This window comes from Triticum dicoccoides, chromosome 6B (assembly GCF_002162155.2).
Source record: "Triticum dicoccoides isolate Atlit2015 ecotype Zavitan chromosome 6B, WEW_v2.0, whole genome shotgun sequence".
NCBI classification, from domain to species: domain Eukaryota; kingdom Viridiplantae; phylum Streptophyta; class Magnoliopsida; order Poales; family Poaceae; genus Triticum; species Triticum dicoccoides.
Window position 1 is genome coordinate 501,262,726 of NC_041391.1, and position 72,089 is coordinate 501,334,814.

At 44.4% G+C, this 72,089-nt stretch overlaps 1 pseudogene; it reads left to right on the forward strand.

The window, feature by feature from the left end:
- The first annotated feature begins 32,727 nt into the window (after window positions 1-32,727).
- On the forward strand, window positions 32,728-33,603 carry LOC119321222 (annotated as a pseudogene).
- Window positions 33,604-72,089: the final 38,486 nt, after the last annotated feature.

Genomic DNA, 72,089 nt, shown 5'->3' on the forward strand with positions numbered 1-72,089 from the left:
TTTGCGATGACCAAAAAAATATAGTTACAATATGTTCATATAGCCCGACACGCAATATCATGCTAAGAACATTTTGAAAAAAACATGTAAGTCCAATTTTCAAGATCTAATCTTGATTTCTTTAACAAAGCATTTTTTCATGAGAGAGGCGGTGAGGCAAGCGAAACCCTAGCTACCACCCGCCGCCCACCCATCTCACCACCACCACGAGCAAAGCACGCGTGATGCCAACAACGGCGGGGAGGTCCTAGTCGAGGCGGTGTAACACCCCATGTAGTGAGCTACAATGATCATCATCATTAAGCTAAGCTACTTTGATTAACTAGTCTTAATCATCTTTGATCCATATCTCATTTCAAATTCCACTTTGAAATCAAAATCAAATTATAAGTGAAATTAAGAAATTCACAAACACGAAAACAAAAATGTTCATAGTGTTGCATATAATCCCTGGATAATTGTCATGGAGAAACCAACATTTTATAAAGTGTTTAAATGCCCTAAAACAATTAAGACATGGGCCAAAACAATATCTTAGTTGCTTTTTAAATTATAAAATTCCAAACTATTTTAAATAAATGTCAAACTTTTTATGTCAGTGGCCTAATTTATAATACTAATTAAGGTGCAAGTTTTATACTTTATAAAACTATTTTGCTTTCGAAAATAAAAACAAAACAGAAGTAAAAAAGAAAAGCAGGAAAAGAATAAAAAAAGGGAAAACCCCTGCCCCTAGGCCTCAGGCCACAGGGATAGGCCCAGCCCAGCACCCCCGGTCGTCCCCTACCTCGCTACAGTGGGGCGACCGAGGGTGCTGATACGTCTCCAACGTATCTATAATTTATAAAGTATTCATGCCATGTTTACAACAATTTTATATGGTTCTGGTATGATTTGAATGCAACTAACCCGGACTGATGTTGTTTTTAGAAGAACTACCATGGTGTTGTTTTGTGTAAAAATAAAAGTTCTCGAAATTGGACGAAACTTTTTGACGACTTTTGGAAGAAAAGAAAAATACCGGAGCAAAGAACCATTGGAGGGGGGCCCCTGCTGCTCATAAGGCACCAGGGTGCGCCACCCCCTAGCGTGCCCTGGTGGGTAGTGGGCCCCTTGAGGCCCATCTTCGTGTGAAACCGATGCCAAAATCCTATATATCCAGAAACCTCTGAAACTTAACCTAGATCAGAAGTTCCACCGCGGTAAGCCTCTGTAGCCATGAAAAACCAATTTGGACCCTCCTGCGGGACCCTGCCGAAGGGGGAAATCATCACTGGAGGCCATCTTCATCATACCGGCGGCCACCATGATGAGGAGGGAGTAGTCCACCCTCGGGGCTGACGGTTTGTACTAGTAGTTATGTGTTTAATCTCTCTCTCTCGCACGCGCGTTCTTGATTTGGCACAATCTTGATGTACTGCGAACTTTATTAATATAGTGGGATCATATGGTGTTTCTCCCTCTCTATCTTGTTGTGATGAATTGAGTTTTCCCTTTGAGATTCCATTATTATCGGATTGAATACTTTTATGGGTTTGAGAGCACTTGATGTATGTCTTGCTATGAATACCCATGGTGACAATGGGGTATCATATTGATTCACTTGATATATGTTTTGGCACTCAACTCGCGGATTCCCGAGGTGGCATTGGGGAAATCTATGCATAGGGGTTGATGCATGTTTTCGTCCTTGTTTCTCCGGTAGAAATCTGGGGCACTCTTTGAGGTTCTTTGTGTTGGATTGAGTATTATGTATCTGAAATTGTTTGATGCATATTGTATAATCAACTCACGGATACTCGTGGTGACATTGGAGTATATAGGTGACATTAGAGTTGGTTGATGTGTATCATATGGTGTTATTTTAGTACGAACTCTTGGGCTGTTTGTGACACTTATAAGGATAGCTTGATAGATCAATCGGAAAGGATAAATTTGAGGTGGTTTCGTACCCTACAAACAATTTCTTCTTATGTTCTCCGCTAGATAAGAACTTTGGAGTGATTCTTCATCGCACGTTGAGGGATGGTTATACAATCCAATTATATTAGCATTGTTGAGATATTGCACTAGCGGAAGTATGAACCCTAGGCCTCATTTTCAAGCATTGCAATACCATTTGTGCTCACTTTTGTTACTTGCTACCTTGCTGTTTTTATTGTTCCTATTACAAAAACCAATATCTACTATCATTAATACACTTGTATCACCATCTCTTTGCCAAATTAGTGCACCTATATAATTTACCATTGTATTTGGTGTGATGGGGACACAAGAGACTCTTTGTTATTTGGTTGCAGGGTTGTTTGAGAGAGACCATCTTCATCCTAGGACTCCCACGGATTGATAAACCTTAGGTCATCCACTTGAGGGAAATTTCTACTGTCCTAGAAAACTTTGCGCTTGGAGGCCCAACACAAGTCTACAAGGACAAGTTGTGTAGTAGACATCAAGCTCTTTTTTGGCGTCGTTGCCCGGGAGGTGAGTGCTTGAAGGTATATCTTTAGATCTTATAATGAAATTTTTAATTTCTTATTTTATCACTAGTTTCGTTTATAAAAGAAAACTAAAAAAATGGAATTAAGGTTGCCTCATATTATTCGTGTTTATCATGTCTTTCTTGAAAATGATGGAAAGGAAAATTGTGCTCAATTGATAGAAGAAGAATTCAATAAAATGTTTGGCATAAAATCTTTGAATGATGAGCATGATTGCAATATTGCTAGTATGAATTCTTTGAATATCCATGATGTTAATGATATGCAAAGCCATAAGCTTGGGGATGCTATATTTGATGAAGATGATATTTTTAGTCTGCCAAGTTTTGATGAGCAAATTTATTATGATGTTTGCATGCCTCCTATTTATGATGATTATATTGATGAAAGTGGGTTTGGAAGAGTGTGAACTCTAGGTAATGATACCACTATTTTGGAGGGTGTTGAATCTTATTGCAATAATTATGAAAGTGGATTTGGAGAGGTCATGACTTTATTTAATGATGAATTCACTATTTTGGAAGAGGTTTCAATTGATTATGATGAGAACAAAGTTGGTATTTATGATTATGGTGATGACATGTATTCTATAAAGAATAAGAATAACCATGAAACTTGTCATCATGATTTTTATTTTAAATTGGATTATCACAATAAAGTATCACATGATAGTTAATTTCTTGAGTTTGCTCCCACGACTATTCATGAGAATAATTTTGTTTATGTGGAGAGTAATAAAATTTCTATGCTTATGAAGCATGAAAAGAATAATTTATGTGATAGTTATATTGTTGAATTCATTCATGATGCTACTAAAAGTTATTATGAGAAGGAACTTATGCTTTTACATATCAAAATAATATCAAGTTTCCTCTCTTTATGTTGGAAGTTTTGAAGTTATACTTGTTTTGCCTTCCTATGCTAGTTGATTCTTGCTCCCATAAATTATTTTCTCACGAAATCCCTATGCATAGCAAGTGGGTTATACTTAAATGTGCTAGTCATATGCTTCATGATGCTCTCTTTGTGTTTCAATCCTTATCTTTTATGTGAACATCATTGAAATCATCATGCCTAGCTAAAAAGGCATTAAAGAAAAGCGCTTATTGGGAGACAACCCAACATTTACCCCTACTGTTTTTGTGTGTTCACATGATTAGGCTACTATAGTAATCATGTTTTATAGATTTTGTTTCAATAAAGTGCCAAGTAAGGCCTTTCGGATAGTGTGGATGATAGTTGACTTAATTCTCTGCAAAAATAGAAACTTTTACACTCAGTCTAGGAATTTTTAAAATTCACTAAACGTGATTTTGATCAGAATTTTTTCCAGATGATTGATATATAAATTACCTGAGTTTTCCTAATTTTCATAATATTTAGAGTAGTAGAAGTATGGTCATTGTTCATATTACTACAAACTTTTCTGTTTTTGACAGATTCTGTTTTCAATGCATATTTGCTTGTTTTCTAGTTTCTATCTTATATTGGTCAACATAAATTGTATAAATGATAGGGTATCATAGGCATTGTGTGAGAACAATTATGAATCTTGTCTTGACAGTACAAAATTGAATGATTTGCTCTTTATCATACTAACACCTCCCACGAAGTTCCGTTAAGTTTTGTGTGATTGAAGTTTTCAAGTTTTGGGTGAGATATCGATATGAGGAGAATATGGAGTGACAATAACCTAAGCTTGGGGATGCCCAAGGCACCCCAAGGTAATATTAAAGGAATATCCAAGCAACTAAGCTTGGGGATGTCCCGGAAGGCATCCCCTCTTTCGTCCCCAACATTATTGATAACCTTACTTGGGGCTATATTTTTATTCGTCACATGATATGTGTTTTTCTTGGAGCGTCATTTTATTTTGATTGTATTTGCTTGATGTTATTTATAATAATGTTTTGTATCTTTTACTTCAATAAAAATGTCAAGTATAGCCTTTGCCATGCTTATTTTGCAAGTTTGTATGTTGCTGTTTGAAAACAAAAAGTTGCACGCTAGTGCGTGCATTCTTGAGAAAAGTCAGAATATGATAAAATGTTGAATTTTCTTGCAAAATAAGCTATGTTAATGTTTCTACAGTGTGGTAAATTTTCAAAAAAATTGAGTTAAATAAGTATCGATACTTCTTCATCCTTTACAAACTGTCTTGTTTAGACAGATTGATGTTATGATTGCATTGTTTGCATATGTTTGATTGTTTAATGATTCTATTTGAGGACAGGAGTATTAAATATGCAGAGGCATTTAGTATGCAATGTTAAATAATAGTTTTAGTGATTTGCTACAGTAGAGAATGATAAGGTTATTGCACTGATTTGTACTAACTTACCTCACAAGTTCTTTTTGAGTTTTGTGTGAATGAATTTTTTAAGATTTAGGGAAACCGTGATATAAAAGGAATTAACGAGACAAAAAAATATCAAGCTTGGGGATGCCCAAGGCATCCCAAGATAATATTCCAAGAAGTCTCAAGCATCTAAGCATGGGGATGCCCCGGTAGGCATCCCACCTTTCTTCTTCAACAAATATCGGTTAATATCGGTTGAGCCTAAGTTTTTGTTTCTCCACATGAGTTGTGATGTTCTTGGAATGTCATTTTAGTTATTTTGCTTGATGTTTTAATAAAACACTTAGATCTGAAGGTTTTTAAATAAGAGAGAGTCCTCAAATAGCTACCCATTTACTTAACTACTCGTTTGATCTTCACTTATATTTTTTTGGAGTATTTTGTCATTTAATCTGGCGCTTCACTTATATCCTAAGAGTAAATTGTTGAATGAATTGAATATCATGAAGTTAAAATTATATGTGCTTCATATGCTTGTATCATACCTACCAGTTGCTTCACGTCGGGTTAGAAAGTGAAATCTTTTGAAGCTTGACAATCACAATATTGGTCACACAAGCAATTCATGAATGATTAGTATAAGGAAGAGAACTTTCACATACAAATATATTATCTTGGACATCTTCTACGATTGTGAATACCCATTAATTATTTTTAAACTAGAGCAAATTAGTTGAAGTTGGACAAGGGAGACAACGTAATGAGTTATGGTTGTGTATATTTGCATAGAAGTTATATTGTTATGGATTTCCTCCAACATGTGGTGTTTGCTTAGGATCTTTTGATAGCCAAAAATTCCTACTAAGTAGAGATACTACTTGTGCATCCAAAAACCCTTAAACTCAGTTTCTTGCCATGAGGTCCACCATACCTACCTACGGATTGAATAAGATCCTTCAAGTAAGTTATCATCGGTGCATAAAGCAATAAAAATTGCTCCTAAATATGTTTGATCTTTTATTGTAAGGTAAAATAAGTGTTGTAGAAACTTGTGATGGCAAAGTAATAAAAATGACGGACTGCATAATAAAGGTTGCTATTATAAGGGGCAATATAACGTGACGTTCCTTTGCATTAAGAGGTTGTGCATCCAAAAATAAAAGCGCATGACAACCTCTGCTCCCCTCTGCGAAGGGCTTACCTTTTACATTTCAGTATTTACTTTTATGGAAGAGTCAATAGTATGCGTTCTCATTCCAACCTCAATTATTCTCTAGTTGGCAAGCATCATGTCGTGGCGAAAGATCTAGGCACATATGGCCAGTCAAATATATTTTATCATGGTTTATTATTGTTGACAATTATCTCTATGATAAATGTGTTGGGAGGCAAAACATTAAGCCCCTATCTTTGTCTGTGTTCTATGGATGCCATTTGTTCTAAAAATATGCTTTGAGTACTAGCAATCATAGAATACTATATAATGATTGAGTATGTGGAGCTCTTACTTAGACTTTGTTGAATAAGTTGAATTGCAATTGATTGGTGACTAACAATATAGGATGTCAAGTTTCAAGAGAAGGCATTATTTGAACCGTAACACGTGAATTGATTGCTACTTTATCATGATGAGTTTTATAAGAAAGAGTTGTTGTTATAATACTAGGAAAAGTGATTGAAATTATCATTGATCAAACTTATGCACTATGCTAGCATTCACACTTCATAAATTATTTCTTTTATCATTTACCTACTCGAGGACGAGTAGGAATTAAGCTTGGGAATGCTGATACATCTCCAACGTATCTATAATTTATGAAGTATTCATGCCATCTTTACAACAATTTTCTATGATTTTGGTATGATTTGAATGGAACTAACCCAGACTGGCGATGCTTTCAGCAGAACTACCATGGTGTTGTTTTTGTGCAGAAATAAAAGTTCTTGGAATTGGATAAAACTTTTTGACGGTTTTTTTGGAAGAAAAGAAAAATACCGGAGCAAAGAACCACTGGAGGGGGGGGGGGGGTTGCTGCCCACAAGGCACCAGGGCACGCCACCCCCCTGGTGTGCCCTGGTGGGTAGTGGCTCCCCTGAGGCCCATCTTCGCGTGAAAGCGACGCCAAAAAATCCTATATATTGAGAAACCTCCAAAAGTTAACCAAGATTAGAAGTTCCGCTGTCGTAAGCCTCTGTTACGACGAAAAACCAATCTGGACCCTATTCTGGCACCCTGTCGGAGGGGGAAATCATCACCGGAGGCCATATTCATCATCTCGGTGGCCACCATGATGAGGAGGGAGTAGTCCACCCTCGGGGCTGAGGGTTTGTACTAGTAGCTATGTGTTTAATCTCTCTCTCTCTCTCGTGTTCTTGATTTGGCACGATCTTGATGTATCGTGAGCTTTGTTAATATAGTTGGATCATATGGTGTTACTCCCTCTCTATCTTTTTGTGATGAATTGAGTTTTCCCTTTGAGATTCCATTATTACTGGATTAAATACTTTTATGGATTTGAGAGCACTTGATGTATGTCTTGCTATGAGTACCCGTGGTGACAATGGGGTATCATATTGATTCCCTTGATATATATTTTGGCACTCAACTCGTGGATTCCCGAGGTGACATTGGGGTAATCTATGCATTGGGATTGATGCACGTTTTCGTCCTTGTTTCTCCGGTAGAAATCTTAGGGCATACTTTGAGGTTCTTTGTGTTGGATTGGGTATTATGAATCTAATTTTTTTGATGCATATTGTATAATCAAATAATGGATACATGTGGTGAAATTGGAGTATCTAGGTGACATAAGAGTTGGTTGATGTGTATCATATGGTGTTATTTTAGTATGAACTCTTGGGCTGTTTGTGAAACTTATAGGGATAGCTCGATAGATAAATCGAAAAGGATAACTTTGAGTTGGTTTCGTACCCTACAAACAATTTCTTCTCATGTTCTCCGCTAGATAAGAATTTGGAGTGATTCTTCATCGTACGTCGAGGGATGGTTATATGATCCAATTATATTAGCATTGTTAAGATATTGCACTAGCAAAAGTATGAACCCTAGGCCTCATTTTCAAGCATTGCAATACCATTTGTGCTCACTTTTGTTACTTGCTACCTTGCTGTTTTTATTGTTCCTATTACAAAAATCAATATCTACTATCATTACTACACTTGTATCACCATCTCTTCACTGAACTAGTGCACCTATACAATTTACCATTGTATTTGGTGTGTTGGAGACACAAGACACTCTTTTTTATTTGGTTTCAAGGTTGTTTGAGAGAGACCATCTTCATCCTATGCCCCCAACAGATTGATAAACCTTAGGTCATATACTTGAGGGAAATTTGCTAATGTCCTACAAAACTCTGCGCTTGGAGGCCAACACGAGTCTAGAATAACTACTTGTGTAGTAAACATCAGGCGCGCGCCCGTGTGTTGCCTCCAAACCACCTCGCAATCCCTATCGCCGAGGGGGGATAAGGGCGCCATGCAACAACCCCTTGGGCTCCTCCCCGTCCACTCCCCCTTGTCGGTGTCAAAACCGGCAGATCTCGGGTAGGGGCCCAAGCTATATGTCTGAGGATCGATGGTAACAATGATCAAAAGGATACAGTGTTTACCCAGGTTCGGGCCCTCTTAGTGGAGGTAAAACCCTACTTCTGCTTGATTATATTCAATGAGTATAGGGTTTACAAGAGTTGATCTACCCCGAGATCGTAATGGCTAAACCCTAGCTTGGCTAGCCTATCAGTGTTGTGATCCTGCCTTCGATCTAACCGTCCAGTTTATATAGATACCTGAGGGGCTTAGGGTTGTACAAAGTTGGTTTAACAGAAAGGAAATATCATATCCGGACACCTAAACTTGCCATCCACGTATACGGGAGTGCCTACCGGACAAGAGAGGTGGTATTCTATCTTGTATCTTGGCAGCCCATCAGTCCGGCCCATATCCAATAGACCGGACGCCCGAGGACCCCTTAGTCCAGGACTCCCTCAGTAGCCCCTGAACCAATCTTCAATGACGACATGTTTGCCACGCAGATTATCTTCGGCATTGCGAGGCGGGTTCCCTAAACAATATATGTCACCTGTCCTCCATAAAAGAGTTGTGTTCGGCCTTGCATAATTAACACAACCCTTAGCCGCGAAGGTAGGATATATAAAAAATAGGAACAATGTCTTTACTGACCACTTTTTTGGCGAAGCGTAAGACTTGACCCCTCAGCGTTTTGAACCGATTTCACACCCCGCATTACGTGTTTTGAGGCCAAGCCCCATTGGCCCGTCCTGTCAAAACAGAGATCGTGCCCACTTATTACGAGATTTCTCATGAATAAAATTTGGGTAATCCAACCGTTTGTGGTGCACGCTTTCATTGGGAATAGGCGAGTTTCAAGGGATAAGTGTGGGGACGGTTGGCATTTTTACCGCCTATAAGAGGGCAATGGATTTCTCCTTTCTTTCCCATGCCTTCCAATCTCCGCAGCCTCCCAATCTCCCAAGCTCTCAGCGCCCGAAAAGTTTTCGTCTTCCTCACCACCTCCACCTCTTTCGACCATGGTCGGATCCGGTTCTAAGGGCAAGTGGGAGGCATCCTCCGTCACGGAGAAGGAGATAAAGGATCTCCGGAGTGCGGGATACCTAGCCACAACCATCACGCATAGGCTCCCCACCAAGGGTCAGATCATCCCCACCCTGGAGTCCGGCGAAAGGGTCGTCTTCCTCCCCCATTTCCTTCGAGGGTTAGGTTTTCCACTCCACCCCTTCATGTGGGGACTAATGTTCTATTATGTTCTATATTTCCATGATCTAGCCCCGAACTCTTTCCTCCACATCTCGGCGTTTATCGTCGTGTGTGAGGCTTTACTCCGCATCCCCCCACACTTTGGCCTATGGCCGAAGATCTTCAATGTGAAGCTGAAGGTGGCTCATACTCTGGAGGAAGCACTGCAACGTGCTTCCATCATGGAGGAGCACCGCACCCTGATGGGTGCGGTTATAGAAAAGGTTCGGTCCACGAAGAGCGGATTGACCGAGGCCTTCAACAGCCCACTGACGGGCTTTGAGGTATTCGGTGTAATTCTATTACAAGTTTTTTTTATATGCAGGGTTGAACCCATGTATAGACAGTAGCCCCTGAGACTCTACTCGGATTAGAACAATCCAGACAGAGGATCGAAACAATTTGATAATATATCATACTATCTCATTGGACATGCATCTATGCTGGCGGCTACTGCCCAAGCCGCAGAGGTTTCCGAGCTCAGTCGGAAGCTTCAGCTAGCCGATGAGGAGCTCGACCGCGTCAACAAGCAGTTTGATGAAACGCAAGGTATGCGGCACTTGTAGACACCCAAAGTAATATGTGAGATAATTCTTGTATTTTACTGAGTTTTATGACTATACTCATAGTTGGCGCAGCCGAGGTCGAGTCCCTCAAGAGTGCCCTCGCCCAAGCCAAAAAAGAGGCGGAGGTGAGTAGGGCGGCCGCTGACAAAGCGGCCAAAGAGTTGGAGGCGGAGCAAACCACCCGCCGAAGACATGAGGCGCGGGTGGGTGAGGTTGAATAAGAGCTCAAGGACGCCATAGCTAAGTGCCAGTCCTTGGAGAAGAAGACTTTGGATCAAGCCTCCGAACTCGCCAAGGCTCTCGAGAGCGTGAAGGAGGCCCGGGTTGAAGCCCAGGGCGCTTGCTAGTAGATCCAGTAGGCGAGGTAGATAGCGGCTGGTAAGGCCTTTCTTCTGGAGAGTAAATTTACAAGTAAGAGATACATCTTGCTGACCCGAGTTTGGAGTTCTCCAAGCGCTTTTGCGGATCTACCGACGAGTGTTGTTGACGCTGCAGAGTTCTTCTGAGACGAAGAGGGGAGCTCGACAGAGAAGCTGTTTTGGTCGTAGTACCTTGTGCCAGAGCATCCGGCGCCCCTCAGCGATCAGCTAAAGTAGCTGACAGAGCTGCACAGGGTGGCCGGACTGGCCATGAAGGATGTAATAATCCATCTTTGGCCAGCCGAGCCCATACCCAGCAGCTACTTCGGACTCGTGAAGCGGATGGTCGACGCGTGTCCTTGGATCGACGCCATCAAGCGGTCGGCCTTCATAGAAGGTGCCCGGATGTTCCTTCGCCCGAGTCAAGGTGCAATGGGCGAAGATGAAGGCCACCAACATTGCCACCATAGTGCCGCCTGAAGGCAAGGATCACCGGCGGCCGGAGAAGTACTTCAGCGAGGTCCTCGTGGGAGCCCGCATTGTAGAGGGTCAGTGCGCAAAGGATATCATATTTGTGTAGTGGAGTCCGGTTTGTAAGAACCATGTAATTAACTCATAATGTGAAATATTTATGCTTGGACTTTATGATTTTGTCAGTTTATCCTCCTGTTTGGCCGTTTATTTTATAAGTCTGAAAGTTTACCAGTCGTCAGCTTCTGCTCCCATGTAAATATTACAGGGGTGTTCGGGAATGCATGTCCGCACTTTATCCAACATCTTGGTCCTATATAGGAGGAGTCTTGCGAGATGAACAAGGCAATCAGACTATGCAACTTTATAACTTTCACTTAGCTATAAGAGTCCATTGGTGGGGCTAAGTATTAGCCCCTTGTTGCGTGAACGGTGATCCGGAGTACGACGCCTTTGCAACGTGGCTGGTTGAAGCCTAGCCCCTCGTATAACACGACATAAATCGCAAATGATTTGTAGTGTAACACTAAGTCACTGGATTGCTGACCCGCTCTCGCATACCATGACAGTCATTTTTCGGCTTTCTCTACTGAGGTACATAACCGGACGAACCAGAAATACAATCATAGTAGTTCTCCCTTTACTACCTTAGCCGAACATGCGGGACATAAGGTGGAAAACACAGGAGCCGGGCAACCCAACTATAGACTGAAGACATGATTCGGAGCCGATGCATATAGTCCAATATCCAGGATGCCGAAGAATTCCCTAGAGGTGTTCAGACTTAAGAGTCCGCGGGGCCGAATACAGCCCCTGGTATGAAGGACGTGCCGAAGCGCGTATGTCAATCAAAAGCAAGGAGGGAATACGAATGACGAGATAATATAAGAACCCAACACAAAGGTGGTGATCGTCTGTTTCCTTTATATCCTTATCAATAGGTTGAGGCGTGTTTCGATAGACAATGCCATTAATATTAAGGTCATGTTACATGCCTAAAAAAATTTACATAAGGAAAGTCTAACACAGGGCTAAAGGTAATGGTTCAAAGACTCCAGTGATGCCGTGTCGCACGTTTGCGCCATTTCTCCTTAGTAATAAGTCCTTTGATAGGAGTATTTGATGGTTGGCCGTGAAGATGGGAAACGCTAGCCTTGAAAGGATTCTTGATGCAACCATATAGCAAAATACATCTCTTAATGAACCCGTAGTGATAAAAGATGTATGCAGTCCAAATAGGGTCAAGCCATGCTATGGACTTTTTCCACAGTGTGCCTCCGGTGCTGCCCAAGGTATTTTGAGTGTGTAGTTATGTACGCGCGATACGTAAGCCACAACCTTATGGGGTAGTCAGCGGAGGCCGAACTGCTAATCAAGGTCCGGATCCATCGAGTTATCATAGTGGTGCGCGGACCGGACTCGTTTAGAGATGTTGTTGGCTTTAATGTCTGATGAATTGTCTGGCTTGATAAGGCCGCCATACACCTCGGCTGCAAGGGCCACGGTGTGTTCTTCAGTATGGAGGGAGCGCTCCATATTTCCATTGACTATAATAACACCGCGATCCAGGCATCTTAAGCTTCAAATAAGCATAGTGCAGAACTGCATTAAAGCGGGCAAAAGCAGTTCGTCCAAGCAGTGCGTGATAACCACTTTGGAAAGGGACAATGTCGAAGATTAATTCTCCATTGTGGAAGATGTCTAGGGAGCCGAATACTACCTCCAGTGTTAGTGAGCCCATGCAATGGGCCTCCACGCCGGGTATCACACCTTTAAGGTAGTGTTACTAGGCTTGATTCTTGATAGGTCAATACCCATCTTGCGGATAGTGTCTTGATAAATCAAGTTGAGACTGCTGCCCCCATCCATAAGGACTCTAGTGAGATGGTATCCGTCAATAATTGGATCGAGTACCAGGGCAGCCGAACCCCCGTGACGGATACTGGTTGGGTGGTCCCTGCGATCAAAAGTGATCGGACAGGCTGACCATGTGTTGAATTTTGGGGCGACGGGCTCTGCGTAGACGTCCCTTAGTGCGTGCTTGCCCTTCCTTTTGGGAATGTGAGTGACATAGATCATGTTCACTATTTTCACCTCGGGGGGAAACAGTTTTTGGCCCGCGGTGTTCAGCTGACGAGGCTCATCATCGTCCTCACTTGGAGGTTCCTTTCCCTTGTGTTTGGTATTGATCTTACCAGTCTGTTTGAAAACCCAACAGTTCCTATTGGTGTGGTTAGCAGGCTTATCGGGTGTGCCATGAATCTGACAGGGCCTCTCAAGGATTTTGTCCAAACTGGATGGACCGTCCCTGTTGCCTTTGAAAGGTTTCTTCGGGTAACTGGTTTTAGAACCAATTAATCCGGCAATGACTGCCGTATCATGTGCGTCGTCATTCTTGCTCTGACGTTTGTTTTTACTGCGACGTGGTTTACCATTGCCGTCCCTGGCCTCAGAAGTGCCAGTGTCGCCCGAGTTGTTGCTTCTTTGAGCCAACCAGCTATCTTCACCTACATAGAAATGGGTCATGAGCGCAGTTAAGGCTGCCATGGTCTTTGGCTTCTCCCGCCCGAGGTGTCGAGCAAGCCATTCATCCCAGACGCTGTGTTTGAAGGCCACTAAGGCTTCAGCGTCCGGACAGTCCATGATTTGGTTCTTTTTAATTAGGAACCGATTCCAAAGCTTGCGAGCTGATTTGCCTGGTTGCTGGATTATGTAACTCAAATCATCCGCATCCGGTGGCCGGATATAAGTGCCCTGAAAGTTGGCCCAAAAAGCATCTTCCATATCTTCCCAGGTTCCAACGGAGTTCTCTGGGAGGCTATTCAGCCAGCGCCGTGCTGGTCCTTTCAGCTTTAGAGGAAGATATTTGATGGCTTGGAGGTCATCTCCACGAGCCATATGAATGTGCAGGAGAAAATATTCAATCCAGACGGCCGGATCCATCGTTCCATCATACTGCTCGAGTTCATGGGTTTAAACCCTCCCGGGAACTGGCGTTGCATTACCTCATTGGTAAAGCACATAGGGTGTGTGGCACCCCTGTATCATGCGACATCACGGCGGAGATTGGATGACATCTGAGTTCGGTTCTGATCCCGAATATCGTAATGTTCATCACATCGGACTTCATAGCCGTTATCCCGCGCCGGGGCACGGCTTCTTGGTCCATAGATCTATCTGGTCTGACCGCATTTATTGGCCAGGTCCCGTTGCAAGTCATATGTGTAACCTGCAGCCGCTATCTCCTTGCCTCTTCTGCGAGGGGGTGCGGACTGGTGTTCGGCTTGATATGCCGCTTTATCCCATCCATGTAGTGGTCGGTCTGGTTGATCTGCCTGATTGTATTTCGACAGTATTGGCGCAAGGGCTTCATCATCAAATTGTGGCAGCAGCTTGTGCTTGGGTTAACTTTTGGTAGGTCGCTCGTGGCCGTACTCCTCGGCGGCCAGGACCTTGGTCCACCTTTCATTGAGCGTATCTTGTTCAGCTTTGAGTTGCTGCTGTATCTTTTTCAGGCTCCGCGCTGTGGCGATGAGCTATCTCTTGAAGCGTTCTTGCTCGAGAGGCTCCTCTGGGCGATAAAGTCTTCGTCACCGAGGCTAACGTCCTCTTCGGAGACTGGCATATAGTTGTTGTCTTCTGAATCTTCATGATCAGCGTGTTCGGGGATATACTGACCCTCTTCCCTCTCATCCTATTCGGACGTGGGCTCGATGGGGTGTTCGGGATCTTCAGCATCATCCAGAGTCTCATTGTCTCCGGTGCAGGTATTACTATCCTTTGCCCCACACGATCGTGAGCGGCGCCGCTGACATTGGTGCTTTGCTGGTTTATCGACGGGCTTGTCCTCATCGGGGTTCTGATTATCCTCATTGTCCTTTTTATCAGGAGTGTCCACCATGTATACGTCATAGGTTGAAGTGGCCGTCCAATGCCCTGTGATTTGTGGTACTTGGCCCGATTCGGAGGTTGGCATCATCATCCATACCGTCGATGTCTTCGGACGCGTAGTCTAGCTTGTTGGTTAAATCCTCGGCACTGGCTATTAAGTGGGTGGTGGGCGGGTAATGAAATTCCCCGCTCTCTGCCTCCAACCCGTACTGGGTGCAGTTCGGAGGCAAGCTTTCTGTAATGGTGAGGGATCGCATTAAGCCCAGCACTTCGTCTAAGGATGAAAGCTGGGTGTGAGTCTATGTGTCAAAGTCAAAACCAGCGGATCTCGGGTAGGGGGTCCCGAACTGTGTGTCTAGGCGGATGGTAACAGGAGACAAGGGACACGATGTTTTTACCCAGGTTCGGGCCCTCTCGGTGGAGGTAAAACCCTACTCCTGCTTGATTGATATTGATGATATGGGTATTACAAGGATTGATCTACCACGAGATCAGAGAGGCTAAACCCTAGAAGCTAGCCTATGGTATGATTGTTCTCTGTCCTATGGACTAAAACTCTCCGGTTTATATAGACACCGGAGAGGGCTAGGGTTACACAGAGTCGGTTACAATGGGAGGAGATCTTCATATCGTATCGCCAAGCTTGCCTTCCACGCCAAGGAAAGTCCCTATCCAGACACGGGACGAAGTCTTCAATCTTGTATCTTCATAGTCCGGGAGTCCGGCCAAAGGTCATAGTCCGGCCATCCAGACACCCCCTAATCCAGGACTCCCTCAGTAGCCCCTAAACCTGGCTTCAATGATGACGAGTCCGGCGTGCAAATTGTCTTCGGCATTGCAAGGCGGGTTCCTCCTCCGAATACTTCATAGAAGATGTTGAACACAAGGATAGTGTCCGGCTCTGCAAAAATAAGTTCCACATACCACCGTAGAGAGAATAATTTCCGCACAAGTCTAATTTGCTGACGTACTCCACAACGTGACATCATGCCACGGTCAAGCCTTTACTTGAATCGTTTTACTGTTCCACCTCAGCGCGTTTAGCGAGGCGGTTTTCTTGGCACGTCTTGTCGAAGCAGAGATCGTGTCCCCCTATTCCGGGATTCTCATCAATACAGGCGTGGGTAACCCAACCGTGTCATTAACCGCGGTGCTTGGGATATAAGCGAGTTTTATTAGGCTGGTGGGGGGCTTGTAGTTTCGGCCACCCATATAAGGGGATAAGGATCTACCCTTTCCATTTACGCCTTCTTCCTCCTTTGCTTATCCCTCCCTGCGCACTCGAGCTCCAACGCCCAAGCCTGCACTTCCTACCTCAACCTTCTCCAATCATGTCCGGAGCAGGAGGTAGATGGATGGCCTCCTTCGTTACGGAGGGGAAAATCAAAAAGTTGAGGCAGGCCGGATACTTGTCTGACGACATCGCACACCGGCTCCCAGATGAGGGGCAACTCATCCCCACCCCCAGGCCCCATGAGAGGGTTGTATTTCTTCCCCATTTCCTCCGCGAACTGGGTTTTCCTCTTCACCCATTCGTCCGAGGGCTCATGTTCTACTATGGCCTGGACTTCCATGATCTGGCCCCGAACTTTATCCTCAACATCTCGGCGTTCATCATCGTGTGCGAAGCCTTCCTCCGCATCCAGCCCCATTTTGGCCTATGGCTGAAGATCTTCAGCGTCAAGCCGAAGGTCGTGGGCATCCGCCAAGCAGAGTGCGGAGGCGCCATGGTGGGTAAGATTTCCAACGTTACATGGCTCGAGGGCGCCTTCGTAGAGACCATCAAAGGGTGGCAATCGGGGTGGTTCTATATCACCGAGCCGCGTGACCCTGAATGGGTAGCGGCCCCCGAATTCCGATCTGGCATCCCCACATGGGTCACATCTTGGAAAGAGACGGGCCTGTTGTGGGGTAATTCGGCAGAAGTGACCGGACTTCAAACCTGCATCAAGGACATGATCCGCAGGAAGGTTAAACTTGTCACCGTAGTCCAGGTCATGCTCTTCCGCCGGATTCTCCCGTGCCAACGACGGGCTTTCAAATTATGGGAGTTTGACCCGACCCGGCACCAGACTCTGTCCCGGCTCTTCGAAACAAAGCACGAGGACGCCTGGAGGGTGCTTTTTAAGAGCTCCGAGGTCTCCCCTCCCATCACCGAGGACCGCGGATTCTGCGCCAAGCGCCAGGCCAGCGCGGTGAGCTTAATTTTCCCGTTACAGGGTATGTGTTTTACATAGCTTGACTCTATGCGGGATATAAACTCCCTTACCTTTAACAGGACTGGCTGAAGAAGTCCGGGCAGGTCAACTGTCCGGCCCCTTTGCCCGAAGACCCAGCAGATGCTCGCCTAACCAAGCTGCTGGTTCCGGCACCTCACATGGTGCCGAAGAAGAAGGCCAAGACGAAGGCCACGGGGACTCGAAAGAGCTCCCGGTGCCTGGTGGTGTCAGATTCATCGTCTGACAGCCCCGACGCACCCTCCGCCTCTAAAGACGAGGAGGAGGAGGAAGAAGAAACCTCTCCCGCTCCAGCGGGGGGAGGAAGGAAAAGGAAGGCCGCCCCGACTGGGGAGGCCGGAGGGTCCAAGAAGGGGAAGACCCTTCTGCCGGACTACGTCTCCGATGCCGAAGACGGCGGGGAGGAACGGCCATCCAGGGTCAAGCCCCTGGCGAAATCGTAAGTGCCCGGATACCCGAATAACTTATGGCGCTCCTTTATTATTTGGTATTTCTGACGCTGAATTCAATCATGCAGTCCGCCCAAGGCTCAGCTTGGTGCTTCATCGAGCGGCTCCCTGGATTCGTCGGATGTGAACAATGCTTCACTTCCGACGGCTTCCTCCCCGCTCCCTGCGGATGACGCCGAGGTGGAGTCCCAGAAGGGACTAAACCAGGAGGAGGTGGTCCTGGAGGCGCCGCAAGGCGACCTCCCGGACTCCAGGCCCGAAGGGGGCAAAACCCCAGAGGGATCTAAGTCTGGCTCTGGGCCAGACACAGCTCTGGAACCATCAACAGTTCCAGAGTCCGACAGGCGGCGCCTTCGTAAGAAGGGCAAGCCTACGACGCCAGTGACCTCCATCCAACCGGAGGCGCCAGACAATTTGCTGGAGGCGCTTAACAGCGCCTCCATTGATGAGAAACACCATATTGTTATGAGTGCGGTGATTCAGAAGGTTCAGTCTGCCAAGAGCGGGCTGACAGAAGCCTGCACAAGCCTGTTAACAGGCTTCAAGGTATGTATTCAAAACATATAAAAATGTTACCGCATAGACAGTAGCCCCTGATGCTCAGTTTGGCGTTTGGAAAGAAAAGCCGAGCTGAGGATCTAAAAAGATATACGCAGAAGTCTAACATAAATGTGTCAATATGGGAATGCAGGCTGCGCTGCTGACCTCTGCCGCACTGACTGCGGAGGTCAATGCATTGAAGCAGAGCCTCGAGCGGTCCGAGAACGAGCTCGGCCGTGCCAAGAAGCAGCTCGAGGACAAGGAAGGTAAGTGATACCTTATTAAAGTAGTACCTTATAGAAAAGGATTTGGTTGCAAAAAATGACAAGAATAACGTGGGTATCGCAGGGGCCACGAATGAGGTGGCGACCCTGAAGGAGGCGATGTCCAAGGCCAAAAGCAGTGTGGCCTTGGAGCGCACTGAGCGAGAGAAGCAAGAGGCGCAGGTGGCGGAGGTGCGGCAAGAGCTCCAGGCTCTCGTGGAAAAACACGAGGGTTTGGAGCGTGACTCGAAGACTCGAGAGTCCGAGCTTGCCTCGGCTCTTGAGAGTGCTAAAGCCGCCAAGGCCGAAGCCCAAAAAGCCCTCCAGGAAATTGAGGCGATAAAGAAGATAGCGGCGGGTAAGGCCTTCTTCATGCAAAGCAAGCACGTGAAGGTGAATTATTTGTTACTTACCCGAATCCGGAGCTCTCCAGGGGCTTTCGCAGATCTGCCCCGCAGTGTGTCCGATGCTGCCGTATTCTAGCGGGCCGAGGAAGGAAGCTCGACGGAGAAGGTATTCTGGTCTCAGTATGCTGAGGCCGGACATCCGGTGCCCCTTAGCGACCAGCTGAAGCAGCTGGTCGAGCTCCACAAGGTGGCCGAACAGGCCATGAAGGGTCTCATAGTTCGGCTGTGGCCTAAGGAGGCGATGCCTGGGAGCTACTTCGGTCTGGTGCAGCGGCTGGTGGACGCCTGTCCATGGATTGAGGTCATCAAGCACTCCGCCTACGTTGAGGGTGCCCGTCGGGCCCTTGCCCGTGCTAAAGTGCACTGGGCAAGCTGGACGCGGAGAAGCTTGTGACGGACCCGCCACCGCCGGGCAAGGAGTATCGCACGCCCGAGATGTATTATAAGGGCGTCCTGAAGGGTGCCCGCATTATAGCGGATGAGTGCTCCAAAGATGTAATTTTTGAGTAGACTCGCATGTTGTTATCCTGTGTGCTGAAAACTTTGTTCATGTGCGCTAAGCAACGCTTGTTAATTTAAAATATTACCTTCTGTGCGGCCTTTTATCAAATCTGAGAGATGCAAGTCGTCGGCTTCTACCCCCATGCCACGAGTGCTGGGGTGTTCGGGATAAACCTGAGCGCTCTTGTTCCCATTCTTGGGTCCATCTAGGGAGGCGCTCAGCACAACGAACCAGGTCGTCGGACTTATAATGCTTTATCACTCTCACTTAGCCATAGAATTCTATAATTTTAAATTTCGGCGAAGCCCCTAGTATTCGGAAGACCGAGTTCGGGGCGCTATCCACGCCTAGGCAGATAAATCCAGCTCCTCGCTCTAAGCGGCATAAGTCTTTAAGGACTCGAAAAACCTCGCGAACAGCGACCGGTCTCTCGCACTATCATGACGGTCAGTTTTAGCTTTCTCTACTGAGGTGTTAACCCAGCTCAACTGGGACACAATCGCAGTAGTTCTCCCAGCGCTACCTTAGCCAACAATGCGGAACGTAAGGTACCAAAACATGGGAGCCGGGCAAACCCAACTATTGACCCAAGACATGATTCGGAGCCGATGCATATAGTGCTATAAGTTCGGGGTGCCGCACTCATGAGAGTGTTCGGTCTTCTCACACCATATTATGGGGTGCTTAAGCCCCTGGTGTATTGGCCGTACCAAAGTGTACGGTTGCATAATGTCATGACTGAACATATTTGTATAAAAATAGATGAATACAATAATAGATAAGAGCTATGTATTGTTTATTAAAAAGGAGTTGCTATGAAAGCAGAACGATACAAATAGTGTGATAAGCAAGGGATGGGATTATTTGACATGCCCCCCTCCAGGGGCAAGATGCGTGAATTTAAGTAAAACGGGTATTTAGCTTGCTATAGAGACCACCTGGATATTCGATGCGGCTTGTTTTCTCCCTGGCTGTTGCATCATGTGTTCGGCGAGTGTATTGCCGGACAGGCCTTCCGAATAATTGGGTCCTGAAAGTATATAATAAAAAAGAAAACGGCGGAATAGGGAGCCCCTAAGTGCGGTTGATCCGCATTCTGGGCATGCCGTAGTTGTGCCCCTCCCCTTATGCCCATGGTATTTGCAAAGTGTAATTATGTACGCGTGGTACCGATATCACCATCTGGCGAGGGATGGGGTTGGGGCCGCACTGCTATGCTTGCTCGTAACGTGCCAGCCGGCTTTGTTGGAGGTTGCTTCGGGCGCGCTTGACATTGTTTGGACGTTTGACACCCGGATTAGGGAGCTGCCTTGAGAGGCTGCTCTGTACTTCCGCCGCCAGGGCCGCTGTGTGCTCCTCCGTTCGGAGAGAGCGTTCGGTGTTTCCATTGACCGTAATAACTCCACGAGGACCTAGCATCTTGAGCTTGAGATATGCATAGTGCGGCACCGCATTGAATTTTGCAAATGCGATTCGTCCGAGCAGGGCGTGATAGCCACTGCAGAATGGGACTATGTCGAAGATTAACTCTTCGCTTCGGAAATTATCCTGGGATCCGAAGACCACTTCGAGTGTAACCGAGCCTGTACAGCTGGCTTCTACACCTGTTATGACGCCTTTAAAGGTTGCCTTTGTGGGTTTAATCCTTGACGGCTCTATACCCATTTTGCACACTGTATCCTGATAAAGCAGGTTCAGGCTGCTGCCACCGTCCATGAGGACTCTAGTGAGGTGAAATCAGTCAATGATTGGGTCTAGGACTAATGCAGCGAATTCGCCGTGACGGATGCTAGTGGGGTGGTCCCTTCGATCAAAAGTGATCGGGCAGGAGGACCATGGGTTAAACTTTGGGGCGACTGGCTCCAACGCATAGACGTCCTTGAGGGCACGCTTCCGCTCCCTTTTGGGGATGTGGGTTGCGTATATCATGTTCACCGTCCGCACTTGCGGGGGGAAGCCCTTCTGTCTTTTGTTGTTCAGCGGCCGGGGCTCCTCCTCGTCATCGCCGCGCAGCCCCTTGTCTCTGGTTTCAACACTTAGCTTGCCTGCCTGCTTGAACACCCAATAATCCCTGTTGGTGTGGTTGGCTGGTTGTTCGGGGGTGCCGTGTATCTGGCACAAGCGATCGAGTATCCGGTCTAGGTTGGATGGGCCTGGAGGGTTTCTTTTGAATGGCTTCTTCCGCTGACCGGGTTTAGAGCCTCGGAATCCGGTATTGACTGCCGTATCCTCAGTATTGTCGCCATTAATGCGGCGCTTGTGCTTGTTGCGACGTGACCTGCCATTGTTGTCCTTGGTATCCGAATTGCCAGGGCTCTTGATTATGTTATTGCTACGAGCTAGCCAGCTGTCTTCGCCCGCGCAAAAGCGGGTCATGAGCGTCGTGAGGGCTGTCATAGATTTCGGCTTTTCCTGTCCTAGGTGCCGGGCAAGCCATTCGTCTCGGATGTTGTGCCTGAAGGCTGCAAGGTCCTCGTCGTCCGGACAGTCGACTATTTGATTTTTCTTGGTTAGGAACCGTGTCCAGAATTGTCTGGCCGATTCCTCTGGCTGCTGGATTATGTGTCTTAGGTCATCGGCGTCTGGTGGTCGCACATAAGTGCCCTGGAAGTTATCGAGGAATGCGGATTCCAGGTCCTCCCAGCAACTAATTTACTCTGCTGGCAGGCTGTTAAGCCAATGTCGAGCTGGTCCTTTGAGCTTAAGCGGGAGGTATTTGATGTCATGTAGATCATCACCACGGGCCATGTGGATATGAAGGAGATAATCCTTGATCCATACCGCGGGATCAGTTGTGCCATCGTATGATTTGATGTTTACGGGTTTAAAGCCCTCGGGGATTTGATGATCTATTACTTCGTCTGTGAAGCACAGTGGGTGTGCGGCGCCCCTGTACTGGGCTATGTCGCGACGTAGCTCAGATGAGCTTTGTCTGTTGTATTCTGCCTGGCCATATTTATCATATCCGGCATGACGGTTATCGTCTCGTGATGTGGGGCGCCCACGCGATCCGTAGATCGATCTTGTTTGCCTTGCCTTATCCTCCAATATGTCTCATAGGTCTGTTGCGTTTCCCCGTGCTCTGGTATTTTTAGGGCGGTGCCGGGGTGCGGCTTGGTTTGAGGGCTGAAAGGCCTCTCTGTCGCGGCCACGGGGTGGCTGATCGGGCGCATCATACGCTGGTCATGTAGGTTTAGTTGCTTCCTCCTCTAGTTGGGGTAGCAGCCTGCTCTTTGGGCAACTCTTGGAGGGGCGTTCGAGTTTATACTCTTCGGCTGCCAGGACTTCGGTCCATCTGTCGGCTAGCAGGTCTTGGTCAGCTCTAAGCTGCTGCTGTTTTTTCTTGAGGCTGCTTGTCGTGGCCATAAGCCTGCGTTTGAAACGCTCTTGGTCGACAGGATCCTCTGGCACGACGAATTCATCGTCGTCGAGGCTTGCCTCGTCTTCGGAGGGAGGCATATAATTGTCATCCTCAACCTCTTTGTCTGCCGCTCTCTCATGAGGGCTGGCTCCTTCGTCCTCCTGCGCTGAATCCTGCTGGAGGGGGTTGTCTTCGGCACTGTCCGGGGTGTTGACGTCTCCGGTGCCGGATTCGCCGTTCTTGCTTTGGCGGGATTTAGAGCGGCGCCGCTGACGTCGGCGCTTGGGTTGCTTCTTGGAGGGGTCGTCCTCCGCTTTTTCATCTCCATCCCCTGCTTTGGGGGTGTCCACCATGTATATGTCATATGACGAGGTGGCTTTCCAGTGCCCTATAGGTGCTGGTTCTTGGTCGTCTCCTTCATCGGCGTCCATACCGTCGATGTCTTCGGAGTCGAAGTCTAGCATGTCGGTTAGATTGTCGACAGTGGCTACAAAGTGGGTGGTGGGTGGGCTTCGAATTTCCTCATCGTCCGTATCCCAACCCTGCTGACCATAGTCCGGCCAGGGCTCTCCTATCAAAGAGAGAGACTTTAGTGAATCCAGGATATCGCCAAAGGGCGAGTGCTGAAAGATGTCCGTGGCGGTGAACTCCATGATCGGAGCCTAATCGGGTTCGATCGGAAGGGCTGCGGAGTATTCGGAGTCCGGAACGGAGTCCGGCACCTTGGAGTCATGGGCCTTGCAAGGACTAGGCTGGTATTCGGCTCTATCGCCGTAGAGATTGCGGCTCCCGGGGCGCGCGTCCAACCATCCGTCCCCGACTAGCGCAGTCGGCTCCGAGCTAATGGTCTGAGCGGACACCTGAGTGGCACTCTGGGCGCTGTCTGGCAGCAGAGCTAGATCATGCCCATCGAGATAGTGCGGCATGCTCGGCCGTGGCTCGAATCCGTCGAAGATCAAGTCCCCATAGATGTCGGCCGTGTAGTTTAAGCTTCCAAACATGACCTGATGGCCAGGGGCGTAGCTTCCGATCTGCTCCAGATGGCCAAGCGAGTTGTCCCGCAGTGCGAAGCCGCCGAATACGAAGATCTGTCCGGGGAGAAAAGTCTCACCCTGGACCGCGTCGTGGTTGATGATCGAAGAAGCCATCGGGCCTAAAGGTGACGACACAGAGGAACTCTCAATGAAAGCACCAATGTCGGTGTCAAAACCCACGGATCTCGGGTAGGGGGTCCCGAACTGTGCGTCTAGGCAGATGGTAACAGGAGACAAGGGACACGATGTTTTTACCTAGGTTCGGGCCCTCTCGGTGGAGGTAAAACCCTACTCCTGCTTGATTGATATTGATGATATGGGTATTACAAGGGTTGATCTACCACAAGATCAGAGAGGCTAAACTCTAGAAGCTAGCCTATGGTATGATTGTTCTCTGTCCTACGGACTAAAACTTCCAGTTTATATAGACACCGGAGAGAGCTAGGGTTACACAGAGTCGGTTACAATGGGAGGAGATCTTCATATCGTATCGCCAAGCTTGCCTTCCACGCCAAGGAAAGTCCCTATCCGGACACGGGACGAAGTCTTCAATCTTGTATCTTCATAGTCCGGGAGTCAGGCCAAAGGTCATAGTCCGGCCATCCGGACACCCCCTAATCCAGGACTCCCTCACCGTGGATCTGTAGGGCTAAGTTCAGCGACTGACACCTGATCGGGCCCGATCGACGCAGGCTTTGATAGTTTGGAGCTATCGTCCAGAGGCGAGTCCAAAACCGCATCTGGGTCTCTGGTCGGAAGTTCCATGGTAGAAGAGAGTCCGGCGGGGGTGATCCCCCCGTTCTCGAATGTTACTACCCGCTCCGGATCTACGGACGAGGCGAGTGTGAGTGTCGACCCCTGGACGGGATCTAAGAGCGGATGCGAAGAGCTTCCTTCATGAGGGCAAGGGGCGGCAACCGGGGCCGCTAACCCCTCCAAGACCAGATCTCCTCGGATATTGGTGATGTAATTCAGGTTTCCAAGCCCGAGCTGGTGGCTGGGGGCGTAACTGTCGACCTACTCGAGGCGGCCGATCGAGTTGGCGTGAAGCACCAAGCCACCGAACACAAAGACCTATTAGGGAAGAAAGGTTTCCCTGGACGCATCATCATCATTGATGAAGAGGCGTGCCATCAATCCTTCTGTCGATCGGCGGAGCTCTCGATGAAAGCACCAATGTCGGTGTCAAAACCGGTAGATCTCGGGTAGGGGGGCCCAAGCTGTATGTCTGAGGATCGATGGTAACAATGATCAAAAGGACACAGTGTTTACAAGGTTCAGGCCCTTTTAATGGAGATAAAACCCTACTCCTGCTTGATTATATTCGATGAGTATAGGGGTTACAAGAGTTGATCTACCTCGAGATCATAATGGCTAAACCCTAGCTTGGCTAACCTATCAATGTTGTGATCCTGCCTTCGATCTAACCCTCTGGTTTATATAGATACCAAAGGGGCTTAGGGTTGTACACAGTCGGTTTAACAGAAAGGAAATAGCATATCCGGACACCAAAACTTGCCATCCACGTATACGGGAGTCCCTATCAGACACGAGAAGTGGTCTACTGTCTTGTATCTTGACAACCCATCAGTCTGGCCCATATCCAATAGACCAGACGCCCGAGGACCCCTTAGTCCAGGACTCCCTCACCCCTCCCCACTTGCTCTTCCCTCTCGCCGCTCTCGCCTCCTCAGATCTGCCACACCCGACCTCCCCGTTGCAATGGCCTCTGTTGTTCTTGCAGTCACTGCTGCCCGCTACATCGCCTATGCCCCCCGGATTGAGTCACGACCCCTGCAAGTCGTCATCATCTTCCTCCTCGACACCCGCCGGCATTCGACCTCGACCACCCATGCGATCCTAAGCCTCTCGTCGGCCTCCTTGAGCCACACGGTGAGGTCCCCGTCCGGCTCCCCCTCTCCCCTCTTCATAGCCACAACACCACTGTGTCGTGCTTCGCCGTTCGCCATGGTCAGCGAGCAGCGGGCTCCCATGCCCCTCTGGCTCGTTCGAGCACCGTGTCATGCTCTGCACGTTCCCAGCAGCACAACACCACCCTCCGTGCACCGATCCGTGCCCCGTAGGCTCGAAGTCGAGCTAGCCCAACTCCGCCAAGAGTCTCTTGTGTCCCCAACACACCCAATACAATGGTAAATTTTATAGGTGCACTAGTTCGGCAAAGAGATGGTGATACAAGTGTAATATGGATAGTAAATATAGGTTTTTGTAATCTGAAAATATAAAAATAGCAAGGTAACTAGTAACAAAAGTGAGAAAAAAGATATTGCAATGCTTGAAAACAAGGCCTAGGGTTCATACTTTCACTAGTGCAAATTCTCTCAACAATGATAAAATAATTGGATCATATAACAATCCCTCAACATGCAACAAAGAATCACTCCAAAGTTTCTATCAAAGAACATAGGACGAAAATGTGCATCAACCCCTATGCATAGATTACCCCAATGTCACCTCGGGAATCCGCGAGTTGAGTGCTAAAACATACATCAAGTGAATCAATAGACCATCCCATTGCCACCACGGATATCCCACCGCAAGACATACATCAAGTGTTCTCAAATCCAATACTCAATCCAACATAATGAAACCTCAAAGTGCAAGACTCAATTCATCACAAGAAGGTAGAGAGGGAAGAACACCATATAATCCAACTATAATAACAAAGCTCGCAGCACATCAAGATCGTGCCAAATCAATAACACAAGAGAGAGAGATCAAACACATAGCTACTGGTACATACCCTCAGCCCCGAGGGTGAACTACTCCCTCATCATCATGGATTCCGCCGGGATAATGAAGATGGCCTCCAATGATGGTTTCCCCCTCCTTCAGGGTGCTGGAATGGGCTCCCGATTGTTTTTTCGTGGCTACAGAGGCTTACGGTGGCGGAACTTCGGATCTAGGTTTCTTTCTGGATGTTACAGTATATATGAGAGTATTTGGCGTTGAAAACAAGTTAGGGGGACAACCAAGGGACCCACAAGCACTAGGGGTGCGCCCCCTGGCTTGTGGCCTCCTTGGTCACCCCCTGGCACAACTCCAGTGCTCCTTGGGTCTCTTCTGGTCCATAAATGATCACCATAAATTTTTATTCTGTTTGGACTCCGTATGATATTCCTTTTTAGTAAAACTAAAAAACAAGGAAAAACAAAAACTGGCACTGGGCTCTAGGTTAATAGGTTAGTCCCAAATATAATATAGAATAGCATATAAATGCATATAAAACGTCCAAGATAGATAACATAATAGCATGGAACATTCAAGAATTATAGATACGTTGGAGACGTATCAAGCATCCCCAAGCTTAACTCCTGCTCGTCGTCGAGTAGGTAGATGATAAAAACAAAATTTTGGATGTGGAATGCTACCTAACATATTTATAGATGTAATCTTCTTTATTGTGGCATGAATATTCAGATCCATACAATTCAAAACAAAGTTTTATATTGACATAAAAACAATAATACTTCAAGCATACTAATAAAGCAATCATGTCTTCTCAAAATAGCATGGCCAAAGAAAGTTATCCCTACAAAATCATATAGTCTGGCTATGCTCCATCTTCATCACACAGAGTACTTCATCATGCACAACCCCGATGACAAGCCAAGCAATTGTCTAGAATGCCACCATGCAGGTTCTTGCTTAGTTGGCCTAGAATCTGCATGCTGCCACACAGGCGTCTGTCTAGTTGGCAAGCTAGTCGTCGCGCTAGAACGGCGATGAGGTGGAGAAACCTTGTCGGGTGTGGGCCTGGCTGTGGCCGCACAATTGTCCCCGGTAAGCGTCTTGCCGAGGCCTCGCGGTCGTCCCCGGCAAAGGCCTTGCCGGGGGTCCTTGTCTTTTGGTCTCTGCATAGACCTGCAGGCCACCAGTCTTCACAAAGATCTGCATGCTACTGCGCACGTGCCCCCCGAGCTTTGGCCTTGATGTTGTTGATGGTGTCAGAGCTCTCAGCCTTAAGGGTGGCGGCCTTGCTAGTGCTTTGCAATCTGTCCCGGCAATGGTCTTGCCGGGGGAGGCCTAGCTTATCTTTTGCTCTATATTCACTGGCTAGAATGCTTGTCTTGGTAGTCTTCTATTTTGCCTTCTACTGCCCCACCAAGTCCTCGCCACAGGTGTGGCTACAACTGCCCGTGCACAAGTAAGGGGTACAGAAAAGCCCATACTTATGTACACCGACAGGATCTCCCGGGCCTGGGCCACACATGAGCGCGAAGCATCGTTGGGCCAGGCCCAAAATAGTGCGCGGGCACGCATGGCAGGGATTAACTACCGCAATCTTCTCATCGGTTGCGCTTCCCCATGATCCGCATTGAGTGCGTGACGTGGGGGTCGCGCGTGGAGCGACCGCAACATGCCTGCAACGCCTCATGTCTAACAGTAAAGAGGCGCCACGCCTTCCGCATAAAAAGAGGAAGCCGCAGGGGCGCTGCTCATTTACAAAGCGGACTCGGGTCGTGGCTTGCATGGTGCCAGCGCCCCATGATCACGGGGTGGAAAACGGTCGTCCCACTTGTATTTATGCTTCTGGCTTACCCGCCATGTGTCCTTCATGCCTTGGGAAGGGTAGGTGGTGGATGCGGAGGGAACGGGCATTAACACTGAGGCAGGAAACCGGACGTCGTTGATTGGAGCAGCGGGTCGGTCCTGATTCCCCGTGCCTCTGGAGGCCACATTGGTTGAGCAGGGCGCCCGCCCTTGGATTGAGAGGCCGGGCCCTGGCCTTGCCCTTCTATAAAAAGGGGGAGGGATGGTGACTTTCCATACTCACCTCCTTCCTCCTCTTTCTGCTTGGTAACCTTCTTCCGCTCGCCATGGTGAGAGGGCACGTTGGTGCTTCAATGGCGGCGACGAGGGCTTCTGCTCGACAGCATGTCCCCCCTCCTCCAGAGTTCACGGCGGTGAAGCCCACTGTGAGAGGGAGAGGGAGGGGTGAGGCCGAGGTTGCCGCGATGCTCGGGGAAGAGGAGGACGGGGTGGTGCACCAGTTGCGTCTCCGCCGGCGGCCCCTCCCCCTATAGAGGGCCATGTAGGAGACCATCCCCGTGAGTTCTTGATCAGGCTGTACAAGCCCGTGTGCAGTCATCTCCGCCTCCCTACCCCGTTTGCTTAGGTAATGGAGCTTGACCCACCGCACGCCTTGAGGATGCATATGAGGGGTTGCGGGAACGACAACATGTGGGTCGACGTCGACTTCCCTGCTCCCCATGTTATGTATCTCTGCCATGGGTGGAAAACCTTTACCCACGCCCATAGCTTGTCAGAGGGGCACGTTCTCCAGCTCAAATTAATGGAGAACGGCCTACTCTCCATCAAGGTCTTTGGGCGCTCGGGAATCCGCTTAGGGTGCTGCATGGAGAGCTCCAGCGACGACGACAGTAGCAGGCGGGAGAACAATGACTCCGAGTCCGGCTGACCATTAGTGGCAGCACCATCATCTACTGGCTTTGGTGTCGGTGGCCGCCATATCACCTCCGCCATGCTCTCGATCGACGCGTCCCCTCTCGTGTCTCCTTTTGGCTTCACCTGCCGTGCCTGGGAGGAAAGGGGCAAGAACGGGGATTACGGGGCACTTATCTTTTTTTTAACTTGTAGGCACTTGCCAAATCTTAATTTTAAACAATGTAATCTCCCGAGTCCATGCTTATGTTCTGTAATGTTTGTACTTGCATAAGCATGTTAATGAAAAATATGAACTTTGCCAGGAACCCATGCATGTATGTGTCCATGCAGAGGTGAAACGCCTCTTTAATGTAAATAAACGAGTTCTCCCGGCAAGCTACCTTGCTAGCACCCTCTGTGCTTGCTGGAGAGTCACATCAGCCGGGTTACGAACAAAGGGTCTAGCCCCCTGCCAATCTCTTTTTACCAAAGGCTACTGCGACCATCCTGGCTGAAGCAACGTTTGGGTTAGGGATGGGAGCACTTAGGTCTAAAGAGAGTGGCAAGGTTTTCTAATGCACGAGTTATAGGTTACGAACATGAATGGACAAGAGATAAAGTTTATCTATTCGGTTTGCCGGGGAGCACAGTGCTAGGTAGTCTTCTCAACCTTGTGCTAAAGCCAAGTCCATGACAGAAACGGTGGAACCGAGCGCCTTCACTATGGCTGGAAAGAAGAGAGGATAGGAGCATGGAACCTTGGCGGTTCATCAGTATCTGCTGGAATCAAGGGTAGTACAATATACTGGACAAGCATGCGTACATGAAAATCAACAGGAAACTTCATATATTGAAAGTTATTCGACTACGCATAGGGTCTGGGCCTGGCTATGTACATAGGGTAACATGCCTTGCCGGCAAGGCTAGTACAAAAAGGGGGGTCGCCGGGGCTCCTGGCAACCACGCCTTACGGGTAAAACTTGCGAAGATGTTTGATATTCCAGGAGTTTCTCAAGAGAATGCCATCTTCGGTCTCCAGGCGGACTGCGCTGGGCCTGGTGACTCGTATTGCCCGATAAGGGCCTTCCCACTTCGGCATCAACTTGTTTGAATCCTTGGCGGATTGAATATGTCGAAGAACAAGGTCGCCTTCCTCAAGGCTTCCGGCATGAACCTTTCGGCTATGATAGCGGTGCAAGGCTTGTTGGTAGCGTGCGACTCGCACCACAGCCCGAAGATGATCTCCCTCAAGGAGCGTAGCATCATCTGGGTGCAACTTCTCTTGCTCAAGGTCATCATAAGCAAGCACTCAAGGTGACCTGTATATGAGTTCTGTGGGGAGAACTACTTTTGCCACGTATAACAGGGAGAAAGGCATCTGGCCAGTGGCTCGATTGGTGTCGTTCTAATTGACCAAAGAACCATTGGCAACTCATCAATCCAGCGTCTTCCGCACTTGTGTAGCTTGTCGAAAGTTCTTGTTTTGAGGCCTCCCAACACTTCGGCATTTGCCCTATCTGCCTGGCCGCTGCTTCTTGGATGAGCAACAGAAGCAAAACAAACCTTGCTGCCAAGGTCTTGGATATACTGCATGAAGGTGCGGCTCGTGAACTGTGTGCCTTTGTTGGTGATGACTCTGTTCGGCACACCAAAACGGGAAACTAGTCCCTTGAAGAACTTGACGGCTGACTGTGCTGTCACCTTTCTCACTGGTTCCACTTCTGGCCACTTTGTTAACTTGTCGATCACAACATACAAGTACTCAAAGCCCCCGAGCACGGGGAAAGGGACCCAGTATGTCGAGCCCCTAGACTGAAAATGGCCAGGAAAGAGGGATTGTCTGAAGAGCTTGAGTTCGTTGATCAAGCTTCTTTGAATGGAACGGGTATGCTTCACACTTGGTTACTAGTGCAGTTGCATCCTGGAGAGCGGTGGGCCAAAAGAAACCTTGCCGGAATGCTTTGCTGATAAGGGCTCTTAACCCTATGTGGGAGCCACATATGCCTCCATGTATCTCTGCCAACAGCTCCAGTCCGCCTCCTGAGGAATGCACTTTAATTTCACGCCGTTCGGTGTCCTTCTGTATAGGACATCATCCACAAATTGGTACATGCTGGACCGACGAGCTACTCTTTCTGCCTCTTCCTACTCCTTAGAGAGTTCCCCTGTTTGGAGGAACCAAACGGTGTGCTCTACCCATGCCGGAGCCTGAGGCTCGATGGCAAGGACTAAAGGCGCATCTTCTGCCGTGGGGGCAGCCGTCTCTACGACAAGGGCTTGAGGCCCTGCCGGAGCCTGCTGCTCTCTGGCAAGCTCGGGGTCCCCGACAACTTCCTTGCCGACAACTCCTGGGAGCTCAGCGGGAAAGTACTTGCCGGGGCCCGCCTTCCATCACTTATTTTGTCCTGCCGATGGTTCAACGGATAGTTGAGTCAATTGAAGCACAAAGGTACCTGGTTCCACAGGCAACTTGAGGGCAACACATTTTGACAAGTCGTCGGTAATGTTGTTCTCTGCTCGAGGAACATGCTCTACTTGCAGACTGTCAAAATGCTCCTCCAACTTCCTCACTTCATCCACATCGGCCCCCATCAAGAGGCTCTGATAATCTTTGTTGACTTGCTTAACGACGAGCTATGAGTCACCTTTGATGATGAGCTTCCTGATTCTGGGGCCTGCCGCGGTCCTGAGACCGGCAAGCAGTCCCTCATATTTTGTAGTGTTGTTTGTTGATTTTTCCCGGGGATAGTGCATCTGGACTACGTACATGAGGCGCTCTCCGGTGCATGCGATGAGTAGCACACCGGCACCAGCACCTTGCAGCGAGAAAGCCCCATCAAAGTACATAATCCAATCACGGCTCGCTTCCTTGCCAGGAAGAGTGGTCTCCTGAATTTCTTCATCACGTGTTGATGTCCATTCTGCTATGAATTCTGCCAAGGCTCTGCTCTTAATTGTCAAAGTGCTTTCAAACTTGAGACCAAAGCTTGACAGTTCCAACACCCACTCCACAATCCTCCCGGTTGCATCTGGGTTGTGCAAGATCCATTGCAACGGGAGGCGAGTGACGACGGTGATCTCATGTGCTTAGAAATAGTGACACAGCTTTCTCGAGGCCATAAGAAGGCCGAAAAGAAGCTTCTGCATACCAGAATACCTTAATCTAGCCCCCTGCAAGAGGGAGCAGACAAAATAAACCAGGTGCTGACCACCTTCTTCTTTTGTTTCACTTTGCTTGCTACCAGAATACCTTGATCTAGCCCCCTGCAAGAGGGAGCTGATAAAATACTCACACGCCCCTTGTTTAAGTTGACGGTGGGAAGAATGCAACAATGCACCTCCATTAACACACATAAGAGCATCTCCACTAGGGCCCCCAAGAAGCCTCCCCAAGCCACTTTTTAGGCGCCGGCGGGCAAAAAACGCCCCAGTCATGCCCCCAACTGCTCGTTTTTCGCCGGCAAAAGCAAAAAACAGCGCCGGCAGGCCCACGCAACACCCAGCGCGCTGGGGGGCTCCTGGGGGGCCTAATTTTGCCGTTTTAGGCGCTGGCCCACCTGCCAGCGTCTCCCTCCTGTCCCCTCACTGGCCCACCCACGTGCTTCCTCCACTCTCTCTCTCCCTCCACGCACACACGCAGACACGACATGGAAGCCCTTCGCTCCTGTCCCCGCTGCCTGGCACGCCTCTCCGCTCTCGTGTCCGTCGCTGGAGGGCCGCCCACGCCCAGCCGCCCAGCCGCCTCAGCCTCGCCGCCGTTCTCCCTGCAGCCCGGTCGCCTCAACCTCGCCGCCGTGCTCCCTGCGACCGACGACATGTGCGTGGCTGACGAGCTCTTCTCCCACGACAAGCTCCTCCCACTCCGCCCCTCGTCGACCGCCTCCGTCGACGCCTCCACCGTTGTACTGCTTCCGCGGTCCGAGTCCATCAAGTCCACCGCGGGCTTCGGCTCGCGCTCCGACTGCTAGAGCGCGAGTTCCAACGGCTGCGTCAGCCGGAGCCACTCGTCCAAGAGCGCCTCCTCCGACCACGCCACCGCGCCGTCACGGAGGTCCCTGTTGAGCAGCCTGTTCTACGCGCACCCGAGCCTGTCGCCGCAGCTGCGCTCGCGGCCGCGCCGGAGCACGGGGTCTGCGCCGCCGCCCGCCGGGTGGGGCATCATACGCCTCGGCGTCGTCGGCGCCCCAGACGTGTACCCGCCGCACTGCGCTGATGGGGCCAAGATCACCGCTGTGTCGAGAGGCGACAGCGGTAGGAGCCACACCATCTTGTGCACGTGGATGTACTCCAGCGTGGCGAGGCCGACGTCGGCGCCCTCCCTGGCGAGGTCCACGACCTGCCCCGCCGCAAGCCCACCCGCGCCCACGGCGCCCGCGAGCTCCGCCATGCTTCACACGCCAGCGAGCTCCGCCACGCTCTGCGTATTGCTCTTGCTGCTGCCGCCCTATCTGCATCCCCGCAGCCACGGTGCCGGCACCATCATCACCTCCCGCTCCTCCGCCAGCATATACCCCGTCTTCTAGTACATGGAGCACGACCTCACCGGACTCGCTTCCTCCCCTGACCTCTCCAAATGGAGGAACTGCACCGTGAGCAGGGCCTGTATGCACCGGAGCGTGCTCAACGAAATACCGCTGCCTACTTGAGCCTCAACACTGCTCCTGGGGGGCACAACGAGTGGAATGATTTATGCCCCCAGGCAAAAAAATTCACCGGCAGCCCCCCAAGGGGCGAAAGAAATGCCTCCTGGGGGTGCCAAGGAGTGGAGATGCTCTAACCTCCGTAGCTTTCTGAAACTCATGCTCGCTGGACTCATAGTCATCATCAGGATTATCGTCTCCCTCTTTCTTGTCGCAACCTCGAGCAGGCCTCTCTTGTTGCTTGTCTTTGCTGCGGCAACCTCCTCGACCGCCCCGCGCTTCTTGCCGGATCCCTCAGAACCATCTTGGACCTTCTCTTTGTCCCGTCTCTCATACTCAGCCCTCTGCTTTTCCATCAGTTGCTCAACTTGATGGCAGTTTTGGAGGTCATGGCCTTTGGTGCGGTGAATCTTGCAATATTGCCTGTCGGAGTCCTCTGGCTTGCCGTCAGCCGCCAGGGCTCAGCAGGCATCGCACCCGACAATCTCCTTGCCGGGGTCGTCAACCTTGGCCTTCTTGGCGGTGCCGGGATCACCGGATTCCTCGACAGCAAGCACCGTCTTACCTTTGCGCTTCCTGTTGTGTCGTCGGCCTTTCTTTGCCGGGGCGACGACGTCCTCATCTTCAGAGTCACTTCCTGCATCGGCGTCTTCGTCGGGGTACTTCCTTCTTTCTTTAGCTCGGGCACACCTGTCAGCCAGAACATAAAGCTCGCCAACGTTCGTAACCTTGTTCATCACTAGCTCTTTGCGCATCTTACGATTGCACACATTCTAATGGAATGCGCTGATGACAACAGCGGGATGAACATCGGGGATGTTATATTGCACCCGGCTGAATCTCTGTATGTACTTGCGCAAGCATTTGCCATCCTTCTGGGGGATGACATGCAAATCACTTGCTTGGCCAGGAGCTATGTGGCCTCCAGTGAAGACGCCAACAAACTTGTGGCACATATCCGACCAAGAGGAGATGGAATCTATTGACAGGTGCCTCAGCCATGACCTGGTGTTGGGCTTGAGCACCAACGGGAAATAGTTGGCGAGCACCTTGTCGTCCCGAGCCCCGGCAGCTTGCATCGCAATGGTATAAACGCTCAGGAACTCGGACGGATGGGTCTTGCCATCGTACTTCTCCGGGACCTCTGGTTTGAACGTGCGGGTTATGGGCCACTCAAACTGCCACAACTCATTGGTAAACGCTGGACATGTCATTGCATAAGGCAAGTCGTCAGCATCCCCCGGCACAGGCTTGTACACGGTGGGCCCTGCATGCCTATCAGATTGGTGGCGCGCTTCCCATTGCCGCTCGATGGTGGTCCGGGCGTCCTCCTTGAGCCGTTCCCGAAGAACTAGACGTTGATTGCGACGTGCTCGTGGATCGGACGACGCCATGGACATGTTATCACGGGCATCAACCTGACGAGCTGGCGAGTGCCGCTGCCGTGGTGGAGGGGAGTGCACCGTGGTTGCAGCGCCTCCAACCCTTCCGCTAACAATGTGCGCCGGCTCAGCGGTCCGGCGCCGCAAGGGACTCGCCTCCTGGTGGCCATCCCTGTTGGCGTGGCCAATAAGGCTTTGTATAGCAGCCCTCCATTCTTCTTGCCTCTCCGCAGCAGGAGGAAAGTCGAGGAGTAGCTGCGCTCGTGCCAATGCTTCTGCTCGCGTCGGTGGCAGAGACAAGCACGAGGAATGGGAGGAGCTCGGACTTCTAACTACGTTAGAAGGAGTTCCGTCATGGTTCCGCGGCCACGCGCTTTTTTCACCAACATCTTGGAATACATGTCTGCCTGCGCATCTTGAGAATGATGCTGAGGGCTCTTGCTGAGACGACGCCCGAGGTCACCAACGTCGAGGCACTTCTCATCGAGCATGACCTGGGAGGGCCGTGGTGCGTGCGTCGGCGGAGTTGTCTTCCTACCCTTGGAGGTCCCCGTGGCGCCCGTAGGCAGCACGGGTCCGTCCTTGCATGCGGTGGTGCGCGGATCGTCGTCGCTGCTATGGATGACGCCGCACGCCTGGATTCTGGTACCAGAATGGCATGGTTGATCTTGATCTCTTCCACCACCAGCGGTTGCCACGTCGCCCGTTCGCGCTGGCACGGGCAGACCGACTCCAGACGAACCGATCATCATGATCGTCTTCTTCTTCGGAGCCATGGTGATGAAGAAACTGTTGCACTAACTACTAGACCAGATTTCAAAACTTCTACCCCCTACCTGGCGCGCCAAAGATGTCGGGGAAACGACACCTACGGGATCACAAGGAGCCTGATACTTCTCCAACATATCTATAATTTTTGATTGTTCCATGCTATTATATTACCCCTTTTGGATGTTTATGGGCTTTATTTTACACATTTATATCATTTTTGGGACTAACCTACTAACCGGAGGCCCAACCCGTATTGCTGTTTTTTTTCCTATTTCAGTATTTCGAAGAAAAGAAATATCAAACAGAGTCCAAACGGAATGAAACCTTCCAGAGCGTGATTTTTGGAACGAACGTGATCCAGAGGACTTGGAGTGCAAGTCAAGAAGCAGCCGAGGCGGCCACGAGGGTGGAGGGCGCGCCCACCCCTACAGGGCGCGCCCCCTATCTCGTGAGCCCCTCGGGCGGCCACCGACCTACTTCTTCCTCCTATACATACCCACGTACCCTGAAAACATCCAAGGAGCCAACGAAAAACAATTTCCACCGTCGTAACCTTCTGTATCCGTGAGATCCCATCTTGGAGCCTTCGCCGGCTCTCCATCGGAGGGGGAATCAACCACGGAGGGCTTCTACATCAACATCATAGCCCTTCCGATGAGTTGTGAGTAGTTTACCCCAGACCTTCAGGTCCATAGTTATTATCTAGATGTCTTCTTCTCTCCTTTTGGATCTCAATACCATGTTCTCCCCCTCTCTTGTGGAGATCTATTCGATGTAACTCTTTTTGCGGTGTGTTTGTCGAGATCCGATGAATTGTGGGTTATGATCAAGTTTATCTATGAGAAATATTTGAATCTCCTCTGAATTCTTTTATGTATGATTGAGTTATCTTTGCAAGTCTCTTCGAATTATCAGTTTGGTTTGGCCTACTAGATTGATCTTTCTTGCAATGGGAGAAGTGCTTAGCTTTGGGTTCAATCTTGCGGTGTCCTTACCCAGTGACAATAAGGGTTGCAAGGCACGTATTGTATTGTTGCCATCAAGGATAAAAAAATGGGGTTTATATCATATTGCATGAGTTTATCCCTCTAAATCATGTCATCTTTCTTAATGCGTTACTATGTTCTTATGAACTTAATACTCTAGATGCATGCTGGATAGCGGTCGATGTGTGGAGTAATAGTAGTAGATGCAGGAAGAAGTTGGTCTACGTGTCGTGGACGTGATGCCTATATACATGATCATGCCTAGATAATCTCATAATTATTCGCTTTTCTATCAATTGCTCGATAGTAATTTGTTCACCCACCATAATACTTATGCTATCTTGAGAGAAGCCACTAGTGAAACCTATGGCCCCCGGGTCTGTCTTTTATCATATAAGCTTTCAATCTACTTCTTTACTTTTCCAATCTATATTATAAAATACCAAAAATATATTTATCTTATCATACTATCTCTATCAGATCTCTCTTTCGCAAGTGGCCGTGAAGGGATTGATAACCCCATTTATTGCGTTGGTTGCGAGTTCTTTGTTTGTTTGTGTAGGTGCGTGGGACTTTTGAGGAGCCTCCTACTGGATTGATACCTTGGTTCTCAAAAACTGAGGGAAATACTTACGCTACTATTGCTGCATCACCATTTCCTCTTCAAGGAAAACCAACGCAAGCTCAAGACGTAGCAAGAAGGATTTCTGGCGCCGTTGCCGGGGAGGTCTTCGCTCAATTCAAGACATACCAAGTACCCATCACAAACTCATCTCCTTCGCATTTACATTATTTGCCATTTTCCTCTTGTTTTCCTCTCCCCCACTTCACCCTTGTCGTTTTATTTGCCGTCTCTTTCCCAATCTTCTCCTCTCTTTTTCAATTGCCTTTTTCTATTTGCTTGTGTGTTGGATTACTTGTTGCCATGGCGCAAGATAATACCAAATTGTGTGATTTTTCCAATACCAATAATAATGATTTCCTTAGTACTCCGATTGCTCCTCTTAATGATGTTGAGTCTTGTGAAATCAATACTGCTTTGTTGAATCTTGTTATGAAAGATCAATTCGCCGGCCTTCCTTGTGAAGATGCCACTACCATCTAAACAACTTTGTTGATTTGTGCGATATGCAAAATAAGAAACATACGGATAATGATATTGTTAAATTGAAGTTATTTCCGTTTTCACTTAGAGATCGTGCTAAAGTTTGGTTTTCGTCTTTGCCTAAAAATAGTATTGATTCTTGGAATAAGTGCAAAGATGCTTTTATCTCTAAATATTTTCCTCCCACTAAGATTATCAATCTTAGGAATGATATTATGAATTTTAAACAACTTGATCATGAGCATGTTGCCAAATATTGGGAAAGAATGAAATTGATGATTCGCAATTGCCCTACTCATGGTTTGAATTTATGGATGATCATACAAAAATTTTATGCCGGTTTGAACTTTGCTTCTAGAAATGTTTTAGATTCGACTGCGGGAGGCACTTTTATGGAAATGACTTTAGGAGATGCTACGAAACTTCTTGATAATATTATGGCTAATTATTCTCAATGGCACACCGAAAGATCTACTAGTAAAAAAGTGCATGCTATAGAAGAAATTAATGTTTTGAGTGGAAAGATGGATGAACTTATGAAATTTTTTGCTACTAAGAATGCTCCTCTTGATCCCAATGATATGCCTTTGTCTACTTTGATTGAGAATAATAATGAATCTATGGATATGAATTTTGTTGGTAGGAATAGTTTTGGAAACAATGCTTATAGAGGAAACTTTAATCCTAGACCGTTCCCTAGTAATTCCTCTAATAATTATGGAAATTCCTACAATAATTCTTATGGTAATTTTAATAATATACCCTTTGATTTTGAGAATAGTGTGAAAGAATTTATGATTTCTCAAAAGAATTTTAATGCCTTGCTTGAGAAAAAATTGCTCAAAGTTGATGATTTGGCTAGGAACGTTGATAGACTTTCACTTGATGTTGATTCTCTTAAACTTAGATCTACTCCTCCTAAGCATGATATCAATGATTCTCTCAAAGCAATGAGAATTTCCATTGACGAGTGCAAGGAGAGAAACACTAGATTGCGTGCTAAGAAAGATTGCTTTGTAAAGGCGTGCTCTTCTAGTTTCAATAAAAATAATGATGAAGATCTTAAAGTTATTGATGTGTCCCCTATTATATCTTTGATTTGCAATATGAATCTTAATAATAATGGGACTGGAGATGAGTCAACTTTAGTTAGAAGGCGTCCCAATAATTTGGAGTTTTTTGTTCTTGATGCTAAATTTGGTAAAAGTGGGATTGGAGAGGTCATGACTTTAAATAGCATTGAACCCACTATCTCGGATTTCAAGGAATTTGATTATGATAATTGTTCTTTATAAGGTTGTATTTCCTTGTTGCAACCCGTTGTTAATTCTGCTCATGATTATAGTCAAAATAAAGCTTTTACCAAACATATCGTTGATGCCTTGATGCAATCTTATGATGAAAAACTTAATTTGGAAGTTTCTATACCTAGAAAACTTAATTATGAGTGGGAACCTACTATAAAGATTAAAATTAAAGATCATGAGTGTTTTCCTTTGTGTGATTTGGGTGCCAGTGTTTGCACGATTCCGAAAACTTTATGTGATATTCTAGGTTTCCATGATCTTGATGATTGCTCTTTAAATTTGCACCTTGCGGATTCCACCATTAAAAAGACAATGGGAAGGATCAATGATGTTCTCATTGTTGCAAATATAAATTTGGTGCCCGTAGATTTTATCGTTCTTGATATAGATTGCAATCTTTCTTGCCCTATTATTCTTGGTAGACCTTTCCTTAGAGCGATTGGCGCGATTATTGATGTGAGGGAAGGGAATATTAGATTCCAATTTCCATTAAGGAAAGGCATGGAGCACTTTCCAAGAAAGAAAGTCAAATTACCTTATGAATCTATCATGCGAGCTACTTATGAATTGAGTGCCAAAGATGGCACTACTAAGATCTATCTTCGCTTTTATGCCTAGCTAGGGGCGTTAAGCGATAGCGCTAGTTGGGAGGCAACCCAATTTTCTTTGTGTTTTTTGTTTTTGTTTCTGTTTAGTAATAAATTTTTCATATACCTTCTGTTTAGATGTGTTTTTATGTTTTAGTTAGTGTTTGTGCCAAGTAGAACCTATAGGATAACCTACGGTGATAGTTAATTTGATTCTGCTGAAAAACAGAAACTTTGCACGCACGAAATTAGTTTTTTTAAATCACAGGAACGTGCTTTTGCGTTGATTATTTTTGCTGTAGATCAATAGAAATTGTTTCCAGGACTTACTATTTTGGTAGGATTTTTAGAGTTCCAGAAGTTTGCGTTAGTTACAGATTGCTACAGACTGTTCTGTTTTTGACAGATTCTGTTTTTCGTGTGTTGTTTGCTTATTTTGATGCATCTATGGCTAGTATTAAGTGGTATGAACCATAAAGAACTTGAAATACAGTAGGTTTAACACCAATATAAATAAATAATGAGTTCATTACAGTAATTTATGTGGTGGTTTTGCTTTCTTTCACTAACGAAGCTTATGAGATTTCCTGTTGAGTTTTGTGTTGTTAGGTTTTCAAGTTTTGGGTAAAGATTTGATGGACTATGGAATAAGGAGTGGCAAAAGCCTAAGCTTGGGGATGCCCATGGCACCCCAAGATATTCAAGAGTAGCCAAAAGCCTAAGCTTGGGGATGCCCCCGGAAGGCATCCCCTCTTTCGTCTTCGTTCATTGGTAACTTTACTTGGAGCTATATTTTTATTCACCACATGATATGTGTTTTTCTTGGAGCGTCGTGTATGATATTAGTATTTGCTTTTGTTTTCCACAATCATCCTTGATGTACACACCTTTTGGGAGAAGCCCACTTGATTGAAATTTATTAGAATATGCTATGTGCTTCACTTATATCTTTTGAGCTTGATAGTTTTCGCTTTAGTTCTTCACTTATATCTTTTGAGCTTGACAATTTTTGCTCTAGTGCTTCACTTATATCTTTTAGAGCACGGCGGTGGCTTAATTTTGTAGAAATTGCTAGTCTCTCATGCTTCACTTATATTATTTTGAGAGTCTCTTAGAACAGCATGGTGTTTGCTATGGTTATAAAATTGGTCCTAGAATGGTAGGCATCCAAGTTGGGTATAATAAAAAACTATCATAGGAAGTGAATTGGATGCTATGATCAATTCGATACTTGATAATTGTTTTGAGATATGGAGGTAGTGATATTAAAGTCATGCTAGTTGGGTGATTATGAATTTAAATAATGCTTGTGTTTAAGTTTGTGATTCCCGTAGCATGCATGCACGTATGGTGAACCGCTTTGTGATGAAGTTGGAGCACAATTTTATTTATTGATTGTCTTCCTTATGAGTGGCGGTCGAGGACGAGCGATGGTCTTTTCCTACCAATCTATCCCCCTAGGAGCATGCACGTAATACTTTGTTTTTGATGACTTGTATATTTTTGCAATAAGTATATGAGTTCTTTTGACTAATGTTGAGTCCATGGATTATACTCACTCTCACCCTTCCACCATTGCTAGCCTCTCTTGTGCTGCGCAACTTTTGCCGGTACCATACACCCACCATATACCTTCCTAAAAACAGCCACCATACCTACCTATTATGGCATTTCCATAGCCATTCCGAGATATTTTCCCATGCAACTTTCCACCATTCCGTTTATATGACACGCATCATCATTGTCATATTGCTCTTTGCAGGATCATGTAGTTGACATCGTATTTGTGGCAAGGCCACCTTCATAATTTCCATACATGTCACTCTTCATTCATTGCATATCCCGGTATACCGCCAAAGGCATTCATATAGAGTCATATCTTGTTCTAAGTTCTGAGTTGTAATTCTTGAGTTATAAGTAAATAAAAGCGTGATGATCGTCATTATTAAAGCATTGTCCCAGTGAGGAAAGGATGCTGGAGACTATGATTCCCCCACAAGTCGGGATGAGACTTCGGACTTTACAAAAAGAAAAAAAGAAAAAAAAGAGAAAGGCCAAAAAAAAGAGAAAGGCCAAAAGAAAAAAAGGAGAAAGGCCAAAAGAAAAAAAAGGAAAAAAAGAAAAAAAAGAGAAGAAAAAAGAAAAGAAAAAAAATGAGAGAAAAAGAGAGAAGGGACAATGCTACTATCCTTTTACCACACATGTGCTTCAAAGTAGCACCATGATCTTCATGATAGAGAGTCTCCTATGTTGTCACTTTCATATACTAGTGGGAATTTTTCATTATAGAACTTGGCTTGTATATTCCAATGATGGGCTTCCTCAAAATGCCCTAGGTCTTCGTGAGCAAGCGAGTTGGATGCACACCCACTTAGTTTCTTTTGTTGAGCTTTCATACATTTATAGCTCTAGTGCATCCGTTGCATGGCAATCCCTACTCACTCACATTGATATCTATTAATGGGCATCTCCATAGCCCGTTGATACGCCTAGTTGATGTGAGACTATCTTCTCCTTTTTTGTCTTCTCCACAACCACCATTCTATTCCACGTATAGTGCTATGTCCATGGCTCACGCTCATATATTGCGTGAAAGTTGAAAAAGTTTGAGATTACTAAACTATGAAACAATTGCTTGGCTTGTCATCGGGGTTGTGCATGATTAAATACTTTGTGTGATGAAGATAGAGCAACAGCCAGACTATATGATTTTGTAGGGTTAACTTTCTTTAGCCATGTTATTTTGAGAAGACATGATTGCTTTGATTAGTATGCTTGAAGTATTACTATTTCATATGTCAATATGAACTTTTATTTTGAATCATTTGTATCTGGACATTCATGCCACAATAAAGAAAATTACATTGAGAATTATGCTAGGTAGCATTCCACATCAAAAATTCTGTTTTTATCATTTACCTACTCGAGGACGAGCAGGAATTAAGCTTGGGGATGCTTGATACATCTCCAACATATCTATAATTTTTGATTGTTCCATGCTATTATATTATCCCTTTTGGATGTTTATGGGCTTTATTTTACACATTTATATCATTTTTGGGACTAACCTACTAACCAGAGGCCCAGCCCGTATTGCTGTTTTTTTTTGCCTATTTTAGTATTTCGAGAATATCAAACGGAGTCCAAACGGAATGATACCTTCGGGAGCGTGATTTTTGGAATGAACATGATCCAGAGGACTTGGAGTGCAAGTCAAGAACCAGCCGAGGCGGCCACGAGGGTGGAGGGCGTGCCCACCCCTACAGGGCGCCCCCTATCTCGTGGGCCCCTCGGGCGGCCACCGACCTACTTCTTCCTCCTATATATACCCACGTACCCCGAAAACATCCAAGGAGCCAACGAAAAACAATTTCCACCGTCGTAACCTTCTGTATCCGCAAGATCCCATCTTGGAGCCTTCACTGGCGCTCCGCCGGAGAGGGAATCGACCATGGAGTGCTTCTACAGCATCACCATAGCCCTTCCGATGAGTTGTGAGTAGTTTACCACAGACCTTCGGGTCCATAGTTATTAGCTAGATGGCTTCTTCTCTCTTTTTGGATCTCAATACCATGTTCTCCCCCTCTCTTGTGGAGATCTATTCGATGTAACTCCTTTTGCGGTGTGTTTGTCGAGATCCGATGAATTGCGGGTTTATGATCAAGTTTATCTATGAGAAATATTTGAATCTCCTCTTAATTCTTTTATGTATGATTGAGTTATCTTTGCAAGTCTCTTCGAATTATCAGTTTGGTTTGGCCTACTAGATTTATCTTTCTTGCAATGGGAGAAGTGCTTAGCTTTGGGTTCAATCTTGCGGTGTCCTTACCCAGTGACAATAAGGGTTGCAAGGCACGTATTGTATTGTTGCCATCGAGGATAAAAAGGTGGGGTTTATATCATATTGCATGAGTTTATCCCTCTACATCATGTCATCTTTCTTAATGCGTTACTCTGTTCTTATGAACTTAATGCTCTAGATGCATGCTGGATAGCGGTCGATGTGTGGAGTAATAGTAGTAGATGCAGGCATGAGTTGGTCTACTTGTCGCGGACGTGATGCCTATATACATGATCATGCCTAGATAATCTCATAATTATTCGCTTTTCTATCAATTGCTTGACAATAATTTGTTCACCCACCGTAATACTTATGCTATCTTGAGAGAAGCCACTAGTGAAACCTATGGCCCCCGGGTCTATCTTTTATCATATAAGCTTTCAATCTACTTCTTTACTTTTCCAATCTATATTATAAAATACTAACAATATATTTATCTTATCATACTATCTCTATCAGATCTCACTTTCGCAAGTGGCCGTGAAGGGATTGACAACCCCTTTATTGTGTTGGTTGCGAGTTCTTTATTTGTTTGTGTAGGTGCGTGGGACTTTTGAGGAGCCTCCTACTGGATTGACACCTTGGTTCTAAAAAACTAAGGGAAATACTTACGCTACTATTGCTGCATCACCCTTTCCTCTTCAAGGAAAACCAACGCAAGCTCAAGACGTAGCAGAGCCCTTCTACGGTTTGCGGGGAGAGAGTTGCAAAAAAAGCAGGTCTGGTGATCAGCGTGAGGGGTTTTTACCCAGGTTTGGGCCGTTGAGGAGCGCAAAACCCTGGTCCTGCTTTTGGGTGTATATTTAGTGTTCCTGAGTTCTTAGACTAGCTGCGGTGCATGCCCAGTCCAAAAAATCCGAATCCTCCTCCAATACGCCTCAAGCCTCCTTTTATATGTCAAAGGGGTCGCCATAGTGGCACACATGAGGTGTAAAGTAGCTCTAGTGTACAAGTTTATCCCTTACATCGTAGGATAAACACATTTAATGCAATGCTTACATTCCCTCTAGCTTTATATGGGACGGTAATGGAACCCGTCCTGTCCGTCGCCGCCTCTCCCCGTCCTGACATGCGTCTAGGATGACGAGGCATGCAGCGCCAGGCTGGCTGCTAGCCGTTGTGCTGGCGTTGTGGAAGGACCTTCATGAAGATCTGCATGCCACCACACAGGTGCTTGCTTAGTTTCCCTAGAATCTGCATGCTGCCACGCAGGCATCTGTCTAGTTGGCAAGCTGGTCGTCACGCTGGAACAACGATGAGGTGGAGAAACTTTGTCGGGTGCGGGCCAGACTATGGCCCCGCAATTGTCCCTGGCAAGCGTCTTGCCGGGGCCTCGGAGTCGTCACCGGCAAAGGCCTTGTCAGGGGTCCTTGTCTTCTTGTCTCTGCATAGACTAGCAGGCCACCAGTCTTCACAAAGATCTGCATGCTACTGTGCACGCGCCCCCCGAGCCTTGGCCTTGATGTTGTTGATGGTGTCAAAGATCTCAGCCTTAAGGGTTGCGGCCTTGCTGGTGCTTCGCAATCCGCCCCAGCAAGGGTCTTGCTGGGGCTACGTAAGCTGCCTCGGCAATGGTGTTGCTGGGGGAGGCCTAGCTTATCTTTTGCTCTGTATTCAGTGGCTTGAATGCTTGTATTGGTAGTCTTGTATTTTTCCGTCTAATGCCCCACCAAGTCCTCGCCACAGGTGCGGGTACAACTGCCCGTGCACAAGTAAGGGGTACAGAAAAGCCCATACTTAAGTACACCGACATTTGATGTTCTCAAACTTTTTCAACTTTCACGCAATACATGAGCATGTGCCATGGATATAACACTATAGGTGGAATAGAATATGGTGGTTGTGGAGAAGACAAAAGTAGGAGAAAATCTCACATCAACTAGGCAAATTAATGGGCTATGGAGATGCCCATCATATCGATGCAAGTGACTAGGGATTTCCATGCAACGGATGCACCAAAGCTATAAGTGTATGAAATCTCAAAAACAAACTAAGTGGGTGTGCATCCAACTCGCTTGTTTGCGACGACCTAGGGAAATTTGAGGAAGCCCATCATTGGAATATACAAGCCAAGTTCTATAATGAAAAAAATTCCCACTAGTACATGAAAGTGACAAAATATGAGACTCTCTATTATGAAGATCATGATGCTATTTTGAAGCACAAGTGTGTAAAAAGGATAGTAACATTGCCCCTTCTCTCTTTTTCTCTCATTTTTTTATTTTGGGCTCTTTGGCCTCTTTTTTTGTTTGGGCTCTTTGGCCTCTTTTTTTCGTCCGGTTCCTCATCCCAACTTGTGAGGGAATCATAGTTTCCATCATCCTTTCCTCACATGGGACAATGCTCTAATAATGATGATCATCACACTTTGATTTACTTACAACTCAAGAATTACAACTCAATACTAGAGCAAAAGATATGACTCTATGTGAATGCCTCCGGCGGTGTACCGGGATGTACAATGATCAAGAGTGGCATGTATATAAACAATATGAATGGTGGCTTCGCCACAAATACTATGCCAACTACATGATCATGCAAAGCAATATGACAGTGATGGTATGTGTCATAATAAAACGTAACGGTGGAAGTTGCATGACAATATATCTCAGAATGGCTATGGAAATGCCATAATAGGTAGGTATGGTGGTTGTTTCGAGGAAGGATATATGGTGGATTTAATGCACCGACGAAAGTTGCGCGCTACTAGAGAGGCTAGCAATGGTGGAAGGGTGAGAGTGCGTATAATCCATGGACTCAACATTAGTCATAAAGAACTCACATACTCATTGCAAAAGTCTATTAGCTATTGAAACAAAGTCCTACACGCATGCTCCTAGGGGCATAGATTGGTAGGAAAATACCATTGCTCCTGCCCGACCACCACTCATAAGGAAGACAATCAATAAATAAATCATGCTCTATGGTCTTGCCACACCTTATTCCCTAGTCCCTCGAAACTTCACCCAAAACTTGAAAACTTCACAACACAAAACTCAACAGAAAACTCGTAAGCTCCGTTAGTATAATAAAGCAAATCACCACTTAGATACTGTTGTGAACTCATTCTAAATTTGTATTGGTGTTATATCTACTGTATTACAACTTCTCCATGGTTCATACCCTCCGATACTACTCATAGATTCATAGAAATAAGCAAACAACAGAATGTAAACATAATCTGTCAAAAACAGAACAGTTTGTAGTAATTTGGAAACTTTCCATACTTATGTAACTCCAAAAATTCTGAAAAATTAGGATAGCAGATGCAATTTTTATATCAATCTTGTGTAAAAACTATAGATCAAAAGCAAGTTTATGTGATTTTTTAAAATTCTGGCAATGAGCAAAAGGTTTCTGTTTTTCAGCAAGATCAAATCAACTATCACCATAGATCATCCCAAAGGTCTAACTTGGCACTTTATTGAAGTGAAACAAAAGCTATAAAAAATGATTACTACATTAGCCTAATCATGTGAACACACAAAAACAGTAGGTATAAATGTTGGTTTGTCTCCCAACAAGCGCTTTCTTTAATGCCTTTTTAGCTAGGAATGGTGATTTCAATGATTCTCACATGAAAGATAAGAATTGAAACATAATGAGAGAATGATGAAGCATATGACTAGCACATTTAAGCCTAACCCATTTCCTATGCATAGGCATTTTGTGAGCAAATGATTTATGGGAACAAGAATCAACAAGCATAGGAAGGCAAAACAAGCAAAACTTCAAGATTTTCAAGACATCGAGAGGAAACTTGATATTATTGCAATACCTACAAGCATATGTTCCCCCATCATAGTAATTTTCAGTACCATCATGAATGAATTCAACAATATAACTATCACATAAAGCATTCTTTTCATGATCCACAAGCATAGAAATTTTATTACTCTCCTCATAAGCTAATTTATTCTCATCAATAGTAGTCGGGGCAAACTCAACAAAATAACTATCATGTGAGGCATAATCTAATTGAAAATTAAAATCATGATGACATGTTTCATGGTTATCATTATTCTTTATAGCATACATGTTGTCACAATCATCATCATAGATAGAAACTTTGTTCTCATAATCAATTGGAACCTCTTCCAAAATAGTGGATTCATCACTAAATAAAGTCATGACCTCTCCAAATCCACTTTTATCAATATTGTGAAAAGATTCAACACCCTCCAAAATAGTGGGATCATTAATTCCTAGGGTTGACACTCTTCCAAACCCACTTTCATCAATATAATCATCATAAATAGGAGGCATGCTATCATCATAATAAATTTTCTCATTAAAACTTGGGGGACTAAAAATATCATCTTCATTAAATATAGCATCCCCAAGCTTGTAGCTTTGCATATCATTAGCCTCATGGATATTCAAAGAATTCATACTAATAACATTGTAATCATGCTCATAATTCAAAGATTTTATGCCAAACATTTTATTGAATTCTTCTTCTAACACTTGAGCACAATTTTCGGCACCATCATTGATACGTCTCCGTTGTATCTACTTTTCTTAACGCTTCTCCTCTTGTTTTGGACTCAAATTTGCATGATTTGAATGAAACTAACCCGGACTGACGCTGTTTTTAGCAGAGCTACTATGGTGTTGTTTTTGTGCAGAAATAAAAGTTCTCGGAATGGAATGAAACTTTGTGAGGAATTTTTATACAATAAAAGAGAATTTCTAGAGTCAAGAACCACCGTAGGGGGAACCTGGGTGGGCATAACCCACCAGGGCGGCGCCACCCCCTCCAGGCGCACCCAGGTGGGTTGTCCCCACCTGGTGGCCCCGCAGACCCTGAAACCAATGCTATAAAATCCTATTTTTCCAGAAAAAAATGAGGGAGAAAGAATTACCGTGTTTCACGAGATGGAGCCGCTCGTGTCTCCTGTTCTTCATCAGGAGGACAGATCTGGAGTCCGTTTGGGACTTCGAAGAGGGGGATCTTCAATCTTCGTCATCACCAACCCTTCTCCATCGCCAATTCCATGATGCTCCCCACCAGGAGTGACTAATTCCTTCGTAGGCTCGCTGGTCGGTGAGGAGTTGGATGAGATTCATCATGTAATCGAGTTAGTTTTGTTAGGCCTGATCCCTAGTATCCATTATGTTCTGAGATTGATGTTGCTATGACTTTGCCATGCTTAATGCTTGTCACTTTGGGCCCGGGTGCCATGATTTCAAATCTGAACTGTTTATGTTATCACCATTATATCCATGTTCTAGATCCGATCTTGCAAGTTATAGTCACCTACTACATGTTATGATCCGGCAACCCCGGAGTGACAATAGTCGGGACCACTCCCGATGATGGTTGTAGTTTGAGGAGTTCATGTATTCACCGTGTGCTAATGCTTTGTTCCGATTCTCTATTAAAAGGAGGCCTTAATATCCCTTAGTTTCCAATAGGACCCCGCTGCCATGGAAGGCTAGGACAAAAGGTGTCATACAAGTTCTTTCCATAAGCACGTATGACTATTTACAGCATACATGCCTACATTATATTTATGAACTGGAGCTAGTGCTGTATTGCCCTAGGTTATGACTGTCTCATGATGAATATTATCCAACGAATCACCGATCCAATGCCTACGAATTTACCTTATATTGTTCTTGCTAAGTTACTACTGCTGCTGCTATCATTAGTGCTATAAAATCACTGCTATTACTCTTACAATCACTATTGCTGTTGCTACTGCTATCAAAACTATCATACTACTTTGCTACTGAGCACTTTGTCGCAGATAATTAATCTGCATGTGTGGTTTAATTGACAACTCAGCTACTAATACTTGCAAATATTCTTTGTCTCCCCTTGTGTAGAATCTATAAATTTGGGTTGAATACTCTGCCCTCGAAAACTGTTGCGATCCCACATACTTGTGGGTTATCAGGACCTTTTTCTGGCACCATTGTCGGGGAGCATATCTATATTTGTTGAGTCACTTGGGATTATTATCAATTTATCACTGTGAAGAATCTGAAGGATGCTAAGACTAAGATTTTTCCCTCTAAGACGAATGGAGGTAAGGAACTGCCATCCAGATTCGCTTTAGATTCACCTTCTGTTATAAGTAAACTTGCAACACCACCACATGCTATTAATTCTCATATGTCGCAAGTTATTGATGATGCTACTTCTACTATGAATGCTACTCATGATGGTGCTAGTACCTTGCTTGATGATAATGTGCCACTAGGTGAATTTCTTGATGAACAAATTGCTAGAGTAAGACAACATGATATTGTTGAAACTGATGATGAGCTTGAAACTGAAAATCTTGAAACACCTACTAGAACTAGCCCTCCTAGATATGAATTGCCAAAGGTACTGAAAGGTTATGCTATGAGTGAGGAGGCAACTAGAGATATTCTTGCTTGTAAGGATAGAGATGATCTAGAAAAATTATTATGCAAGTATAAAGAAAGATCTTTGAATGCTAGAATGAAATGTGATCCTAAGTTTGCTACCTCAACTATCTTTATTGATGATAAGGATTATGAATTCTCTGTCGACCCAGAGTTGAATACTTTGGTTGAATCTGATCCTTTCCATGGTTATGAAACTGAAACTGTTGTGGCACATCTTACTAAGTTGAAGGCCATAGCCACCCTTTTTGCTCATGATGAGAAGATTCGCCATTACTATACTCTCAAGTTATTTATGTTCTCATTAAAGGGTGATGCTAAAGCTTGGTACTCCTGGTTGTGTGCGTAGTCCCTAGGATATGATTTATTACCTCTCTGAAAAATATTTCCCTTCTCATAAGAAACAAGCTGCCTTGCAGGAAAATTTAACTTTGTGCAAATTGAAGAAGAGAGTCTCCCACAAGCTTGGGGGAGGCTGCTCCAATTGCTTAATGCTTTGCCTGATCATCCTCTTAAGAAAAATGAAATATTTGGTATCTTCTATAATGGACTAACCGATGCTTCTAGGGATTTCCTAGATAGTTGTGTGATACGTCTCCGTCGTATCTACTTTTCCAAACACTTTTGCCCTTGTTTTGGACTCTAACTTGTATGATTTGAATGGAACTAACCCGGACTGACGCTATTTTCAGCAGAATTGCCATGGTGTTGTTTTATGTGCAGAAAACAAAAGTTCTCGGAATGACCTGAAACTCCACGGAATATCTTAGAATAAACAATAAAAAATCCTCGCCAAAGATGAAGACCAGGGGGCCCACACCCTGTCCACGAGGGTGGGGGCGCTCCCCTCCCCCTGGGCGCGCCGCCCTACCTCGTGGGCCCCCTGGTAGCCCTCCGACGCCAATTCCAACTCCATATATTGGCTTTCGGGGAGAAACAAATCAGAGAGAAAGTTTCATCATGTTTTACGATACGGAGCCGCCGCCAAGCCCTAATCTTTCTCGGGAGGGCTGATCCGGAGTCCATTCGGGGCTCCGGAGAGGGGGATTCGTCGCCGTCGTCATCATCAACCATCCTCCATCACCAATTTCATGGTGCTCACCGCCGTGCATGAGTAATTGCATCGTAGGCTTGCTGGACGGTGATGGATTGGATGAGATTTATCATGTAATCGAGTTAGTTTTGTTAGGGTTTGATCCCTAGTATCCATTATGTTCTGAGATTGATGTTGCTATGACTTTGCTATGCTTAATGCTTGTCACTAGGGCCTGAGTGCCATGATTTCAGATCTGAACCTATTATGTTTTCATGAATATATGTGTGTTCTTGATCCTATCTTGCAAGTCTATAGTCACCTACTATGTGTTATGATCCGGCAACCCCGAAGTGACAATAATCGGCACCACTCCCGGTGATGACCATAGTTCGAGGAGTTCATGTATTCACTATGTGCTAATGCTTTGTTCCGGTTCTCTATTAAAAGGAGGCCTTAATATCCCTTAGTTTCCAATAGGACCCCGCTGCCACGGGAGGGTAGGACAAAATATGTCATGCAAGTTCTTTTCCATAAGCACGTATGACTATATACGGAACACATGCCTACATTACATTGATGAACTGGAGCTAGTTCTATGTCACCCTATGTTATGACTGTTACATGACGAACCGCATCCTGCATAATTATCCATCACTGTTCCGGTGCCTACGAGTTTTCCATACACTGGTTTACGCTTATTTACTTTTCAGTTGCTACTGTTATCATCACTACAAAAATACTAAAAAAATTACTTTTGCTTTCTTTACTTTGTTACTGTTACCACCACTATCATATTACTTTGCTACTAAACACTTTGCTGCAGATATTAAGTTTCCAGGTGTGGTTGAATTGACGACTCAGCTGCTAATACATGAGAATATTCTTTGGCTCCCCTTGTGTCGAATCAACAAATTTGGGTTGAATACTCTACCCTCGAAAACTGTTGCGATCCCCTATACTTGTGGGTTATCAAGACCTTTTTCTGGTGCCGTTGCCGGGGAGCATAGCTCTATTCTTTGAGTCACTTGGGATTTATATCTGCTAGACACTATGAAGAACTTGAAAGATGATCGAACTACTATTTTGCCCTCAACTACGAGGGGAGGTAAGGGACTGCCATCTAGCCTTGCACTAGATTCTCCTTCTTTTATGAGTAAGTTTGCGACACCTAAACCTACTACTGCTATTGATTCTGATATGTTGCATGTTATTGATGATGCCAGTTCTGCTATGGACGATACTTATGATGAAATTACTTCTATGCTTGATACTACTGTGCCACTTGGTGAATTTCTTGATGAGCAAATTGCTAGGTCTAGAGAAAGAGAAATTATTGAACCTGAACACGATGATGTTAGTGATGATGAACCTATGCCTTCTATTCCTGAGGGTTATCTTTTTAATGATGAATCTTTTGAAGTTGTTCTTGCTTGCCAGGATAAATGTGAACGTAAGAGGTTGCTAGTTAAGTGGAGTAAAGAATCTTTTAGAGGTAGAATGAGACCCGACCCTGCTTTTTCTACTTCGCCTATCTGTGTTCCTGATCAGGATTATTATGATATTTCTGTTGATCCAGATATAATTACTTTGCTTGAATCTGATCCTTTTTATGGCTATGAATCTGAAACTGTTGTGGCACATCTTCGTAAGTTAGATGATATAGCTGCCCTGTTTACTAATAATCTGAGATCGTGCCACCTTTATTTACTCAAAATATTTCCATTCTCATTAAAGGGTGATGCTAAGAAATGGTTTAATTCTCTTGATCCTGGTTGTGTGCAAAGTCCCCAGGATATGATTTATTACTTCTCTGCTAAATATTTCCCTGCTCATAAGAAACAAGCTGCTTTGAGGGAAATATACAATTTTGTGCAAATTGAAGAAGAGAGTATCCCACAAGCTTGGGGGAGGCTTCTCAAGTTACTTAATGCTTTGCCTGATCACCCTCTTAAGAAACCTGAAATATTTGATATCTTTTATAATGGACTAACCGATGCTTCCAGAGATTACCTGGATAGTTGTGCTGGTTCTCTTTTCAGGGAAAGAACACCGGATGACGCTGAAATTCTATTGAATAATATGTTGGCAAATGAAAATAATTGGGCACCTCCCGAGCTACCTCCTGAGCCAGTACCTGAGCCAATTACTGAGCCTATTCCTAAACCAACTCCGAAGAAGAGAGGTGTTCTATTTCTCAGTCCCGAAGATATGCAAGAGGCAAAGAAATCTATGAAAGAAAAAGGTATTAAAGCTGAAGATGTTAAGAATCTACCTCCTATTGAAGAAATACATGTTCTTAATTTACCGCCTGTTGAAGAAGTATATGATCTCAATTACTTATTTAATGAAGAACCTCCCGATATCCCGACACAGGTAGTAAAGGTAAATTCTCTCTATAGATATGATAAAGCTGAAGTCCCCCCTAATAAAATTGCTAGTCAGTGCTTGGATGAATTTGATGACTTAATGTTTAAGCAAGATGACTTTAATGCTTATTTTGGTAGATAATTAAAACAGAATACCTTTATGATTAAACGCTTGAGTGATTATATGGCTGATATTAGAGGTGAACTTAAACTTGTTAGCAAACATGCTTCTATGGTTACCACTCAAGTGGAACAAGTACTTAAAGCTCAGAAAGAAGTGCTTGATGAAATGAATAGTAAGAAAAATGATTATGCTGTCAGAGTGGCTACTAGAACTGGTAGAATGACTCAGGAACCTTTGTATCCTGAAGGCCACCCTAAGAGAATCGAGCAAGATTCTCAGAGAAATAATATTGATATACCTAGTTCTTCTAAGAGGAAGAAAAAGAAAAATGATAGGACTGTGCAAACTTCTAGTGAACCTGTTGCTGAACCACCAGATAATCCAAATGATATTTCTATTTCTGATGCTGAAACACAATCAGGTTATGAACATGAACCTAGTGATAATGTTAATGATAATGTTCATGTTGATGCTCAACCTAGTAATGATAATGATGTAGAAGTTGAACCTGTTGTTGATCTTGATAACCCACAATCAAAGAATCAATGTTATGATAAAAGAGATTTTGTTGCTAGGAAACATGGTAACGAAAGGGAACCATGGGTTCATAAACCCATGCCTTTTCCTCTGAAACCATCCAAGAAAAAGGATGATGAGGATTTTGAGCGCTTTGCTGAAATGATTAGACCCATCTTTTTGCGTATGCGATTAACTGATGTGCTCAAAACAAATCCTTATGCTAAGTACATGAAGGATATCATTACTAATAAAAGAAAGATACATGAAGCTGAAATTTCCACCATGCTTGCTAATTATACTTTTAAGGGTGGAATACCGAAGAAACTTGGAGATCCAGGAGTACCTACTATACCATGCTCCATTAAGAGAAATTATGTTAAAACTGCTTTATGTGATCTTGGAGCCGATGTTAGTGTTATGCCTCTCTCTTTATATCGTAGACTTGACTTGAATAAGTTGACACCTACTGAAATATCCTTGCAAATGGCTGATAAATCAACTGCTATACCTGTCGGCATTTGTGAGGATGTGCCTGTTGTGGTTGCAAACGTTACCATTTTAACGGACTTTCTTATTCTTGATATTCCCGAGGATGATAGTATGTCTATTATTCTTGGAAGACCTTTCCTTAAAACTGCAGGGGCTGTTATTGATTGCACCAAAGGCAATGTCACTTTTCATGTTAATGGCAATGAGCACACGGTACACTTTCCAAGGAAACAACCTCAAGTTTACAGTATCAACTCTATTGGAAAAGTTCCATCGATTATATTTGGAGGTTTTGAATTTCCTCTCCCTACTGTCAAGAAAAAGTATGATATTCTTATTGTTGGGGATTTTCATATCCCCGTTGAGGTAACTTAGTGTTATTCGAAATTTCTCCGGTTCTGGGATTATTCGGAATGAGTTTGTTAAGAAGACTTGATCAACCTTGTTAGCGGGTTCATTTTGATGATCACGAGATGGATGAAACTAGAAGCACAACCTTCTGTACCCTCTTTATATTTTCTGTTACTTAGTAGAAATAAAGCAAAATAGTATTTTTCTGTCTGTTTCCTGATTTATCCGTGCAATATAAAAATATCCTGAAAATAAAAGTCCTGAGAATGCCATGCCAATTTAATATGATTTTTTCAGGAATATTTGATAATTTACTGTGCAAAAATTACCACGGGGGGAGCTGCCACCTGGCCATGAGGGTGGAGGGCGCGCCCCCCTGCCTCGTGGGCCCACGGTGGCCCTCCTCCACTTATTCCTGCACCCATCTTGTTCCTCTGCCTCTCACAAACACAAAAAACCAACTCAAGCACGAGTTCCAGCCCCCGTTGCTGCGATTTTCGATCTCCTTGCTCAAAGCACGTCTCGCAAAACTTCTTGGGGAGATTGTTCCTTGGTATGTGACTCCTCCATTGGTCCAATTAGTTTTTGTTCTAGTGCTTTATTCATTGCAAATTTGTGCTGCATAGGTGACCATGTTCTTGAGCGTGCATGCCAAATTTATATGTTTCCAAGTGGTTCCAATGCTTTATATAGGCCCTAGGCACTTGTTGGAGTTGTTGCTATTAATTTTATTGAAATTGGTTCACTTTTATTTGAAGTTACTAAAAATTTCAGATTGTTTCAGAAATAATCAAGAGACTTTTGAGGGGCTCATCGAGCCGAAGCTCTAAGGAAAAACAAAAGGAAGAAGAGGAGAAGCCCAAATTTAATTTACCTCGCACCGCGGAGGTCCGGCCTTGTGAATGGCCTTCCGATGACTTCTTGAGGAGAGCTGGAATTTATGAAGATTTATATTTATTGATTGAGAATGTTGGCCTCACCAACTTCCTCCATGACCAACATCATCAGTATCTCTTACTCACGAATACTTTTGTGCAACACTTCTACTTTTTCCCTAAGAAATCACCTTCAACAGTAGAGTTTCATTTATATGACGTTGTTAAGGAGATGCCATTAGCAGAATTCTACAAGGTTTGCAGAATACCCTTTGAGGGCACCCTAGATGAACCCCACCGTAACGAATTAGAAGCTTTTGTTAACACCATCACGGTGGGAGAAACCAGGAAGGTTTCTGATGCAAGGATCACTAGCATTCATTATCCTATTTTACGCTACTTTGCCCTATTTGCTAGTCGTTGCTTGATTGGACGCGGGAGCTATGGGAACCTTCGTATTCCTGATATTATTATTTTTCTCCATGGTTTATACCGCGATAACTCTGTTAGTATGGGTGGGATTGTTGCTAGACGGTTAAGTCTTAACCGTACTAAAGGCCCCATCTTTGGAGGCATTTATGCTTCACGCCTTGCTGAACATTTTGAAATGCCTATTAGGCATGAGGAGAAAGAAGAAACGGCACTGCCCCACGCTTATTTAGATTATAAGAGTATGATAGCGCATGATTTCCTTGTTAAGAGTCGCAATGGGGAGCTCAAATATAAATTATACTTTGATAAACATCATCCTGAGACTATTACCTTGCCTGCTTCTTCTTTGTTTAACTTGTTTGCAGAACCTCACATTGTTCCGTGGTCGGCTGTTCAAGCCTATCGAAACCCTGCACCAGCCCCGGAGCCGGAGCCACAAGACGAGCCTCCACGATTATCTGTTTATTCTTGGGATCCAGAGGAGGCTGCCAGCCAGTGGCTGCCGGAGCATTCTTCGTCACATTACGACCCCAGCTTCACCTACGGATATCCGCCAGGCCATCCTTGGCAATAGACCAACTTAGGCCAAAAGCCTAAGCTTGGGGAAGTACGTATTTCCCACCAACATTACATTTATGTTCACACACACTCATTGCTAGATGTCGGTGCTCATACTCTTTCACTGTAATATCCATGCTAGTTTAAATTTCTTTTTCCTGCTTTCTTCTTGTGTGTTTGATAAACCTTAAGAAAAACAAAAAAAAATAGTTAGTTTACTTTCCATGCTTGTAGTAGAATTAAAAAGAAAACCCGAAAATATTTCTCGTTCTTCTTTTTGCTTGTTGGGAGCTTTCCCGTGTAAATAGTTTTTATTTCTTTTCCTTTCTTTGGGGGTCGAGAAGACCATATTGAAAATGCTTAGTGGCTCTCATATGCATAATTGATTATTTAAACCTAGAGCCCATATTACTTGTCTTCTCTCTTGAGTTGAATGCTTGCATATTCCAGCTTAGTCCAATGCACGTGCACTCTTATCATTATACACACCGTTCGGTCGTGCGAGTGAAAGGCAATAATGATGATATATGATGGACTTATTGAGAAGTGAAAAGCTGGTACGAACTCGACCTCTTTTGTTTTTGTAAATATGATGATTCATCTTTCCTGATTCAGCTATTATGAAGTAAACATATTTGCAATGACATTTAGAGATTGTAGTCGCTTGTGCCATGCTTGATAGCTATGAGTTATAATGGTTTACCTTGCGTGCCAACATGCTATTAGAATGATTATGATGTGGTATGATGGGATGGTATCCTCCTTTAAATGCATTGAGTGACTCGACTTGGCACATGTTCACGCATGTAGTTGAATCCAATCAACATAGCCTTCATGATATTTATGTTCATGGTGGATTATATCCTTCTCATGCCTGTACTCGGTGTGAATTAATTTTAATGCATGTTTACGACTGTTGTCGCTCTCTCAGTTGGTCGCTTCCCAGTCTTTTGCTAGCCTTCACCTGTACTAAGCGGGAATACTGCTTGTGCATCCAAACTCCTTAAACCCCAAAGTTATTCCATATGAGTCCACTATACCTACCTGCATGCGGTATTTACTTGCCGTTCCAAGTAAATTTGTATGTGCCAAACTCTAAACCTTCAAATAAACATTCTGTTTTGCATGCTCAAATAGCTCATATGTCAACTAGAGCTGCCCTTATCTTCCGTGTTAGGCGGGTTATTCTCAAGAGGAGTGGACTCCGCTCCCCATTCACGAGAAAATGGCTGGTATCCGGGATGCCTAGTCCCATGATCCAAAAAGGTCAAAGCTAAATCAAAATAACTGCAAACAAAACTCCCCTTGGGACCCGTTGAATGTTGGAGGCACTCGTTGTTTCGAGCAAGCCATGGATTGATGCTTGTGGAGGAAGGGGAGTATAAACTTTACCACTCTGTTTGGGAACTGCCTATAATCTGTTTAGCATGGAAGATATCGTCGTCTTTTAGTTGTTATGTTGACAATGAAAGTATGCCGCTCAAAATATAATTTATCTCTATTTCAAAATCGAGCTCTGGCACCTCTACAAATCCCTGCTTCCCTCTGTGAAGGGCCTATCTATTTACTTTTATGTTGAGTCATCACCCTTCTTGTTAAAAAGCACCCGCTGGAGAGCACACTGTCGTTTGCATTCATTATGATTGGTTTATATTGGGTATGACTTGACTGGATCTCTTTTACCATGAATTACAATGTTTAGTCAGTCCTTGATCGTTAAAGGTGCTCTGCATTTATGTTTTGCGGTCTCAGAAAGGGCTAGCGAGATACCATTTTGTTATATCATGTTATGATTATTTTGAGAAAGTGTTGTCATCCGAGTTTTATTATTATGGCTCGCTAGCTGATTATGCTATTGATATGAGTAATTGTGAGACCTACGTGTTATTGTGAGTATGGTTAGTTCATAATAATTGCTGAAACTTGAATATTGGCTTTTCACGTTTACAACAACAAGAGCAAACAGAGTTTGTAAAAGTTTTTTTTTCTCTTTCAGTTTGTCAACTGAATTGCTTGAGGACAAGCAAGGGTTTAAGCTTGGGGGAGTTAATACGGTCTCCGTCGTATCTACTTTTCCAAACACTTTTGCCCTTGTTTTGGACTCTAACTTGTATGATTTGAATGGAACTAACCCGGACTGATGCTGTTTTCAGCAGAATTGCCATGGTGTTATTTTATGTGCAGAAAACAAAAGTTCTCGGAATAACCTGAAACTCCACGGAATATCTTAGAATAAATAATAAAAAATCCTCACCAAAGATGAAGACCAGGGGGCCCACACCCTGTCCACGAGGGTGGGGGGCGCGCCCCTCCCCCTGGGCGCGCCGCCGTACCTCGTGGGCCCCCTGGTGGCCCTTCGACACCAACTCCAACTCCATATATTGGCTTTCGGGGAGAAAAAAATCAGAGAGAAAGTTTCATCGCCTTTTACGATACGGAGCCGCCGCCAAGCCCTAATCTCTCATGGGAGGGCTGATCCGGAGTCCGTTCGGGGCTCCGGAGAGGGGGATTCGTCGCCGTCGTCATCATCAACCACCCTCCATCACCAATTTCATGGTGCTCACCGCCGTGCGTGAGTAATTGCATCGTAGGCTTGCTGGACAGTGATGGGTTGGATGAGATTTATCATGTAATCGAGTTAGTTTTGTTAGGGTTTGATCCCTAGTATCCATTATGTTCTGAGATTGATGTTGCTATGACTTTGCTATGCTTAATGCTTGTTACTAGGGCCCGAGTGCCATGATTTTAGATCTGAACCTATTATGTTTTCATGAATATATGTGTGTTCTTGATCCTATATTGCAAGTCTATAGTCACCTACTATGTGTTATGATCCGGCAACCCCGAAGTGACAATAATCGGGACCACTCCCGGCGATGACCATAGTTTGAGGAGTTCATGTATTCACTATGTGCTAATGCTTTGTTCCGGTTCTCTATTAAAAGGAGGCCTTAATATCCCTTAGTTTCCAATAGGACCCCGCTTCCACGGGAGGGTAGGACAAAAGATGTCATGCAAGTTCTTTTCCATAAGCACGTATGACTATATACGGAATACATGCCTACATTACATTGATGAACTAGAGCTAGTTCTGTGTCACCCTATGTTATGACTGTTACATGACGAACCGCATCCGGCATAATTATCCATCACTGTTACGGTGCCTACGAGTTTTCAATATACTGGTTTACGATTATTTACTTTTCCGTTGCAACTGTTATCATCACTACAAAAATACCAAAAACATTACTTTTGCTGTCTTTACTTTGTTACCGTTACCACCACTATCATATTACTTTGCTACTAAACACTTTGCTGCAGATATTAAGTTTCCAGGTGTGGTTGAATTGACAACTCAGCTACTAATACTTGAGAATATTCTTTGGCTCCCCTTGTGTCGAATCAACAAATTTGGGTTGAATACTCTACCCTCGAAAATTGTTGCGATCCCATATACTTGTGGGTTATCATTGTGCTAGTTGTGTTTTCAGGGAACGAACTATTGATTAAGCTGAAGAATTATTGAATAACACATTGAAAAATTATGATGATTGGACTCCTCCTGAAACACCGATTAAACCCACTCCGAAGAAGAGGTGTATCTTATGTCTCAGTCCTGAAGATATGCAAGAGGCAAAGAAATCTATGAAGGAAAAAGGTATTAAAGCCGAGGATGTTAAAAATTTACCACCTATTGAAGAAATACATGGGATTGAAGCACCACCACCACCTAAGGTGGTAAAGGTAAAATCTTTAATGACATTCAATGATAGTGATGATTCTCGTAATAAACATCCTAGCCAATGCCTTTATGAGTTTGATAATTACATTAGAAAGCAAGATCACCTCAATGCAAATGTTATGAAACAACTGAAATACAACTCTGACATGATTGCTCGCTTAAGTGACTTGTTATTCAGAATCTCAAATGATGTTAGAGGTGTAGGAAAGCATGCCTCTATGGTTGAAACTCAATTAGAACAAGTTGCTGATAATCCCCAATGCAAGGAATCATCGTAGCACTTTCCAAAGGTGGAAGTGATAAGTATGGAGTGTCGAACCCACAAGGAGCTAAAGGTAAGATCAATATTCTCTCAAGCCCTTTCTTCCACTGATACGACTCTACGTGCATCGGACGTTTGCTTCCAACTAGCAACAAGAAATAAAACTTCGTTGTGGGTATGAAGAGGATAACTTTGTATGATATCGGAGAGCTAAAACATAAAAGTAGGTGCTGTTATCATAAAGTTAGAATATAATACTAAATATTATAAATAGCGAGTGTGGAATAATGGTGGATCGGTGTGCGGAATTGTCCTAGGCAATTGTTAACAAGACCGGTAATCACTATTGCAGTTTCATATGAGGGAGAGGCATAAGCTAACATACTTTCTCTACTTGGATCATATGCACTTATGATTGGAACTCTAGCAAGCATCCACAACTACTAAAGATCATTAAGGTAAAACCCAACCATAGCATTAAAGCATCAAGTCCTCTTTATTCCCATATGCAACAATCCCTCTTACTCGGGTTTGTGCTTCTGTTCACTCACCAACCCACTATAAGCGAATCATGAACGTATTGCAACACCATATAGCGGGAATCCCTCATGCTTGCGCGACACGGAGGGCACCATAGGACAGCACCAAAGTAAAACATACAACTCATACCAATCTAGATCATCAATCAACCCAAAGACAGAAGGTATCTACTCAAAACATCATAGGATGGCAACACATCATTGGATCATAATATGTGGCATAAAGCACCATGTTCAAGTAGGGGATTATAGCGGTTTGCGGGAGAGTGGACCACGTAAAAGAGATGAGGATGGTGATGATGATGGTGATGTTGATGAAGACGATCATCGTGGCGATGATTCCCCTCCCGATGGCACTCCGGCGGCACCGGAAGAGAGGAGGAGAGGTTTTTCCCCTTGTGCTTCCTCCTCCATGGCCTCCACCCTCTGGTCCTTGGCCTTCATGATGATGAAGACCCCTCCAGAATACTCCTCTATGGCCACAGGTGATGATGGCCCCCTCCAGCAGGGCACCGGAGAGGGCCTAGATTGATTTCTCGTGGCTACAGAGGCTTGTGGCGGCGGAACTTCTGATCTAATCTCCGTTCTGGAAGTTCTAGGGTACGAGAGTATATATGGGTGCAAGAGGTACGTTGGTGGACTTTCGGGCTGGCCACGAGGTAGGGGGCGCGCCCTAGGGAGGTGGGCGTGCCCCCACCCTCGTGGGCAGCCTGGGACTCCCCTGGTGAACTTCCGGTACTCCATGGGCTTCTTCTGGTCCAAAAATAGGTTCCATGGAGTTTCAGGTCTTTTGGACTCCGTTTGATATTCCCTTTCTTTGAAACACTGAAATAGGCTAAAAATAGTAATTCTGGGATGGGCCTCCGGTTAATAGGTTAGTCCCAAAAATAATATAAAAGTGGAAAATAAAGCCCAATATTGCCCGAAACTGTATATAATATAGCATGGAGCAATCAAAAATTATAGATACGTTGGAGACGTATCAGGCATCCCCAAGCTTAATTCCTGCTCATCCTCGAGTAGGTAAATGATAAAAAAATAATTTTTGATGTGGAATGCTAGTAAGTGCTTAAGTTTGATCAATTATAATTCCAATCACTTTTTCTAGCATCATTACATATCATAACTATAGCTTATCTCATAAAACTTTTCATGATCAAGTAACAATCTATTCACAATGTCAAGCATGGTTCAGAAACTTCATTGAGAACTAACAAACTATAAGCTCAGTCATTGAAGCAATTGCAATTTATCATAACATCAGAAAGAGTCAAGAATAGAGCTTTTCAGCAAGTCCACATACTCAACTATCATACAGTCTTCTACAATTGCTAACACTCACGCAATATGTGTGGTTATGGAGTTTCAGCCGGACACTGAGAAAGACATGGGCTTATTGTGTTGCCTCCCAATGTATTCACCTTTAGGTGATGTCAACAATAATAGCCCATGCTAACTTACATCCAATTGGATATATATATATATATATACATATATATATATATATATATATATATATATATATATATATATATATCATGATCTTTCAAACACGAGGAGCTTGCCAAAGGATAAAATGAAAAAGGGAAAGGTGAGGATCACCTTGACTCAAGCATAAAGTAAAAACATAAAGTAAAAGATAGGCCCTTCGCAGAGGGAAGCAGAGGTTATCATGCGCATTTAGGTTGATGCACAAAATCTTAATGCAAAAGAATGTCACTTTATATTGCCCCTTGCATGTGGACCTTTATTATGCAGTCCGTCGCTTTTATTACTTCCACAACAAGATCGTACAAAGCTTATTTTCTCTGCACTAATAAGTCATACATATTTAGAGAGAAATTTTTATTGCTTGCACCGATGACAACTTACTTGAAGAATCTTACTCAATCCATAGGTAGGTATGGTGGACTCTCATGGCAAAACTGGGTTTACGGGTATTTGGAAGCACAAGTAGTATCTCTACTTAGTGCAAGGAATTTGGCTAGCATGAGGGAGAAAGGCAAGCGCAACATGTTTGGAAGGTTAATGACAATATACTTTAACTGAGATGTCAGAAAACATAAACCATTATGTTGTCTTCATTGTCCAACATCAACTCTTTTAGCATGTCATACTTAATGAGTGCTTCGCAATCATAAAAGGTGTCCAAGATAATATATTTGTATGTGAACCTCTCTTTCCTTATTACTTCCTATTAATTGCAACGATGACCAAAACTACGTTTGCCAACTCTCAACAACTTTTATGCCTCATACTTTCTATGTGTGATGTCATCACTAACCATGTTATAAGCATATGAAACATATAAAAGTTCAGATTCATGACATTCAATTCATTCCCCTTTTACTCATAGGATAAACATGAAGCACAAGAGTAAATGACAAACTACTCCAAAAGATATGAGTGAAGAGCACTGAGTAGCCAAATAATTAACTAGCCATGGAAGGATTCTTTTTCATTCAATATTTCAGATCCAATGATTTTATTCAAACAGCAAGTAAAATTGAAAACACGCTCCAAGCAAAACACATATCATGTGATGAATAAAAATATAGCTCCGAGTAAAGTATACCGATAGTTTTGAAGACGAAAGAGGGGATGCCTTCCGGGGCATCCCCAAGCTTAGGTGCTTGAGTATTCCTTGAATATTACCTTGGGGTGCCTTGGGCATCCCCAAGCTTAGGGTCTTTCCACTCCTTATTCTCCTCATATCGATATCTCACCCAAAACTTGAAAACTTCAATCACACAAAACTTAGCCAAACTTCGTGAGATAGGTTAGTATAATAAAGAGCAAACCATTCACTTTGGTAATGACAAATACAAGGTTCATAATTGTTTTCACACAATTCCTACTGTACAATATCATTTCTACAAATTATATTGAGGAATATAAGCCATAGAAACTAGAAAACAAGCAAACTATGCGATGAAAACAGAATCTGTCAGAAACAGAACAGTCTGTAATGATCTGAACAATAACCATACTTCTGCTACTCCAAAAATTATTAGATAAATTGGTGGACGTGAGGAATTTGTCTATTAATCTTCTGAAAAAATAATCAACTCAAAAGCACTCTTCTGTAAAAAATTACATCTATTCTCGTGAGCGCAAAGTTTCTGTTTTTTTTACAGCAAGATCACATTAACTCTCACCCGAGTCTTCCCAAAGGTCTTACTTGGCACTTTATTGAAACAAAAGATATAAAACATGATTACTACAGTATCTAAATCATCTAAACACACAAAAACAGTAAGGGTAAATATTGGGTTATCTCCCAACAAGCGCTTTTCTTTAATGCCTTTTAGCTAGGCATGATGATTTCAATGATGCTCACTTTAAAGATAGGAATTGAAACACAAAGAGAGCACCTTGAAGAATATTTACTAGCATATTTAAATCTAACACACTTCCTATGTCTAGGGATTTTGTGAGCACACAACTTATGGGAACAAGAATCAACTAGCATAGGAAGGCAAAACAAGTATAACTTCAAAACTTTAAGCACATAGAGAGGAAACTTAATATCATTGCAACTCCTACAAGCATGTATTCCTCCCTCATAATAATTTTCAGTAGTATCATGGATAGCAACTTTGTTCTCATACTCAATTGGAACCGATTCCGAAATAGTGGAATCATTACTAGCTAAAGTTGACACTCTTCCGAATCCACTTTCATAAATATCACACTAAGATTCAACATCCTCCAAAATAGTGGGATCACTAATTCCTAAAGTTGACACTCTTCCAAACCCACTTTAAATGATATTATTATTCATACTCCAAAAGTTATAAGTGAAGTTCATGGAGCATTCTACAACTGACCAATATCCAAGCTCAAAATGTATAAGTGAAGCACATGAAGCATTCTATTAACCATACTCAAAAGATTTAAGTGAAGCACAAAGAGTAATTCTATAAGATCATAATTAAAAGATTTAAGTGAAGAACATGAAGTATTCTATAAATCAATGAAGGGCTATCTCATGCTAGCATGGTTCTTGAAGAAAAGGAAAAACACAAAGGACACAAATCATGTGAACAAAACAAAAACCGAGGTATACCGATATTTGTTGAAGAAGAAAGATGAGATGCAAACCGGGGCATCCCCAAGCTTAGATGCTTGAGTATACTTTGGAATATTTACTTGGGGTGCCTTGGGAATCCCCAAGCTTGAACTCTTGCCTCTCTTTATTCTTCTCATATTGATAGCTCCTCGACCTTCGGACACTTCATCCACACAAAACTTGAACAAAAACTTGTGAGATCCGTTAGTGTAATAAAGCAAATCACTACCTTTAGGTACTGTAATGAACTCATTCTTTATTTGTATTTATGTTAGATCTACTGTATTCCAACTTCTCTATGGTTCATACCCTCCGATACTAGTCATAGATTCCTTGAAATAAGCAAACAACACACGCAAAATAGAATCTGTTAAAAACAGAACAATCTGTAGTAATCTGGAAATTTGCCAAACTTCTATAACTCCTAAAATTATAAACTAAATTTGACAATTTGAAATTTTTTTACAAAAGTAATGTGCAAAAAGTTTCAGACCCATTTGACTTTCCAGTAAAAAAAATGTAAATTCACGCACTACAGCCAAAGTTTCTGTTTTTGTTTTGCACATAGTATACAAGCAATCTAATCATCCTAAAACCAAGGCTTGGCACATTATTTTTATAATACAATGAATATATACAATGGGATGATTATTTACAGAGAAACTTCCATGAAAAATTCTACATTGTTTCCGTGAGCATGAGCACAAGTGCTCAAGGTCGACCCTCACTTCTTCAACGCAAAACCTTCCAATCACTTCTCTTTTTGAAAAACTTTTTAGGCATGAGAGGCAAGTAATATTTTTTTGTATTTTCATTTTTATTTTTTTGTATGTTTCACCCACAACTAAACAGAAACAAAAAGGAAAAACAAAATCTACTTAGTGAAGGAAGCAAACAAGCACACACGAGAATATCAACCCCACGCTATCGCTCCCCGACAACGGTGCCAGAAAAGAGCTTGATAATCCCCAAGTGCAAGGAATCATCGTAGCACTTTCCAAAGGTGGAAGTGATAAGTATGGAGTGTCGAACCCACAAGGAGCTAAAGGTAAGATCAATATTCTCTCAAGCCCTATTTGCCACTGATACAACTCTACATGCACCGGACGTTTGCTTCCAACTAGCAACAAGAAATAAAACTTCGTTGTGGGTATGAAGAGGATAACTTTGTATGATATCGGAGAGCTAAAACATAAAAGTAGGTGTTTTTATCATACAGTTAGAATATAATACTAAATATTATAAATAGCGAGTGTGGAATAATAGTGGATCGGTGTGCGGAATTGTCCTAAGCAATTGTTAACAAGACCGGTAATCACTATTGCAGTTTCATATGAGGGAGAGGCATAAGCTAACATACTTTCTCTACTTGGATCATATGCACTTATGATTGGAACTCTAGCAAGCATCCGCAACTACTAAAGATCATTAAGGTAAAACCCAACCATAGCATTAAAGCACCAAGTCCTCTTTATTCCCATACGCAACAATCCCTCTTACTCGGGTTTGTGCTTCTGTTCACTCACCAACACACTATAAGCGAATCATGAACGTATTGCAACACCCTAAAGCGGGAATCCCTCACGCTTGCGCGGCACGGAGGGCACCATAGGACAGCACCAAAGTAAAACATACAACTCATACCAATCTAGATCATCAATCAACCCAAAGACAAAAGATATCTACTCCAAACATCAGAGGATGGCAACACATCATTGGATCATAATATGTGGCATAAAGCACCATGTTCAAGTAGGGGATTACAGCGGTTTGCGGGGGAGTGGACCGTGTAAAAGAGATGAGGATGGTGGTGATGTTGATGAAGACGATCACCGTGGCGATGATTCCCCTCCCGATGACACTCCGGCGCCACCGGAAGAGACGAGGAGAGGTTCTCCCCCTTGTGCTTCCTCCTCCATGGCCTCCACCCTCTGGTCCTTGGCCTTCATGATGATGAAGACCCCTCTGGGATACTCCTCTATGGCCACCGGTGATGATGGCCCCCTCCGACAGGGCACCAGAGAGGGCCTAGATTGATTTCTCATAGCTACAGAGGCTTGCGGTGGCGGAACTTCTGATCTAATCTCTGTTCTGGAAGTTTTAGGGTACGAGAGTATATATGGGTGCAGGAGGTACGTCGGCGGACTTCCGGGCTGGCCACGAGGTAGGGGGCGCGCCCTAGGGGGGTGGGCGCCCCCCCACCCTCGTGGGCAGCCCGGGACTCCCCTGGTGAGCTTCCGGTACTCCATGGGCTTCTTCTGGTCCAAAAATAGGTTCCGTGGAGTTTCAGGTCTTTTGGACTCCGTTTGATATTCCCTTTCTTTGAAACACTAAAATAGGCTAAAACAACAATTCTGGGCTGGGCCTCCGGTTAATAGGTTAGTCCCAAAAATAATATAGAAGTGGAAAATAAAGCCCAATATTGCCCGAAACAGTAGATAATATAGCATGGAGCAATCAAAAATTACAGATATGTTGGAGACGTATCAGTTGCTAAGTCTCGAAGAGAGTTACTTGATGAAATGAACAATAATACAAGTGACTTTGCGGTTAGGGTAGCAACTAGAGGAGGTAAAATGGCTCAGGAACCACTTTATCCTGAGGGACACCCAAAGAGAATTGAACAAGACTCTCAAAGAATTAACACTGATGCACCTAGGCCTTCTAAAAAGAAAAATAAGAAGAAAAATGATAGGACTTTGCATGCCTCTAGTGAACCTGAAGTAGAGAAACCTCTTGATAATGATAATGAAGTTTCTATCTCTGATGCTGAAACTCAATCTGGTAGTGAACACTCACTTTCTAATAATGAAAATGATAATGATGAGGTTCTTGAAGACACTCAACCTAATGATAAAGAACCAGACAATGATGTTGAGATAGAACCAGCTGTTGATCTTGATAACCCACAACCCAAGAACAAAAGATTTGACACGAGAGACTTTGTTGCTAGAAAACACGGTAAGGAAGGAGAACCATGGGTTCAAAAACCTATGACCTTTCCACCTAAGTCAACTAAAAAGAATGATGATGAAGAATTTGAACGATTTGTTGAAATGATTAGGCCAGTCTTTTGCGTACTCGCTTGACTGATATCTTAAAAATGCCTCCTTATGCAAAGTATATGAAAGACATCATCACCAATAAGAGAAAAATACCGGAAGCTGAAATCTCCACTATGCTTGCTAATTATACTTTTAGAGATGGAGTACCTAAAAAACTTGGAGACCTGGGAATACCAACTATACCTTGCTCTATTAAAAGAAACTATGTGAAAACTGCTTTATGTGATTTGGAACTGGTGTTAGTGTTATGCCTTTATCTTTATATAAAGACTTGATTTGAATAAACTCACACCTACTAAAATATCTTTGCAAATGGCTGACAAATCAACTGCCATACCTATCGGTATTTATGAGGATGTGCCCGTTCTTGTTGCTAATGTTACTATTTTGACTGACTTTGTAATAATTGAGATGACTGAGGACGACAACATGTCGATTATCCTTGGTAGACCCTTATTGAATACTGCAGGGGTTGTTATTGATTGCAATAAAAGAAAGGCCACCTTTCATATCAATGGTAATGAGCATATAGTGCACTTTCCGAAGAAACAATTCCATGTGAATGGTATTAATGTTATTGAAAAATCTGCGACAATCACTATTGGAAGTTTTCAACTACCTCTACCTAATCTTAAAAATAAATATGAAATGCTTATTGTTGGGGACATTCATATCCCCATTGAGGCATATTAGTGATTTACGAAAGTTCTTCGGTTTCATGCTAATCGAAAGTGGTTGTTAATAAGACTTGATCAACCTTATTAATGGACCATTTTTGAGAGGTGTGAAGTTGATGAATTTAGTGAGCACTACCTTCTATCCCTACCTTCTATTTTCTATTTCTCTTAGTTAAATAAAATAAAATGTCATGCTTTTTCTATTTTCTGATTTTTTCGTGCAATAGAAAAAATGACCCAAAAAATAAAAGTTCTCAAAATGCTCTGAAATTTTAATATGATTTTTTTCTGAATATTTTTGAATTTATGGTGCAAATAATATCAAAGGGAGGTGCACCAGGTGGGCACAACTCACCTGGGCGTGCCAGGACCCCCAGGCGCGCCCTGGTGGGTTGTGGTCCCCACGTGGCCCCCCTCACTTACTTCTTCTTCCCACATCACCACATTCCTCCAGAAAAATCACCATTTCTCTCTCTCGTGTTCTTGCTCCTGAAACCGCGGATTTCGATCTCTTTGCTCGAAGCTCCGTTTTTGAAACTGTTTCAGGGATTTGTTGCTTGGGAAAAGATGAGTTTCTTTAGGAAGTTTGCTTCCAACAAGAGCTCCAAGGGAGTTATCGGGGAGTCATCTGACAATGATCTCCATACCCGGAGGTTGGCGGAGTGATGACCCACAAGTATAGGGGATCTATCATAGTCCTTTCGATAAGTAAGAGTGTCGAACCCAAGGAGAAGCAGAAGGAAATGACAAGTGGTTTCTAGTAAGGTATTCTCTGGAAGCACCGAAATTATCGGCAACAGATAGTTTTGTGATAAGATAATTCGTAACGGGTAACAAGTAACAAAAGTAAACAAGGTGCAGCAAGGTGGCCCAATCCTTTTTGTAGCAAAGGACAAGCCTGGACAAACTCTTATGTAAAGCAAAGCGCTCCCGAGGACATATGGGGATTACTGTCAAGCTAGTTTTCAGCATGCTCATATGATTCGCGTTTGTTACTTTGATAATTTGATATTGGGTGGACATGTGCTTGGGTACTGCCCTTCCTTGGACAAACATCCCACTTATGATTAACCCCTCTCGCAAGCATCCACAACTATGAAAGAAGCATTAAGGTAAACCTAACCATAGCATGAAACATATGGATCTAAATCAGCCCCTTACGAAGCAACACATGAACTAGGATTTAAGCTTCTGTCACTCTAGCAACCCATCATATACTTATTACTTCCCAATGCCTTTCCCTAGGCCCAAAAAATGGTGAAGTGGCATGTAGTCGATGTTCACATAACACCACTAGAGGAAAGACAACATACATCTCATCAAAATATCAAACGAATACCAAATTCACATGACTACTTATAACAAGACTTCTCCCATGTCCTTAGGAATAAACGTAACTACTCACAAATCATATTCATGTTCATAATCATAGGGGTATTGAATAGCATTAATGATCTGAACATATGATCTTCCACCGAATAAACCAACTAGCATCAACTACAACGAATAATCAACACTACTAAAAACCCACAAGTACCAATCTGAGGTTTTGAGACAAAGATCGGATACAAGAGATGAACAAGGGTTTGAGAGGAGATGGCGCTGGTGAAGATGTTGATGGAGATTGACCCCCTCTTGATGAGAGGATCAATGGTGATGACGATGGCGGCGATTTCCCCCTGTCGGAGGGATGTTTCCCCGTCAGAACAGCTCCGTCGGAGCCCTAGATTGGTTCCGCCTAGATTCCGCCTCGAGACGGCGGCACTTCATCCCGAAAGCTTCCTTATTGTTTTTTCCAGGGCAAAAGACACCATATAGCAGAAGATGGGCATCGACGGCCTGCCAGGTGGCCCACGAGGTAGGGGGCGCGCCCTCCACCCTCGTGGCTGGTGGGTGGCCCCCTCTGGTGCTTTCTTCACCCAATATTTTTAATATATTCCAAAACTGAATTTCGTGGAGTTTTAGGACTTTTGGAGTTGTGCAGAATGGATCTCTAATATTTGCTCCTTTTCTAGCCTAGAATTCCAGCTGCCGGCATTCTCCCTCTTCATGTAAACCTTGTAAAATAAGAGAGAAAAGGCATAAGTATTGTAACATAATGTGTAGTAATAGCCCATAATGCAATAAATATTGATATAAAAGCATGATGCAAAATGGACGTATCAACTCCCCCAAGCTTAGACCTTGCTTGTCCTCAAGCGAAAGGCAATATTGAAAAATATGTCCACATGTTTAGAGATATAGGTGTCGATAATATAAAATACCGACATGAGGGCATCATGATCATATTTAGAACAACAACATATATATATAAATATATTGTCATATGATTTCTTATGTTAAAGTAACAATCTATTCACAATGTAAAGTATGAATCAGAAACTTCATCAAAAACTAACAAACTATAATCTCAGTCATTGAAGCAATTGCAATTTATCATCTCATTGGAAAGAGTCAATACAAGAGCTTTTCAGCAAGTCCACATACTCAACTATCATTTAGTCTTTCACAATTTCTACAGTCACGCGATACTTATGTGTATGAAGTTTCACTCGGATACAGAGAAATATAGGGGCTTATAGTTTCGCCCCCAACCTTTTACCTCAAGGGTAATGTCAACAATAATAATTTATGAAAACCTACATCAAAGTGGATATATATATATAGGGCTGGACTATTCTGTTACTAGTAACAGAATAATATTTTGTTACCCCTTGGCTCTATAAGGGCACGCGCGACACAATTTCTTGAATCTAGCCCACGGGCCCGAACCGGATGGATTGAAAAGAAAAAAGAAGCAATTCCACACCAACTCGCCCACCCACCTCCAGAGTCCCCAATCTCATCCACCTCTGCCTCGCCGCCGCCCCATGCCCCGCCGCCTCGCGCCGCCCACAGCCACCCC